The 71,354-nt window shown below is 43.1% G+C and overlaps 1 protein-coding gene and 2 long non-coding RNA genes across 6 annotated transcripts; 1 reads left to right on the forward strand and 2 right to left on the reverse strand.

Annotated features, from left to right (window-relative positions):
• Positions 1–11,727: 11,727 nt before the first annotated feature.
• LOC311194911 lies at positions 11,728–23,854 on the reverse strand. Of its 3 annotated transcripts, none has more exons than XR_014617468.1 (5): positions 22,600–22,847; positions 21,843–21,997; positions 14,739–14,811; positions 13,020–13,151; positions 11,728–11,756 (listed from the first exon to the last, which is right to left on the reverse strand). It is a non-coding gene; the product is annotated as an uncharacterized lncRNA (long non-coding RNA). The 3 variants fall into 3 exon arrangements; XR_014617469.1 differs by lacking the exon at positions 11,728–11,756 and adding an exon at positions 23,807–23,854 and having other exon boundaries at positions 12,939–13,151; positions 22,600–22,672; XR_014617470.1 differs by lacking the exon at positions 11,728–11,756 and having other exon boundaries at positions 12,939–13,151.
• A 12,431-nt stretch (positions 23,855–36,285) lies between these two features.
• On the reverse strand, positions 36,286–46,317 carry LOC311194977. The gene is made up of 3 exons (XR_014617474.1): positions 46,194–46,317; positions 38,075–38,108; positions 36,286–36,345 (listed from the first exon to the last, which is right to left on the reverse strand). It is a non-coding gene; the product is annotated as an uncharacterized lncRNA (long non-coding RNA).
• A 3,796-nt stretch (positions 46,318–50,113) lies between these two features.
• NR2F2 (nuclear receptor subfamily 2 group F member 2) lies at positions 50,114–59,223 on the forward strand. Of its 2 annotated transcripts, none has more exons than XM_084268241.1 (3): positions 50,114–51,786; positions 53,655–54,182; positions 57,473–59,220. In XM_084268241.1, exons 1-3 carry the CDS (start codon positions 51,357–51,359, stop codon positions 57,745–57,747), a joined length of 1,233 nt encoding a protein of 410 aa, XP_084124367.1. In that variant the 5' UTR covers positions 50,114–51,356; the 3' UTR covers positions 57,748–59,220. The 2 variants fall into 2 exon arrangements, with proteins under 2 accessions (XP_084124367.1, XP_084124368.1); XM_084268242.1 differs by lacking the exon at positions 50,114–51,786 and adding an exon at positions 53,524–53,548 and having other exon boundaries at positions 57,473–59,223.
• Positions 59,224–71,354: the final 12,131 nt, after the last annotated feature.

The raw sequence follows: 71,354 nt of genomic DNA on the forward strand, positions 1-71,354 counted from the left end.
CAGTTGAGAAACTGAGGCACAGAGATACTGAGGTTCCCAAGATACCAAAAGCAGGTGGTGTGAGCACAGTTTGCACCCATATCAACTTGCTTCCCTTTCCCATAGGACAGCCAAAGGACTTCCTACAGGTTGAGCACTAGGGTATGGCTGTATGAGTATAATCAGCTGTTGGAGAGCCACTGATCTAATACTAATTCCCTGACTGCTTAGTCACATGCAGTGTCCTGCATACATTTAATAACAGCTGCTGCTTACATCCAGTTATGCTCATGGTCCACAGCATAAACTTTGGGCCAATTAAGTCTGCTGTTATTTTAAAATACCTTGTGTTAACTGTGCCTTTGTTGTCCTGGTGTAAAACACTTGGAAGCTTGAGCTCACCCAAAGCTATCTAATTGTAAGAAAGGATGTTACTTATAAAGTCAAAGGTACATAGATACCCATGTTAAAATAGGTAGATTGCTTTATAAATGTAAAACAGGGCTCTCAGTCATAAATAAAATTCTACTGGATCCTTTTTACATGCAGTTCCATTTTACAGATGGGCAAACTGAGGTTCAGCAAGTAAATGGACTTTGCCCACTGTCACAGAATAAATTCTCTAGCAAATCTTGAGGTTGAGTTTTGGCTCTTCTGCTGCCCACTGCTTTAACCCAACCATACTCTCCTTAGTTATACAGATATAGACCAGAAGTGATTAAATGTAAGTACTGAAACGAAGCTCACAGCAAGCAAGAGTGAATCAGCATGAAATGCGAACGTAAGCATGAGAAAATAATCCCTGTGTTTTAACCATAAATGCCTGTTTTCTATAGGAAAAGCTATGTTCTCCTATAACATTTACAAGCCATCTTGTCCCCAGCAAGGATTAACATTTGGCATCAAAGTACTGATCTGGCAAAAAACTTCCAGTAATGTAATCTTTTTTACAACCAGCAACATGCTTAAAGTCTTGACGGACTTGACCCCTGCCCATTGCTAATCCCCAACTTTCTCACCCATTCAGATGTACATCTTTAAAGGGATGGCACCAAATGTATTGCAAACAACTAAACTTTAACTGAAGGTGAAACAAGAGCTGCTGGGAGAAAAGTATCAGGTGGAAAGAAATCTAAGTGTCCCTTGTGCTGGTATTTTTGACCCTGTCATGGGGAAAGAGGTGCCTGCTCAATTGTCGATGTGCAGTGACTTTGTTTCTGCACAGATGGGAGAATAGACCTTTTGGGAAGAGAGGATGTAATGTATTTACTTGGATTAGGGGAGCACTGAAGAACCCTATCTGTAATCAGACTCTTTATAGTCTGTCTGAACAGTCCTTAATTCTAAAGGATAAAGCTGAATAAAGTAGATGATCACACGTGGAAACATGAGGTATAGGGAGACCTTATATTTTACTGAATTCGTTTCTCAATTCCCACTTCAGACATTCAGTTGAAAAACCAAAGTGATAGATTTACACTATGTTCAGAGAAAATAACAGTTGATCCAAAAAGATTCCAGCTGTCTTTTCTTTCATTTGTGTGACAACCAGTCCTGGGACATGTGCCAGCTCCTAGATATTGCTGCTCCACAGTCTAGTTATTCTAACTTCTGGCAACTGGTTATTTGACCTCTTGGTGGCTTGTCATTTTAATATCACTTACTCTACATGGATAATCTAGTGGGAATCCCTCCTTTATAATGCAACAGTCTATAGATGGTAATTAGCCAGAACACTGAAGTATTGTGCTGTTAATTCCAGTCTTAGGCTACAGATGAGGAGCACTTACTGTGGTTGGGAAGCACAAAAATACGGCCTAGTCTCTTGCTCGTGAATTAGTGGTCCCCAGGCACTGGGAGAAAACTCTAATCTCCTCTATGCCATGTGTTTATATACCAGTTTTGAATCACTCTCTGAAAGCCATGTGATAGCAGTCTCCTGCTCCTAGATGAGCACAGCCCGGGCTCCAAAGGGCATACAAAGTGGAGATCAACCAAGTAGCAGCAGCCTTCTTAGCTCTTGCTGGCTTGTGGGTTATGTGTTACACCACTTTGGTGTGAGAAACCAGCCAGGTGTAAAAACTTACCTATATTTCTCTATGCTATTACCAGTGATTGCAAAGAAGCCAGTAGAGAGCCCTGTATCCCATAGAGATCCTCCAATGAGTTGCCAGCACTGTTGGATAAGGGTTGCTTTTCATTAGTTTTCAAAGCAGCCTGAAAGCATCTCAGAAGAGCCTGGTGTCTCTAGTCAGTCCAATCTTCTGATGCTGTACTTGGTGAAAAAGCATGCAAGCAATCCAAACAAAAGAAGCAACTGTGTATCTTTAATTTAAGGCAATTATTCCACTGCAAATCTTTTGTCCACCTTGAGCAGCCAGAGCACAGCCATAGATTTTTCCAGTAGTCTAGGAATGGGATCTTATAAAATGATGTACTTGGTCTGACATGGACTTAAATAGGTTTCAGAATAATCCATTATGCATCAAGTGTTTAATCGACATAATTAATATTTTTAAGGGGTGCCATTTACATTGCAAGTTCTCTACACATTATTTACAATTTCAACAGTAACAGTTAATGCTCTGTGACAAACTATATTGTTTCCAGCTTGTTATCCATTCATAACAAGGTCAATCTATTACCGTTATTTTTGTGAATGTAGCTGTTACCTTGAGGCAAAAAGTTAATTGTAAATTACAGAGGAGGAATTATTGAGTGTTTTTTTAACTGTATTCACTGTAATGTATGGTAATGGAGCTATTTTATGAAACATTTACATTTAAAAGCATTTTGTTATTCATATCAGACGTGCTGGACAAATTAACTTCCAAACTTTTCAAGAACTTCCTCAGTGGGAAGGGAAGGCCCATATGAGAAGATCCAGCTGAACATTTTTATGACCATTGCAGTTAAAAACAGATGCAATCTCATCTATTTTTCCCCTTCGAGACCAGTCCCTCTGCCATTACTGTCAAACACAAATCTGAGAAGTGCTTAGTGTTCTGAGAAGCAGGAGCAGATTTGATTGTAATTTAGAGTAACACTTTATACTTTACATCACAAAAGTGATCTGTAAAAGATGAATCTTAAGATTTTACTCGTCCTGTGATACACAGTAAGTACACAGTGCCAGGCTGACGTCTGAACTCTTCTACCTCCCTGCTCTTGCACTATTTCTGCTGCCTTGGCTTATGCCCTGGCAGGCAAAGTTAAGTGTTATATTTATGCCCTGCCTTGTTTGCTCCCACCTGAGTAAAAGGAAGGGGTATGTGGTATTGCTGCTTCCCAGATCTCAGTAAAAGTTTACATTCACAGGCTACATAGAAACAGATAGAAAATAATCCTAAAATCCATCTTTCCTGCATCATTTTAATGATGCATCTCAGGGCAAAACCCATGAGCTTTCCATTGGATCATGGCCTTGTCCATCTTAATGGACAATGGAGAGTTGACACCATTTAACTTCAATCTAGACAATGCTTCTGCTATGCCCACAGGTATAGCAGATCTTCCAGCTGCATTGAGCTCCTCCTTAGCTGTCTTCTAACTTGTATTTCGAATTAGGAGATTTATTTAACCATGTTTTGTTCTGGCTTCAATTATAACACTGACATGGAATCTTCACAATCACTTCCAGAAGAACTGAAGATAAACTCATAAGCACTGAATGTTTTGAGCTGACTGAAGGAAGTAAGCAGGTGATCACTGACCACATGCAGAAATGCATTTCTAATAGCATTGGAATAAGGAAAGTATGTTAATCTTCCTTTCTCTATTGCAGAATAGGCAGGTGAGAGCTGTTGAGCTATTTGCCTAACCACTCCACAAAAGATATGTTCTAACTTCTCAGTGATGAGGTTTGTGTAGTCTGCTAGTGGTATTTGGGTGAAAAGAAATTTGTTTCCTCTGAAGTTTTATGTAGAAGAGTTTAAATTTGTTAGAATTCATTGTTCTAACACCCTGCTGCTCACTTGAAGAAAAAAGGAATAGATTTTTTTCAAGGTGTAAAGAAAAAAGAAAATTGTCAGGCCTATGTCTTCAGTTTGAAAGACTTAACATGTTAAATCAGACCAGGGTGGTTTTCTTACTGCATGCTCTCAAACTTCAAGGCATTGTCAGGTATTAGCACATCTAGCTTGCAAAGGGTTAAGTAACATTATTTCTGTGGTCTCCATCACTGGTAGCATGTTCAAAGTGCACAAAGCTCAAGACATGTGCATTCTTCGTCCAATAACTTGTCCAGTAATTGGTATATTGATTGCTAATGTCATCATGTTTTAGTATATATAAACCCTCTCACTCTATCATACAGCCGCCAACAATCCAAGAAGTCATTGTTTATTCATTGTAACTCCCAAACTGGCCGTGTCAGATTCTGCTTGAGGCCTTGCTGATAAAAATCAGCAGATGATTGGGCACACACATTCTTGACATGGCTGACCCATGACATCTTAGGGCCAGCAGGGAGCCTGTCATTATGTGTACAATACTCTTCTTTCTTTCCCCTTATCTATTCCCAGATGACTTTGAGATTTTTATTAACTCATTAATGACTGAAGATGTCATTAAAGAAAGTGGGGAGGAGGTGGGAAAAGGACATTTTGTTTGTTTGTGTATGGCAAGCCATTGGCTCCACATAGAGAAAGGTGGAGGGAGCTTAAAGACAAAGCTGAAATCTATCCAGAGGAAAAGATCACTAGTTCATCAGGATGATTGAAGCTAAGCTTTGAAGGGACACAGAAAGTGTTAGGACATATTAGAAACACATCTGAGGAGGAATGGATTTCACCACAGAAAGAAACAGCAGAAAAAGACTGGGCAGCTTTATGTAATACAACTGGTAGTCCTCGCAAGCATGGAAGGGTATCTTCCTGCCACTAGCTAGGTGTGCAAAACCTAAGTATTTACTTAGAGTGAGTTTTGTATTCAGGCTAGAATTTTACTGTCTTTAAAAGTGTGGGGTTTGTACAGAGAAATAGTATCTGCTTTTTTTTTTAGGTTTTCTTTAATTCTATCTGTAAATGCACAAAACTAATGAAAATAACTTTTCAGGTTTTTACTATATGGTCAACATGTGATGTCATTAAGGTATACATTTGGAGCAGAATTTTCATGAGTTTGCACACAGCCATCTTCTGATCCTACTGCAGTCAGTCACTAAACTTTCCCTGAATTTAACAAGTCCCACCTTATAGGCTTTGCTTCTATTTTAGAATCTTGCCAATATTTCTTAATTTCTCTTTGAATTCTCACAGCTGATGTTGGAAGCTGGATTCATCTGACAATGAAAATCATCATTTTTCCTTCTGAAATTTGGGTGCCTCTATCATTAGAGACCTGATGGTTTAGAAGCAAGGGCTTACTATTTTAAGGATTGCAATTATTTTAATAATTGGTATTTGTAGATTGAGTGAATGCTTTTCTGTCCTGGGCAGCTGCCCTCCTTGTGGTGGTTGATCTCAGCCTAGAAGTATCTAACATGACTGCATTGATACTGGACGTTAAAGTGCATAGAGCTAGATGTCATCTGCATTGGCTGGCCTTTAATAATCTTTGTTTTGATGTCTATCTCTTTGATGAGGTGAGTGGAAGAAAGATGAGCTTGTTTCCCAGAGGGACCTGCAAGTATTGGTATAAAATAATAGAATAAGCTCTCTGTGTGGGACCTGTGAATTACTAATGCCAATTCAAACAGGAATCTGTTTATTCCATCACATAAACTGCAGATAATGGCTTGGCAATCAGGCATATCAATCTGACCTTATAGACTAACTATTGCAAGTTTTAGAACTCCTAATAAGTGTTTAAAAAGACCAATTATGTCATATTGTTTCTGATAATTCTAATTCTTAACTCAATGGATGACCCAGTTCTCCTAGGTCATAGGGCAACCATTCTTGGGAATAATGATAATATTTGCTGTGTCTTGAGTCCCTGTGAAGGCAGTGGATGCTTTCTGCAACATTAGGAGTTGTTCCTGGTTTGCTTCTTTGAGAGATTCCTTTTCCTCTTTTGTGTCCTGATAATTAACAGAACATCGTTTGTATTGCAGTGGGAGCTGGGGGGGTCTCCATTAAAGGTCAAGGGCTTGTGCAAGGTGCTGTCTGGGGCTTTAAAACACTACATATATATTTTAGAGGAACACAGATGGGTTTGAAAAGGAGAAAAAATTTATAAATGGCAAGAACACATCAGCATATGCTGACCCAATCAGCTATGCCTGGCTTAATCAAGGTATGCCATTTGCCTAACGCACCTTTTTGAGAGGAAGCTTTACTTTCTCCTCACTTTCTGACATCAACTCTCTTCCAAAGCGTGCCAAAGTGGGAACCTGTGATGAATCTTCGGATAATGGACTGTTGCTTTGACAAACTACTCCTCTAGTGAAACACGTGCCTGTCTTGGTGACAATAATAGCAAAGTGCAGATTTTGTAGAAGAAATAGAGGCTTTGAGGGCTACAGCACCAGACTCTGAGTCTATAAATTGCTGGACTGGGATGTTAGATGCCTTTTAATATTTTCAAACGTCCAGTAGAGTAATGAAAGAACTGTAGGACTACCCTGATGTAAGACCTCAGGAGAGTTGTTTGCAGAGATCATGGGAGCTCACAACTTGTTTAAGAACATGAAGTCCTATCCAAGTAATAGCTGGAAATAAGTTGCTTGATTTTTGTATCCCTGAAGACACATTCTTGTAATAGCAAAAGTGTAAAATCCAACAAAGAGAGGTTTGATACTTTCAGATACTCCAGCCACTTCATAGTGGAAAAAGGGCGTACTGACAGTGAAACTATTTGGGATAAATAATGAGGACAGACTTCTCAGAAATAAACTGGCATGGATTTGGCCATGAGATGTCAGATTCATAACTTGGGAAATGAAAGCCTCTATATACTAGAGCGCAGGTCCTAGCCCAGCAATGGCAATTCAGCCTTCTGAGCCACAGGGATTTCTTTATAAGCAGTGGTATATTAAATGTGGAATCGGGTAAGCCAAAGGGACAGCAGTAAAACAGAGACAAAGTGCAGTGACCAAAATGAGCTAGAGCCAGGCACTAATTACTTTGCAGTAATTTTGTTTTCTTTTAGAGTTGACTGATCTCTCACTCCTGGAAGGTAAATGCTTTTCCTATCACTTAGCTTTTGCATCTAGTACATTTTCTTCAGTTTAACTGAAGCTGGGGAGAAAACACATTTTGTCTGTTTATCCGACGTGGTACCTTTATCAATGTGAAGATGAAGGGTGGATTTTTATACTGTGCACATAGCTGGAGTGGGCTGAAGAAGAGCACTTTTAGACAGGCCTAGGTCAACAAAACAGATTCATCCATCACATCTGCCAGAATGGAAAGATAGTTGTCTTGATGCTCAGTCAATCTGAGACCTTTCTGCTGAGTCAACTGACAAGATTGCAGATATTTGTGACAATGAGGACACTTATCCACTAGTAAGTGGACTGAAGACCACCTACATGTTTGTCGGTGGGTCTTCAGTTTAGGAAGCCCTAAACTCTTAAACACCAGCATATCACTATTCACAGTCCCCTTATCAGTTGAGAATCCTTACCAAAAACTGAGCTAGAATAAGAGAGAATAACAAAAGGAATTCTGAAGTGATAATGGTGGAAGGTGTGAGTTAGTAGAAAGTACAGTAAAGACACCCATGACAAGTCATGATAAATGGGTCGTTATAAAATTCATGTTTAGGCTGCACCAGTCTGGGGATAATGCCATTCGTCATGGCAACACTGGGGCACTAATGAGCCCTCATTGCATATTCATGGCTTTGGCGCCTCTCCTCTCTCTCTGCCTCCCTCCCACCCTGAACCAATGCCTGGTAAATATCTCCACCTCAAGCTGAAACTCGACTTAGGCTGCTTTTTTTTTATTTGTTATGTTGCAGCAATTACACTGTAAAAGTGCTGCACAAGATTGATTGCTCTGATCTGTAGTTCAATTGTAAATTAGAATACACATCCCCCTGGGGACACACGGCCCCTATTTGTGATTAAGAAAAAAGCCCCATAATAGACTAATAGCTAAAGTTCTCTCTCTTTTACTTTCAGGCAATTAGCTTGATGAAATGGCCTCTTTTTGTGTACCCTGGAAGTGTAAACCGATATCATAATGAAGTATATGATGTTTATTCTATTATTTTCACCTTGCCATGTATGCAGGAATGCATAAATAATGGCTGCTTTGTCTAGTACATTTACTGATTCAGAAGTAAACTATGTCTTAAAGATGCAGTGTACGATCCTGTAGCCTTATGTTAAGCTGGGCACCATGAGGAGTCCCTGTAAAAACTAATGTTCTGCCTAAAGAAGTTGGAGATCATTTTTAGTCAATGATTAAATACTGTTTGCAAGACACTTTCATTTATAAAGAATCCTAATTGGAAAATCCTCCTAATAACCTTGTAAGAAAAATAAGGAATCTCAATTTTACAGAAGGGAAAACTGATGAGGAGATGCTGAACGCTTTACACAAGCCCACACAGGACTTTGGTAAGTGCTCAAGAAATCCTAGCTCCTTGAATGTTTGTTCAAACAATCAGAAACTCCCTTTCCTCTCTTGTAAAGTGTTATTAATACTATCCTGGATGGTTCAAAGAGTGGTGTTTGACCTTAGCTTGTCTCAAAGATGTAAAACTCAGTGGTGTCACGGTTGCCTTCATTCCCATGTGACATGCATGGCACAAGCTTTCACCTGAATCCAAGGTGGATATGGTCATGCCTATATTCAATATCATGTGTTGGATGTTGGCTTTCCCAAGGCTCAATTTGAGCTGTCAGTCTGAGCAAATGAGTCATGTTGTGCAATAATGTTATAGGACTGTGATGGTGTTCGTGCAGTGGAGAGCAAGATAAGTATCTGGGAAGAAAACTGTCATATGATGATAGCTCTGGGTATACCTGCTTTGTGAAAAAACGGTGCTGCTACATTAGCATTTCACATTGGCCCTGCACTTTTGAAGTAAATCCTCCAAGTGACCCTGCTTACCCTGCCCCACAATGTGAAGAAGTCTTGGAGCACGCAAACCAAATTCTTTCTCATGAAATCATGATGTGGTCTGGGAGCTCTAGCAGCTAACGGGAATTCAGTCTGCAGGAGTATGCTAGAGCTAGTCTGAGCGAACCTCTGATGTGAAGTGACCTGGGGCCACACTGCTCTTCAGTGCACAGCATAGACATACCTTTATTTGCCTAAGTGAAGTGCAGTTCCTGTCCAAGGAGATGTGAGAAGGTCAAATAGTATGGCAAGGGAAGACATGTGAAGTGGCCTGAAAATACTCTGTAAGGAAAGGCACTGGTTTATGTACAACCCATCAACTTATCTGCCATAGAAATACTTTCATTTAGCTTAAAATCTCTAAGACTGGTTCTCTAGGGGAATATTTTGCTAAGAAGCACTGCTAGACCAAACCTTTAAAGGGTAACACTGTACATGGCTACAATACCATATTCTGTTTAAACTTGTTCATCATTGTCTTCTTGCATGACAGCCCTGGCATTTAAAATATGTTAAGGGTGACACAATACTTTCACCTGGTGCAGACATATATCACTGGAAGGATGTTCTCATAAACAAAGTGCTGCAGGCTATGATCTTATCATTCTCCTCTTCCTTCTTCTCAGTTCAGTTCAATGACAAACATGTATTTCTCTTCTTTGCTCCAGTTTCTGGTCTAGAGAAGCCTGGTGTTGGAGCATCAGGTGATGCTGCAAATCAGGAATGACAAACGGTGGTGGCTTGGTGGGGGAAAAGCAACAGAATGGGCAGCAAGCCTGCAACACATTCTATCATGCACCAACCCTCCATGGTGCTGCAGTTTCATAGCATGAGCAGAAGTTTGCTCACGTGCATGCCTGCACATGCACTGGCTTGGGATTTTTTTCTGAGGAAGACACAAAGCAAATTAGAGTGTTCACATGTAATTAGCTGACTATTAGTGTGGTTCAGTCGAGGCGATAGGCAGACGGTAAACTTGGAGATAGTTCACAGATAAAAGGACTGAGGGTGTTCTAGAGAAAGCTGGAGGTAATAGTTCAGAAGAGAAATTCCTGACAAATTGAGCAGGCATCTAGGGATGTTCTTGCCCTACATCATTAGAGCTACAATACAGTAGCTCTCCCCAGCCCTCCCCCCTCCAAGGTTAACCCTTCCTGGCATCCATGGCTCTTTCTCCCTGGTTATCCCACTTTTAAATTAGTTAAGAATTAATCATAATTTCCTGTTTAAATACATTAGTTTGGACTAAGGCTGTGAAATTCCCTGCCTTTGCTTCCTGCCCTCCTCCTTGTGACAGTCTGAAACAGGGACTATAACCCCCTTAGAGGCTGAACTATCTCTAGTTACTTATCTAAGTGTGTAAATGACCAGGTCTAGTAAAAACGTTGTCAGTTATCATTGGACTTGAAAAGAAACACAATGTGTGCCTGAGTTCAAGTCTTTGCAACTTCTATGAAAATGTGGCTATTTTACTAAATCTTTGTGCTAAATTAAAATGTCATTATATTTTTCTCTCGTTTTACAGCTAGCAGGGAAGTGCTTTTTTCTGTCCTTTGGGAGTTTTCAAGATTTCTTTTTTTCCCAAGTAATTCTTTGGCTAACCAATAGGCTGCTAAAAATAAATTAGACTGAGTCATTTGCTTCAGTAATTTAAAAATATTTCTTTTTTTTTGCTTTCACTTATAAATTATAAATTCAAATCAAAACATGATTCAAAGTAAATAGATATTTTTCTAAATTAACATTTATCAGGACACTTGCAATGATTTTGAAACCTCTTTAACATGTTTTCAGTTGAGAAATTTCATGAAAACCACATGATTTCCTCTGAACCTTTTTGCTTTTTTGGCATATACAAATACAAAGTTTTCATCAAAACCCCAGACATAATCCACTTTTATCATCAATTCAGTATCTCAGGGTGTTCTTGCTTGAGATGGCTTCTGAGGAGGAATAACTGAGAGCCTCATGCTCTGAGTTGATCCAGCACTGAAAATTTTGAATACTACTGAAATTATCCATAATTCTGAGCATCCATTCATGTAAAAGCTTGTATTTCTCAAGGCCTGTACAATATGGCCTGTTGCCCTTTCCATTACACTCAAATAGGACAAATCTAAAGTGTTTCTGTTGAAGTAGAAATTTGTCATACATTTTGCACAACCTGTACACACTTTCTTTGCCAGTGTGTAAACTCTTCAACAATTCCTTCTGCTGCAACTCCATCCTGCAAGGAAAATGTGTGCTTGAGATCAGAAGAGATGTTCCTCTTTTCTGTCATGCCAGACACAGGATTTAACAGTATCAGTGGTAAAAGCCATATTCATTAATGTTAATTCTTGCAGAGAAGGAATCACTTCTTTGTGCACAATTAACACAGTAAATAGTAATTCTTTAACCCCCAAAGAAAATTGCTGCAGCTTAATGCTCATTTATTCATGGCTTATGTAGGTATCTGCTGTGAACAAGACTTTGAGAAAATTCTCTACAGAAGAAATGTAGTGTGAGGGATTGTGTTGATGTTCTGGTGCATCTTGGAGGGAACCTTCTGCTGTAGATCTCAAGTGATGCTCAAAAGGAAGAACAGCATGTACAAAGAGAGCCAGCATGCCAGTGGCCAAGAGCCTACCACTACAGATAAAGGCTGGGGACTGTCAAGGTAAGGGCCCTCACAAGCCACTCAGCAAATTCTTTCTTTGCAACTCTTGCTGCTGTGCTTACCTTGTTCCCAAGGCCTGTCCTGCTTGTTTTCCTCAGCCAGCTCTGCAGAATGACAAAAAAAATACCCTGAGGTATTCCACAGGTTTCTGGAGAAACACTCTTTCAAACAACTGTTTGTCTTGCCTGGAAATAGATGTACTGGGTTAGACCAAAGGTCCAGCTAGCCCCTTGCCATGTCAGTAGCAGTAATTCCTAGCAGATAGACAGAAAAATATCAGAGGCCAAACACAAACTAATCTTCCTGATGTATTTTCCTTGTTCCTATCACTTGGTGCATTGCAGAGGCTGACAGTTGAAGTTGCCTAAACCAAGAATGTTTAATGCTATCAAAGGAACTGTCTTACATGAACTTCTAGCCCCTTTTGGATATTCTTTGGCAGAAAGTCCCAGAATCTAATTGTGTAACATAAATATAAATTTTTGTTCACTTTAAACCTCTCTTGCTCCTTGTATTAACATAGTTAATAGATATTGTACTAACATAGTTAATATATATTCCTCTCTTCAGAACATTCTTCATAACATGTCAACTTCAGCCATCTCCTTTCAGAGTTCTAAATTTATTCAGCTTTTCCTTGCGTAGCAGCAGATACATACAATTACCCACAAGACAACCACTATCAAGCTCAACTGTTGTTACTGAGACTGAGGCTCTTCCAAATATTAATTTATTTAAAATAATCCTAACGGTGCAAATATCTGAAGATCAGGCAGATCCATAAAACCTGCCCGCAGCAAAATCATGCAATTAGAATCATGCTCATAAGTGTTGGAGTCTTAAAACATTAATAGATCATTTTAATGGAAGGAGTTATTAAAATTGTATTTGATTTGCATTATTACAACACTGAATGCACTGTGGAAAACTGAGTTCATGAGAAGCACAGCACAAAACAGATTCTTATTAGCTGAGTTGAAACTTTAAAATAGACCATGCTTGAATTTTCTTTAGTTTTTATTCCTCTTCTAAATTGATAAGAACTCATGTTTCTATATTAGAAATAGAAAATGAGGAAGATAAGAAATTAGCTTCGGAAAAGTAATTTAAGGAGAAAAAAATCTTTCTCAATGTAAGTAATTTTTATCATATATGAGATGTGTTGTTCTGATCATAACCACTATCAAAAGTCCCATGAATTGCAGGGTTTCTGTAGATGATTTAGGAAAGAGTTGTCCCAAATGTGGAAGCAATTATAAAGAAATTCATGACTCATCAGTACCCATTCTTTGTTTTATTTCTGTTACAAGTAGACTATAATTTCTGGATCTCTATCTGACATCTTTTCCAGTGGGCACTCTACCCACCCTGATGTGTTTATAAAATTTCTCATTTCCTTTTAGTAAGACATCACCAGCAAATCTGATGGACAAGCATCCAGTAGTTTTTTGGAGTCAATCGAATCATTCCCATCGTTTCCAGCAGGCTCTGGAATCAACCTGCAAGGATTAAAAAATATATATATCCATAGCCACAAAGTGGGGGAGGGAATACAGTGAATTCACTCTGCAACTGAGATATTTTTAGTTTTGTATTCTTTAGAATCCCTGTAAAGGTACATCCCTCATGCACAGTTATCAAAAAGAACATTTAAGCATTTAGACTTGAGTTGATTTAAGCCAGTAGTGTGCTCTTAATTTTCCAGGGCAGTGCAAATGTGTAGAAATGGTGTCTTCATGTTCAAAAGTTCCATATAATTTAGGCCTGTGCCAGTAAATTAAACAAGGGAGAGTACTAATAATAAAAATAGAAAGTATTCTGTAGGAAAAAAAAAAGATTCTCTATCTTCTGAAGTTAAAATATGGTATAAAATTCAATGATCAGCCCCGTAGCAGGTGTAAATCATCACAGAAATGATGCTGTAACACTTCACATGATATTACCAAATTGTCTTGCTGGTAATTAAGAACATCCTCTATGGAATAAGGACCAATGACAAAAGAAAGTATAAGTTGATATTGTCCCAGCACACATAAGTGGTAGACAGAAATATTCATGTGCGTAATCTTACACCTTGCCTACATGATACCCAGTGGGCTAAAGTAATAGCGTACAGAATTATCTTGGAAAAGGCAATTCTCAACAGTAACTAAAAATCTTATGAGTTGTCTGTAAGTTTCTCATAATTATACATGGCAAAAGAAGAAAATTAAACTAACAGGCATGCACTTGGAAAATGTGTCTTTAAACTTTCTTTAAAAATCCAAAGCATTATACTCAAATGTTTTTCAAGCCCAGGTTTTCTGGTTTTCATCTCAAGAAAATCAGTATTTCTTCTTTTTCCCTATTTCTTTTCCTGGGTTTATTATGTCTGTTGTACAGCCCAGGGAAACAAGTGTAATTTCTGTTACTCACAAAGGTAATGAAGTCAGTCTGATAAAACATGGCAAACTCTCATTCTGAGTTTTTGCTGTAAGTTTTAGGGGGAAGGACATCTTTTATTCAGTACCCATTTCCATGAGGAGCCCTACAAGCCATGCTATTGGCTACAGCACAGTTCCTTTAACCTACCAAAACAACAAGCCTCTTCCAAAATTAAACTTTTTGTAGAAAAGGCAAATGCTTCCCTTCCTCAGTATTAAAAATGCATCTCTTCTGATCATGGCAAAAATTATTTTAACAGCTTCCTTAAGGAGATGTTCATTTTGAACAGCAGTCAGGGCTGGAATCTCAGATATTCGTGAAACCTACTTTGACCTGTGTTGTGGATTTCCCCAGTATATTAAGGGGTTTTGATATCAACATTTGGTTTTAATTCAAATTAAGTCACAATGAGGATGCTAGGTCTAATTTCCATTTAATGAAGCATACAGATGATGACCAATTTTGTGTTCTCTTTGTGGATATTAAGATCAATTTTGTTTTCACTATCCCCCCAAAAAAAATTCAGAAATAGTTGACCAAGGGAGGAAAAGCATAGTGGCGAAGGATGCTTGGATGCACATGTTTAAAATGTCCTGTAAGTCCAGAAAAACAATAGAATCATGATGTCATAACTAGATAACATTGGAAGACCAAATACTTACCATAGAGGAAGAAGATAAAAATAGTCTGTTTAGATTACTTGTGGGAATCTTTATTGAAGATATTATTGATATTCTAGATTAACAGAAATGAAAAAAGAATTAGGCATACATGTGTATGATTAGCCTTTGATCTCATGTTAAATGTAGGAGGTAGAAAATGCTGTGTATTAGAGGTTCCTGAGCAAGAACTACTATCTGGGCACCAAGTGCAGACACGTTACAATCAGAAGACTTTTTCAGAGGTATGGAACAAAAAATCTGCAGGAAGTAAAAATATTTGAATGCTTCTCTTGAAGCCTTCAAAACCAAATCTGGATGCCTCAGTGTGGGGCAGGGTCCAGGAGCACCATCTCTCCAGGAGTTCTGATGAAGTCTCCTGATCTCAACACCTGCACGGTCCAAGCAGGGGTGCATTTGATGCTGGTAACTTTCTGAAGCTGTTTAATGTATTGGACTCTTTCAAGCCATTGGTATCCTAATTTGTCTAGTATCATGTGATGTGGGAAGTGTAGCCTTTTTCCCTAATACTAGAGATCATACAAGTGTATGCATATTAAGAGTAGCAAAATGCTGCCTGTTGTAAAACAGCAAATATTTTGTATAGAGGGGGAAATTCTGCAACCTACCTACTAAATGAGCAGCACAGACAGTTTCTTATATATGGACTGGAGTGAACTCATCCTATTTTATGCATATTAGAGCTTTGCAAATCTCCAGAGTTTTGCGTTTAGCAAAGCAGATGTGCAAATGGAGATCCTGGTGACCTCACCTCCGAGAATCAGGCCTTTGACATGCATTAACTCTCTTGCTGACAGCAAGAGATGTGTGGATCAGTTGGCATTTCACACCTGCAACTAATGTAGAAGTTGTAAGGATATAAGTGAGCATTAGGAATAGAAGTGATGCTTTGGACAAGAACCAGCTATATTTAACGGGAAAGGTGCAAATCCACGTTATGACTCAGGATATGTATTAGCTGCAGCCCTTCTTTAACCTGGAAAGAAAGAATTATATCCAAGGGAACTTACCTCAAAGAGTTTTTCTTTCCTCTGGCAGAAGTGATGATTAGGTTAAAACTGGCCATTGTTTTTATCTGTAGTTGGGGAATACAGGATTTCATACACACAGCTTCAGCTGGTAGGCCAGTCACTGTTCAAGATCCTGATCTACTGTTAATACCTCTTCACAATCAATAGAGAATGAGTAGAGCTGAGGACCTTGCCTTGCTCCTTTGGCCTGAACTGGTAAATCTGTGGGGTGTTGGTGGTGAGATCTTACTGAACTGCACAAGTTCTCCAACTCCTCTCCACCTTGAGAAGTCTGTGCAGGCTCCTAGGGCCAGGAATTACAACAGTTTTTCACCTCCTATTTTCTTGTTGGTAACAGATACTCTGCATTGCTCCTTGGCTTTTTGGACCTCTACTAATGCTGCAGCATAGTCAAGGCTCTCTTCACTAAAGCAAATCTAGCAACTGCAGGGCATTTGGGGTTGAATATGTCCCATCTAGTAGTAAGAGATCTTGTTGGATGGGTAGAAAGGTATCATCACCCTTTATATCAGCTTGGTTTAGCCCTGGGGATTCATCTCGGGTGGTTTCTGGAGGTTTCTTTGTCAGTGTCTAACAGGTGGCTGCTCTGATGCCTCCCAGGCTATAGCCTGATGCCTCATGGCTTTCTTCCTGGCTGAGAAATGTCACAGATGGAGATGAGTAGTTTTGCCTCTTCCTGCCAAGCATACAGGGTGGGAAAAGGCTGCACTGGCATATCTCTCCTTGAAAAGTCAAAGGATGCTCCTGTCACCAAAACAGGCCCCTGGGCAGTTACGTGACATTCAGCTTGAGAAAGGAAACCGGTTTGTCATCTCATTGCTTAACAGTGTGATCTCAAGCCAGAGCGGAGATGCACCTATGGGTGCAAGAGATTAGATTACATTATTAACACTATAGTCGTCATGTTCTGAAGACATTTCTGGTTTCCAGCCTCAACATGTGATACAACATTAAAAATGTGGTGGGACTGCCAGTTACATGAATATTAATTTATAGGTTCTCCTACCAAAGAAAGCAAAGTATCTCTCCCTACTAATCCTCCTGATTTCTGTTAGATGATACAGCAGTTCCAAAGCAGAGGAGACCCCTTGGCCTGAGAACTGCATGTACATGTAGGAATGGTGATCCTACACAGCATAATGTAAGCTATAGATGAAGTACATGTGAATAACTTTGTGTAAAATGATAGTATGTGTATATACTCTGGAAAATGTATTTTGGGGGTAGTTGATAACACTAGTGTATATGATTCAAAGTAATGGCTACATTAAAATGTGTAGGAAAGGCACAGAAAAGACAAGGGAAGGTATGGACTAGAGCAAGGGAAAAAAGAAAAGAGAATAAATGTGGAGACAACTGAAAGGGTGACAGGTGTGACAGGCAGGATGGGGTAGGACAAATCCAAAGAGTTTGTAAGAAGATGGAAATGTGCCTCTGGCACTGTATCTTTAGTGTTTCTCCACAATGATGTGTTAGTGCTTTTTCTACTCTTGATACAAATGAAGCACGGAAGTTCTCCTGATTTTTAAGGTTTTTTTCCCCACTGTAAGATGTCCTTTACACTATGATGAGATCACTGGTGTATTAGTTCATTTTAATCTGTTCAGAAAGAATCCAGGATCTGTGGTGAGGTCATGACTGCAGTAATGTCTAAAAGGATAATTTTATGGAGGGAAGGAGAATTTTTCCTTTCATTTAGCAAAACTGCAACAGCATTTGCAGTCCTTAAATGTGTTGGACAAATTAAGGTCTCATTATTTTTGTCTGTTGTATGTTTTTGAAAAAGACAGCCTGCTTTGTGTTTTGGGTGTTTTTCCCCCCAAGTAGTGCATAAATCCAACAAAGGTTGTGGACAAAGCCCCTTGCTAAAGGAGTGCTCCATTTGAGCAGTTATCTAGAAACATCTTTACCCATGGTACCTCACCAGCCCTACAGGGTAAGCAAATCTGATTCCTGTGATGACCCAAATGTCCCCACGTTAGACCTTCTGCATCATTCGGAAGGCAGATGCCCAAGAATACTCTAGCTCCCATCTTTTTCAAGGAGAAAAACCCTTGGGGTACCCCTCAGGGCTATGGTATCACTATTTAATACGACGTATTTGTGCCTCATTGATCAATGGAGTAATGCCAGGCATTAATTTGGACCATGACATTTCAGGCAATGACAGTGACTCGGAAGAACTTTCACTGTTATACTGATTTTTACCTCCAGTCTTTTCCACTCTCTGTTTGCTAAGTGCAGTGGCAAGGCTTAATGATATAATTCTGAAAGGTCTCTGGATGGATTTAGTACTGGAAAGAAATATCTAGACAGATGGAATCATATGTCTCACTTTACCATGGCCAATGTATTGTATTTTAATGTGTTCTAATGAACTTAAAAATTACTCCCCAGTGTGCTTGCTGCCTGGGTCAGAGGGGTTATTTTGAGTTTGCCATCTTCCTGGATTCTTGAGATAATTCCCTCCGGATTTGTTGGGTCAACAACAAAGTAGTGATAACACATACACTGCTGCTTTAATCCAGTGCTAGGCTTTCTCCCTCTTTGCAATGTGGATTTGTGCATGCTAACAGCCACACTGCTCCTAGTCTAACAACTTCAGGGCATTAGTGCAGCACAAAACCAGTTCCCCTTTCATACCTAGAGACCAAACATCCTGGATGATCCGTGCGACACAGCGGATGCCACAGGTTTAGTTTTGCTCAAAGAGTTTAAGAGCTTTAGTTACCCAGAGAGGAGTGGGAGATTAGGATGTTCATTGATAGTGATAGGGAACTGTGTGCTCTAAATCCCATCGCAAGCAAAGAAGAGCCCACCTCTGCATACTACTAATATACATATCTATAGAAAGCCTTCCTGTTTAAAAAAGCTAATTAATAATGTTTAGTGGTCTAGATTTCTAAGTATGAATTGTCAGGGATTTCAGCAGGCTTAGGAAGGTGGGGAAGCGGGTTAACTTTTGCATTGTTTAAAATTACAGGGTTTAAACCTGTTTAAAACGATCAGCAGATAGGGTTTCCATGCCAGATTTGAGACATTTGTTCTCTTTCATTTGTACTAAAATTTCGGTTTGAGCTCACATTGTCATTCTAGCCAGACCGCTTCTCAGACGAGCTAATTTGTCTACCTGTGTTCCATTTTAGGCCTTGGTTTTAATTTGAGGATGATTCCTGCTAATACCAAAGACTGGATAGGACATCCATTAAAAGTCTACACAGCAATTGAAATGGAAAATTCCAAAAGAAACCCTATTAGAGTTTTTCTCCATCAAATCAACATTACAGACTTCTTATGCATTTCTTAATTAGACATTGATATTAACTGGACTGTTGCATGATTTAAATCTAGCTCTTAATCTCAGCTATTCTATGCTGCTGTAGTTTTTATGACATCCAACTAGCGACTGCTTTATGCATTAATCTATCTGGAAAACCACCTTCACATTTTTTTTGTCTTTTTTTAGAAGAATAAAGGCCCCAAGAAGGAAATGAAAGCTTTTGGGTTCAGCCATTAGTAATTTTCTGCTTAGTATTTGAAAAATTGCTTATTTTAATTGCTTCATAGAAGAAAAAGATATCAAAGCTAACGTTCTTTCTCTCCAAACTTTGTAATTATTTCTCTCAGACTCTTATTTGAAATGCCTTGAAAGGATTTTCATTGAAATGTAGATTTCTTCTCTTTCAAAAGTACTTTTATTCCCCTGTGCTTCTTTCCCTTTTTTCCTAGTGACTTCCTCTCTAGATTTAGAGGAAAATACATAGAGTCCAATCTCTGGACACTGTAGCATGTGTCACTGTCATCATGCCCATGTCCCATAAGTGCCATTTCTTTAAAACTGACCTTCCCCTGGCCTAGGGACTGTGCTGACAATTGGCCATAGGTCTTAGCCTGGTGTCCTTGGCCTTCCTCCACGGAGAGTGAAGAAGTGTCATAGGTGTTGTAGGGGTTTGCTATATCAGAAAATTGCTGTGCTGGTTCCTAATATCACTACCAAAATCAGGTAGCCTAATGGAAAAGTTTTCTAAATGTCAGTGAACTGAAGTTTGGGGCTGATGGTGAATTCTAGGGACAGGTAACCTTTGTATAATTTTGGGTTCTGTTTCCAGTTGCATAAATCCTGAATATCCTAATCCAAGAGGAAATTTGCTACCAAATTTCCTGTAGTTATTTCTGCATTGCATTTAAACATCAGTAGCACAAAACTTCAGGATCGCGTTGGCCTCACCAGTAATGCTTGATACCCATACAGCACCAGTAGCGAGAAGTTCTTTATTTCACCTACACATTTTCAGGGAACATTATTTACTAATAGATTATTATCTGGTCAAAATGATCTATACATTCATTACATCTAGAGTTGGGCTTTCATAACTCACAGTATCTAAGAATGAGGCAAAACTCACATTTGTTTATAGTGCAGCAATTCTACTCAGCAAAAAAAGGCGCAGAGAAAATACTGTCCTAAGCACCTTGTGATCTGCTCAGAGTCCCAGGTGATTTCTCATGCCAGCTCAAAAACATCTTCAAGAGCCTCAGAAGAGCTGGGGACCTGGCTACCTAGGAGACTCCTCAAAATCCAGCTGTTCTCTCTGCAAATATGTGACCCTGCAAAGCCTAGTGCAGTCATGGTTAAGGTTATCTCATAGGGGGAATCTTCACAGTGGAACAAAACATTTTGAGAAGATTGAAATGAAGCTAAAGCATTCTCTATATCAGATTTTACATGCGTTTTTTGCAATAACACAAAAGGAAGAAAGAGAACAAGAAAATGAGTTAGAGGAAGATGGAGAAGAGAGATGGTCTATTAAGCAAAGCTACTTTTTTACTCTCTGAATTTACAGTCCTGATAGACATCTTTATTCAAAATTACTCTTTTTATATATTCAGATACTATGGTTTTCAATACTAGGTCCTAGATTTGTCTGGACAGATTACCCTCTTATTCCCACAATGAAACTTAATTATCCTTTTTATATCTTCAGATACTTTCAGTCATTTCCTGAACTGTTTCTGGGGACAGAGAGCAGCCGATGGGTCAGTCAGTAAAGCAAGTACTGTGCATCCCTGTTGGCCACCCATTTTTGAAGGTAGAAACCCTTTGGCCCCACATCTCCTCAGAAAGGTTTTGAGCTCTAATACCTGTAATTTGCTCAGATCTACTTTTGCTGAGCTGTTTCAGGGTTGGTTTTTTTTGACTAGGCAGAGACTCATAATTTCCTCAGCACCTTTCTGTGTATTACTTGGAAGCATCTAAATGTGAGTAACTCACCAGGAATCTGTAGAAGGATATTTGAGTGATTCATCTGAGACAAGGATAAGCCCTTGTGAAATCCAGGATGGAAATGACTGCATGGTTTAAAACACACCTTCCTCTATCACCGCTGTTGCAGCAGGAAGGAATGCATCTGAGTACTTAAAATTCAAAATGACTAAATAAATTGGTTCAAAGCAGCAGTAGTAGCACAGAGGGTTGCATAAGTTGTTAGTATCAAGTAGTTCTTAGACTTTGGGACACTTCATTGGTTTAATCTGTAAAGAAACCTGTAAGATGCATTATCTGTTATCCCTACCTTCTGTGTCTGAGCAAAACTAACAAAGAGTAGTCAACTCTTTGCAGTAACGTAAGATAACCCAAAGACTTGCAAGTACTACAGAGAATCATAAGTATGCATCCAGTTTTTGAGAGTTAATTTTTAGCTCTTGTTATTTTTGTAGAAGCCTGTTGTTCAAATAAAGTAAAGAAATGTTACAAGAAATTAAAATATAAATGGGCTTAAGAAAAACCATCCAGTTCATGAGAAAGTAGAGAGATAGCACAACTGCTGTGTGTTACAGAATCCTTTATGAATGAAATGCTAAATCCCAAAGGGCTGACCTGGTAAAATAATTGCAATATATAAACAGAGCAGGTGTTGCTGTGGCACACAGGTATGCTTTATTGGCTTGACCAAATAGAGGTCAAATGCAGTTTCACAACTAGGCTGGGATTAACAACAGACTGTATAGACTTTATACATTGTATAAACCCCAAATTAAACAAAAATCCACTTACCCTGAAATAGTATTCATACTCCAGTCACACCTCTGTGTGAAAGTTGCTTCTTCCAAATCCAACTTGTGATTCTGGGCTGAAAGCAGGGAAGAGGATGGTGTGATATCACTGAGACCCCATAGTCCATCACACCAAAACCAGACACGGAGATGGCACTGCAAAATAAAACACAAGTTTCTCTGTCACACCCAACCTGCATTTTTTCCTGATGAGTTTACCACTCTTAGTAATTTCCACTAGCCTGAGAGAACAGATAATGTTTTCTATAAATATGATAAATAGCACTTCAAAGGATGTGGCATTTATTCAATCATTGTTTGGTGATTCAAGATAAATGTAAAAAGAAAAGATGTCTAAAGCAACAGGACCCTGAGGCAGAGGGTCTCAGGCCATGTCTCCCTTTTTGCTGCCATCTCTGACCAGCAGCTTCAACCTTCAGCCTGGGTGCATCTGTCTGCCCCCATAAAGCAGGTAGTTAGCACCTTTTATAGGGCTCTTACAGTACAGTCTGTACAGCACACGGCAATAAACTAGGTCCTGATCTCATCTGTGCCCTCACTCCATGTGCCTGGAAAATGAGTGATAAAAAAAATAATAATAAGCTCTGAATAATTACGTATTGTCTTTCTAGTGAAGCAGGTCTTGAGCATGGTGAGCTCTCCGCTGGGAGAAGCCCTGTTTAAAAAATCTCACTGACATAAAAATGAATCGGAACCTGTCACATGAATGGCCTGCATTTACTATTCTCTTCACTTACCTTCTAGTCGTTCATTTTGTGAGCCGATTTGTTGTTCCCTGGCTGTCAGCAGGAACTGGGTAACAAGAACTTGCTGGAAATGGAATATTAGACAAACAAACAAACACAGAAAGAACTGCTGACTTGACGGATGCATTATTGCCACCATGATGTGAAACTATCAAACAACACATGCAACTTCTGAACGTCTCATGATTCACATCGCACATAGCAGGGGAGAAAAGGGAAAGAGGATTTTGACCACCACCTATGAATTTGGAACACTGGATTTTGAGATCATAAGAAATTCAGGATGGGTCCAGATTGAGTTCTTGGTCTGAGCAGCAGGTGTTCTCCTTCCTGTAACCATTGCAACATTAAGCACTGCATCCATCATTTGTAGAACAGCAGCACTTGGATCACCCCAATAGCAAGGGCCACTCCACTATAGCCAGGAAAATCAGTCAGCATCTCAGCTTTGGGATACTGAAAATGTTTGGGAAGTTCAGGAGAAGGCTACTCTCTTCCCAAGCTCCTGACAGCTCTAAGTGTGATACCAGGGCTGCCTATCTCATCTGGGAGATGGGGAAGACACGTGCTACCTGGAATTTGGAGGTCTTTCTTAGAAAGGGTAGGAGTTCATACCTACTGCATTGGGCCTGTGCATCTACCCTAGGGAGACAGAGCAAAACAGAATAGAGCAGAGACAGAAACTCCAGGAGTGACCTAATGCATGTTTTGGTGGGAAGGAGAGATTATGGAGAAAAATCTGCTGGCCGTTAAGTGTTCTGGGGCACCTATTGTGACACTGAAGCAGTGAGTTTAAGCCTGGCTTTAAGACGTCTGCCCTAAGGAAGCATTTGCAATTGAAACTGCATCCTCTTTTTCTTGACTCTCCGATTCCCATGGGCCAGCAGTTGCCTTGCTAAATGAAATGCTTCTTTAGGGAGATTGGCTGGCCCCAGGGATTGGTAATGCAATATAGTGCCTTTCATCTCTCACCCATAAACCCAAGTCAAACAGAGTTTGGTAAATGGCCAATAACCCTTACCATCCCAGGGGCTGTTTGGTGACCTGTGTGAAATGAGGAGGGTCATCGCTGCGTCTGTTTACTAGAAGCCAAGTGTCAACTTCACCATAAAAAGGGACACGGTTACTACTCATTATCACCCAATTTAACATTCTTAAACCAAGAGAATGAGCCCGGAAAACTCAACCATCTTCTTACCCAACCATGGTGGTCCCAGTACATCAGGGTTTGAAATACATTAATGAGGACAGTTGCATTGTTGCAAACCAGGCTGCGCCTCTCCTGTGGACAAGAAATCCAAGCCTCAACTACTCACAGGGCATGGCATCACAGATCTCCCCCTATCTACATGGAAAACACGAGGAAAAATGGTTGGGTTTAGGTGCAGCAGGCACTAAAGAATGCCTCTGGATTTACCGAAAGGTGCAGACTTCTGCAAATCTGCATTTAGGATCTTAAATAAACATAGGAAACCTGCACAGGGACACAGTCACCAGCACTGATCGAGTTAATGTTCTGAGAAATCCTTCACTGGAAGGCTCTGTTCCTTCACCCGTCATGAATATACTGTTCTGGTTACCAAAATAGCTGTATTTGGAAGGGTTGAAGGCCAAAAGCTCACTGCAGTGCCCATTCTTGCCCTATGCACTGCTCATTTTAAGGTCAGACCTTTAACATCAGAAACCTGTTAGAAGAAAGAGGAATCACTTTGAAAGTTGTTGCCGCTCTGGGAGTTACCCTGAAAGGTCCAAGAGGGGAAAGGGAAGGGCAGGGGCAGATAACCACTTGGCCACATGAAAAATCAGCTGCCCTTAAATTCCAACAGATCTTCGTAAACCTCTGAACCACCCCCTCAAAATTCCACTCAGCTTGTTCTTAGTGTTTCTAGTCACCACTATCATTTTGTACCCCACTCCATGCCATAGCAGTGGCAACACTGTCATTGTCAACTCTGAGTTACTGTTCAATCCCCATCTTGATTAGATCCATTAATTTGGTATACCTGTGTTAATTAAACAAAAGATGGCAGGTGCAGCTTTTACTTCTTATTCTTTTGTGTAGTTTTTTTCTCTCCTGGGGTTTCACAGGTTGAGGAAAACTAACAATACAGACATACCACACATCATATTTCAGCTCAGCTGATAAAGCTGTTTTACCCATACAGAGGTCCATGATTTTTTTTTATATATATATATATTTTTTTTACTCATATCACAGTATAGACTTAATTACCATGCTGCTGCTGCATGGCAGCTCCTCTCACTTTTTTTTTTTCATTTGTATTATTTGCAAGTCGTAATCATGTTTTCCTGTCATCCCCAAGCAATGTGTGTGCGTGCGTACAGGCAAATGCCAAGCCTGGAAAGGAAATTTGATGCGTGTCCATGAATTGGAGTTTTCAAACTTTGGCTGAAGATTAGTACATGTAAACATAGCTCTGCCCCCTTCATCTTGGATAATTGGTCACAAATGCTACTTGACACTTCTCGAATCAGACACTTTACATACTTCTGAGCATAGCTGAACTTTTTTGGCAGGAATTAATTTGCTTTGCAACTCAGCCGCTCATTCCTGGCCCGATCCCTACTCCAGCCATTTCAGTGCAATGTTCTGCCAGTGCAAGAAGCAGAGGCAGGACTAGATCTGCTTGCTAACGTTGACAAGTCTGGCTTTGCTGACTCCCTCAGAAATACAATTGCTCCACTAACGTTCTGCTCTTCACCAGCCCTGGTAAACGTCTCAGAGCAACGAAGGCAGCAGTGGAGCATCACCAGAAGATGTGGTGATGGCATCAGGCCCTGGCACACCAGGACCCCTTCCCACAGCAGCACCAGCTTTATGGGAGGCGGCTACAGATACCATCCACCCCCAGATTGCCACAGCTTTCTCCTACCTCTCCTGCAAATGGTGCACGCTCCAGCAGAGAAGGGGAATCCATTTCTGAAGTACCGATGAAGCCTGCAGTAGCTACAGGCTTTCATGCTATTAAACAGCCTCCTGTTTGCTCTGACATTGCTGTGTGTTTACTCACCGTGCACCAGTACTGCAACACTGAGCAGACCATATGCTGGCTCAGAAGGGTTGCCAGGTCTCAGGGAACATGACTGCACCCATTCCAGGAGGGGTTTGGGGCAATAACATGTTCCATAAAGATTTTCATTAGAAATAACATATTTTATCCATTGATTTATTTCTGTCCAGCCCCTGGACTAAATGGCAGTTTATCAGCATATCCATGTACATCTATGAATAACCAATGGAAAATATCATTCACCCTTTATTCACTGGGATGTTGATAAGCTGCAGCATATTAAAAATGTTTGTCAGTTTGTGCTTGTCAGCTATCAAGTGGGATGTGTGCCAGCATGCCCTCCTCGTGCTGCCTGCTTCATCCAGAAAATGAAGAGAAAATGATGAAACAATGTCAGTTCTATAAGGGGGCAAAGCTTCACAAGGGTTATTTTAGCATTATTGTCTTGCTCATCACTAATACTAAATCTGTAAATTAGATTGAGCTCCTACCTGCAGAAGCAAAGGATGAAACTGCACCGTGCTTCAGGTACAGACCATGAGAGAAGCAAATGCCTGGTCATGTGCTCACGGTTGGCTTGGTTCTCAGGGCTTCATACCCCACAAAGGACTGACAAGGAGTCGGGACAGGAATTGTTCGTGAGGTGTTTCTCCAGCCTCTGGTAGTTTGTGCCATGACTGAGAGCTGAGCCACCACCCAGCAACAGTCAGGGAACCAGCTGCATCCGCTCTGTCTCTGTGTGCTCAGTCCCCACACTTTCCAATCACCTTCTTGTGATGGTTCACCCCTAGAAAAGAAGGGTAGCTGTTGTTACAAGAGAGATGGCAGATTCACTGCAGAGAAGTGCCCTTATTGCCTCTGAATTCACCATGGAATAATGCAAGAGAAGATATTGTGTGTTAGTATGCTTTCAGTTTTCATAGAGCCTTACCTTAAATTAAACAGACGGAGAGGAATCTTGCTTCTTCCTGTTTAACTCTGATATTGGAACCATTATGGGGGTGGTGGGTATGACATTCACAGGTGAACAAGGCACCAACTGGCAAGGAGATGCAACACAGCTCTAAAGACTGAGCTAAAGAGGAGGTTTAGTTTCCATTGCTATTATATATCACTATATAAATTTAGCTCTCGGGTCCTAGACATTTTAAAATAACATGTCTAGTGTTAGAATAGAAGAGTATCAGAAAAAGTGAATTACAGGTTACAGTCTTCTAGTATTTGCAGTAAAAGAACTATTATCGTAATTACACCTATAGAGTGCTCATTTATGTTGTTATTAGGGGAAAAGGACAGTAGAATTAGGATGTATGGAAAGAAAAACCTGTAGAAGGGAGAGCCAAATCATTTAGCCAGGACAAAGAACTATGATGGCTGCTCAACACGTGTCTGCTTTCAGCATGTGTGTGTGTGTGGATCCGCAGTGTCCGGCAATTTAGGAGAAACCTTTATAGGTCACTGATACCTGGTACAAAAGGGAATAAACCACAGCACACAGAAAGGCCTGAGCTCACACACAGACCCCCAGATTGAGAGCAGGGTGCTTTTGTGCCACTTTTGTACCACTGAACATCTCCGAAGTCTTTGCGAGGTGAGAATGGAAATTGCCCAAATGATTCCCTGAGCTCAACACTTCACAGGCAAAACCAAAATCTTTTCCCACCACTAAAAAAACAAAATATTTTTTTAAAAAAAATCGGACCCAAACTCTTGAACATTTGAAATGAGACCAAAAAAATAAATCAGTGGAAAGGTGAACCTCCATTCTGAATCATTACATTGTGGCTGGGGCTAACTGGACATTATTAGTACATAGGTACCTGCTGTTGCTAAACCCAGAGTATTGCCTCCCAGATGTCATTACCGAACGAGAGTGAACTGTTGCTTCAGGCTAAAGATTTACTTGCTTAATGCCTGGTGTCATCAACAAATTCAGACTGGCAATGACATCCTACTTGTCCCAGCTAATATACCGCTTTGCACTCTCCTTGTTTCACTTCCCATTCAAACTTCAGGCTTAGTGTTAACATCTCCCACTAACCAATGTTACAGCTGAGGTGAATGAAGTGATGAATGAACACACAGTTTGCATGTGGATAATTGGAAGTCCGGCCGAGTAGACCACATTATTTAATGTATCATCATTATGTCTGAATTTAAAAAGCATCTAAACAGTATTATTTCATCTCTTCAGTGCCCTGACACCAGGGATGAGTCGTGTTACACATTTTGGTTGAGATTTGTTTTCTAAAAAATGATGGAACCATTTGGAGCTTAAATCAATAAGTTAGTAAGTTGTCCTCACTTGAGAAAACTCTTGTGTCAGGAGTAAAACTCCTTGTTTGGCTGTGCTGCAAGAAATAAGATGATATTTAATTATGACAATTCAAACTCATCTGGTTTCTCTGACTGCAGACTATATTGATTTACAGTACTAATACAGAAAAGGTGGAATTAAAAAGCTGGTTTATTTAGAAGCTTTCTTATTCATAAAAATGTCTGTTCAGCTCATTTTTAAATTTGATTCCTTCTCCCAAGTGAATTACGCTGCGTTTCTGAATCTGAAAAACTGCTTCTGCACGATAACAGCTGATTGAACTACCAGCATAGTTCAGTTGTTTTGATTGTAAGATTTTTGTTTGTCACTGTATCGGACAATGGTGCTTGTGAAAGAGAGATTAAGAGCACCAGAGACAGAATTACTGACCACGGTTACTGTATGAGACTTAATATTAGGATAGGACCACAGTCTGTAAGATCAGTGGCAAATGAAATCAGCTCTCAGGCAGAATCAATGTTTTGCTCTGAAAAAAACAGTAAGGAAAAACCGTGCCAGTGTTTCAGCATGACAAATGAACTTAGGCAAGTTGAAGATAATCATGATTATTTAATATTCCACAGCTTTACAACTCGATATTCTGTGGACAAAAGATCAGAAGGCTGCTGAGTCCAAAGTTTTGAATCTTTGGGTCAATATGCTTCTCATGTCTTCAGCATTTAGTTTAATTTAGGAGGAAACAGTTCTGAGCTAAGATAAGATCTCAAACAAAATTGACATGGACTCACAACATGGCCTAACATAACAATTTAATCTATCCTGTGCTTCCCCTGAAAGAAGGCTTAATAACTGTGGTATGATTTCACCTGCTGCTTCTAACATTTGCTCATTCTTTTTTCCTGAGCAAATTTGGATTATCAGATGGTGAGCAGCTTTGTTCATGGTAGACAAACTTGAATTCATTTAGGATTAATAACAATGGGTTCAGTCCTGGATTCAATGGCAGTTTTAACGAACAGAGTCTTTGGAAGACAAATATTTGTTTGTGTTAAAGAGAAATAATTAATTCTCACTTTTCCTGGGTATCAGGTGATTACAACACATATCACAAAACGTTTTCCCTGCCTATCCAGCTTTGAGCAGAAGAACTGCAGGAAGGTTCCCTGAGCCCTGGCATTGCAGGTCAGGCCGTTTGGACCTTGTTATTTCAAAATCTGAAGTTTCACAATGAATTATCTGGTGTGCGGAAAAGCGTGTCTCTTACTCACAGTGTTATCTCAGGCCCTCTTGGTGATCTGATGCTGAGGAGCAAGGAGAGAGAAAGGTCCACGTTGCTGGGATCCATCAGCAGTCGTAGGTCGAGATGGGACTACTCAGATGGAGGAATCCAGGCTGGGTCTGGATTTTGGCCCACTCCTCACCATTGCCTTAGACGTGGGCATCTTCCAAGTTCCTGTGGGAAATCCTATGTTCTTTACTACATTCCCTGTCTCTTGGGAAGCAACCAGAGCACACACCACCACCGTACCCAGCCAGAGAAGAGCTGGCTGAACTGCCAGGCTGGGCTGTGCTGCCCAAAACCAAGTACCCACTGACCTCGATAAAGATTAGCAGACTTCAGTACATTTACCCAGAGGCAATTTTACCCTGGAAAAACATCACCCATGTTGCTAGAGTTTAGGACAACAAATTAGAGCTTTTCATAGGCACTGGAAGCTTTTTTGCTCCCCCTCCCCAGCCCCCGCTCCCGCTTAGTAACATCCAGTTGCTTAATTCCATTTGAAATCACCCAGGGTAGGCACCTAAATAATCTTGTCCTTCATGCCTGTCAACATCTTGAGGCACCTAACCACCTTTAGAGATGTGGTGTGAAAGCTTTGCGAGCGATGCAATCCAGGAGGGAAACAAAAGAGAAGTATCCCTATTTGCTGCCCAAGAATCCACAAAGAATGCTGCTTCAGCTCTGCTCTGATTTCTAATTAGATTATGAGTGATGTAGGACTCTGAAGCCAAGCTGGAGTTTGTGCTAGCACTTTGCATGTATGAATGACAAAGGGACACCACTTTCATATTGATTTAAGCAAGCCAGTAGAAGAATGTTTAAACATCAAGTGCTTGATGCCCCGGTTTGCCAGAGCACCTGGAAATATCAAATTATTTCCAGGTGTCCTGCCATTAAGACAGGCTTGCTGCTTTTACAGCCACACACACAAAATGTGGCTCCCAGTTCCACAAATAAAAACTGAGTGGTTTCTGCTCCTAATGCCTCGATAACTCTGACATATTGCAAGTTCTGGAAAGAATTTTAATCTACATAGTTTTTTTAATGGGGAGGGGAGTGGGGTGGGTGTGTGGAGGGGGGGATTTTAAATATGCTGCATACAATTTGTGATGGTCATCTCTAAAATGCAGCTCCATTATCCTTTTCCATTTGGAATGAATGAGGCTAATTAATTTCAGGCCATACTTGATGAGGTCAGCACCATACGAAGGGTGCGTGCTAGACATTGCTAATCTCTTTCAGCTGAGAGTGATGAATTAAAGATGAAGCATTCCTTTGCAGGCCTAATTTAGAATGTATATCAAAAACCTACAGCAAATAATACTATACCCTACAACAAAGGAAAACTTGTTCTCTCAGGCTCCCATGTAGGGTTGATTTTAAAAGCATTTTCATTTCACTTTGGAATTCCAGCTGTGGATGGGTGAAACAGTTCAGAAAATTCAAGCTTTCTCTCTTTCTATTGCTTTTATGGACAAAAGTAGGCGGGGGGGTGGCTAGGGGGAAGAGAGAAACTAGTCGGTGTTTGATCCTGTACATACTGTGATTCTGACTGTACTCTCGACATTTAGGAAAGCTGCCAGGGTCTTGTGCTCCCCAAGTACCTGTGACATGACACACACCCCCCACACGGTGCACACAGAAATTTTGCTGTTGGGTTTTTTTGTTTCAGTCCGAGGGGAAACCTATCAAGCATCTCGTTCTGTTCAGCATCGTCTCAAGGATGTTTTGCTGGACATTTCAGGCTTTCCCCTAGGAAGCAAAACAGGTCCGGCAGTTCTGTGGGGTCACCCAAGGAGGATGGAAGAGCTTCCAAGCCAACATAGAGCTGCATTGCTCCAAAGGGTGGGGGGAGGGAGGGGGGGGAAGACATCCCGGTACAAAAAGGGTCCCATCACAACTAGGAGTACAGGTAGCAAAGTCTAACAGGAAAAGTCATACTGAAAACATCCATACCAGGTCTGGAAGTATAAATTGCTACAGAGCTCTCTTGAATTTGCTGGGCTTGGGGCTCAGCCAAGTTTTTCCACCTTTCCCCTAGGCACCCCCTGCCCCCCTCCCATCAAGTCCACAGGGGTTTACTCCAAGTGAGGGACGGCAGGATTTGGCCCCATGGGTGGCAAGAAATTAACCTTAATTGTCATTTTGGTAAAACAGGGACTATGAAATCCTAATCCAGCCTCAGAAGAAGGCTGAAAACAATAGACCACCAGCTTCCCCACCACTTTGCTCCTTAATACCTGGCAGTTTCTTGAAATTCTTGACAGGTTGCTGCAGCGAGCTGGAGTTCCCAACTGGTGGCCATAAGCGGCTGCCGTCTTTGTATCCCAGTAGTCCTCATTAGAACAAAGCTGCTTCAAATTAAATCCAATCTACATGCCGAATCAATCTTTCAACCCTTTGATTGCTTCTGAAAATATTTATATTTCTTAATAATGCACATTTTGTCCCACAGCCTGTGATTAAACCCAGACAAGGTCCGGAGAAGCCTGAAGTATATGTAGAAGGGGTTATTTTGGACAGGAAAAGAAAGATAAAGAACACAGGTTTTTCCTATTGTGAAACCATTAGAGTGTATAAATCTAGCAATTGCAGTTGTATAAGCATCAGAGTGGGGTTGTAATAAATACAGATTGGAGTATTATAGTAACCAAATGGAGTTTATGGATTATGTTCACTAGTTCATATTTCTCAGCTACTACAATCTAACTAGCATCATGCTGCACCCAGATCTATTAATATTCCCTATTAATATTCTCTTTACATACTTGCGGGGGGAAGAAAAAAGTTAGGAATCAACTGCTGCTCTGTGTAAAACAAACATGTTTAAAGAATCATGCCCTCCAAAGAAAAAAATAAACAAGGGGATGCTTTAAAGAGACTCTGTTAGAAGGGCACGGGCTGTGGCTGGCTGAAATCGGCTCCGTTCTGCTTAACGTTAATAACTTCCATCTGAGTGAGAATCTGGCCCTACTGCAGGGCATTCACTGCGTGAAAATTGGGATGTAAAAATGAAGACAATAACTGCTACTATCCCTCACCCGGATAATTTCTTAAGGTGGTAAATGCCAAGCTTTGGCTGGAGATGAGAAACACACAAAGGCTTTGAAGCTGTGCTTTGTGGTAAATAGTGTATTATTCCCTCCTCAAAAAGTAGCATACATCACAGGTGAGAGATGTGGAGATGAAGGGAAGGATACGTTCCTTGGCTGAGAAGTAGCCCAGATAGGGCCTGATCCTCCAGAGCGGGAATTTGCCGTCGATTAAGAAGGTGGTTGTGGCTGGGGACACAGATCAGATAAAGGCACTGTACCTGTCTCCCTCCCTAAACATAAATGACTGCCCTTGTCTATAATAAAAGGGAAAAATTGACTTCGGAAAACATGCCACGATAAATCTCCCGGGATGAAGTAGTACAATGCCTGGGCAAGACAGAAAGAAATCCTAAGAATTAAAAATATAGGATGCTTATTTAACATCGTTGTCAGCAGCAGCAGCACATGGTAAATACAGCTAATATACTTCATGAGTGGGCTAGTAAACGCTTGTGATAGTTTTGCATGTGACAGTTTCCTCTTTTATAAGGAAGAAAAGGAAATATTTTCAGTTAAAATATTATTTGCCAATTCTTTCATTGCATGTTTCATTATATTAAGCTGTAATTTCCTAAATATGTTGGAGGGTGGTATCATTACTATACATATATCCTGAGTCTTGACAGCTATTTTGCATGAATATATGATTTGGATGCTCAGTCTTTGAGAGAGAGAGAAGTTTTTTATCATCACCACAACTAAGGGGAATGAGAGTAATGAGAAAAGACACCCACTTACAAATGGGGACGGGTCCAAAATCATGCACGAAACATCCATTTTGGATCAGGCCCCCAGCAGAACATTATAGTGTGTACCCAGTATTTTCTGAATGTCTTCTATTGTCTGACAACCCTGATTTCACACTGAACTTGGAGTTCATTTCCAAACAGAAGCTTTTTGTAGAGAAACTTTAAATCATATCCCTCCGTGAACACACACATACCATAGAGGATATTGTCTTATTAAAGAGTTTAAGCCTAAAGGTGTATGCCTATTTTTAAAAGAAATTTTCTGATTGTAGATAACTGCTCAATTTGATTTAGTGTCCAATGATAGTGATGGGGTTGATAACTGAGCATTCATCGGTAATTCATCTTGTGCTAGTAGAAATTTACAGCAAAGCAGTGCTTTCCCAACACTGACAAGTCCTATTAATCTTCTTCAGACACATTTCAATAGGTGTCTCCATCTGTGCCCAACATCTAAACACTCTGGCATCACTAGGGACTTGGAGACACCTTCATTTCAGGTTACACTAGTGAAAATGTGATACTAGATTGTACTCTATTTTTAACCTAATTCTCTCTTTTCATTCAATTAGCCTTTCTTGCCTGCATTTTTCTACTCATGTGTAACATCCTTCTCCCAGGAAGAGCTTTGGGAAATGGGATTTAGTTACTTAAAAAAGGACAAGAGCAACCAACAGCTTAGTACGTAAAAACAGGATAATAAAGCTCACGCATACAGTGTGGAGAGCAAATCGACAGCCACAAAACACGTCCTGCATAGCATGGCCACGATATTCCCCTCCTGATGCACCTCTTGCAGGCATTGCTCACTTAGGATAGGTCTGCAACTAAACTCCTCACTTTCCAAATTTTAAAACAATTGCAGGGTATTTGGGGGCTGAAATCCAGTATGTACCAAAACACCTCTGTTTGTTCAGGCTGTACGGGGATCACCCACCATACATTCCCCACTTCGCTTTACGTATACGGCTTAATGCATGAACAAACACAGCACAGCCAAATTACATTTATGGCTGGATTATGTTCCAACTTCCTCGCTTATTATTAAAAGCAAGTAAACTGCAAAGCACATGCAAGAGGTAGGGTGCAAATGCCAGGCGAATTTCCACTCGGAACCAAATGTTGTTTTTTCACTTTCAAAGCTGCGATGAGTTTGCTAGCAGACACAGCACAGCTTTAAAGCTTACTCATTCAAAAATGCGTGTTTGGGCAGTTGGGTGGCTTTTCCCCCCCCCCTCCTTCCCCTCCCTTACTCCGTTTATGTTTGCCTTTCAGAGAAGAGCAGATGCACACCGTTTGGGTTTGGGTGGCTCCCACTTGCTCTGAACTTTCTTCTGAAAAGAGCAAACCACGAGCCGTGCGTCTGCTCCACGACTCGGAGGCAGTTTCAAACTTTGTTTCTGGCTTTATGAAGTTCTCCTGCGAGTTGTATTATAGATCTAAATGACCTTATTGTAGGTGGCAAGTTTAAATGTGCCATATTAATAACTTGTTATCCAAGACAAATTAAGTCCTTATGTGTCAAAAGCACTCTGCTCTGGATTACCTACAAGACAAGTATTTATTGAATAAACGTTGGATCCAATTTCATTTTAATGTGACTGACTGTACGCTTCAGCCCCTTAGAATGAGATAAAAACACTCAAACCTATAACTGTGTTGCAACATTACCCCTAACTTGTCTATTTCTATTATTGTCTTTTTAATGTGGGGTATCAAAAGTGTTTGGGTTTTTAAAGGAATTATTATTATTATTATTATTATTATTATTATTATTATTATTATTATTATTATTATTATTATTATTATTATTATTATTATTATTATTGCTACTATTACTATTATTATTATTAAGAGAGATGGAAAAAAAGACTGGCATTCAGCCTAAAGAGAAATCATTGAAACAAATTAATCCTATGCCGTTTAAATTGACATGGTAATCCATCATCAGCAAAGGGAAACTCTGAAAGCAATCTAGAATCTGCAGTGTTCTTTCACTGGCCCTCAGGCACAAAGACAGATAGTAAAAGACGAAGAGGGGAAAAAAAAAAAAAAACCAAATCATAAAAGTTAGCAGTGCCTTAGCAAAAGGAAGGGCTAGAGAGAGCAGCTTTCCCTTTTTCCTGCTTTCAACCGTCCAGTTCAGAAAGCGATGCTGATTAACCTTCAGCCGCTGCCTACTAACGTTTACTTCTCTATGTCAAATCATCTTCAGCTGCTGAGAATATGAATAATTTCAAATAGCGCAGAGCCCCCCATCCTATATAAACTCTACCATTGAAAACTCTGCCAAACGTCAACTCGGGCATTTCTGCTTACAGAGGGCCTTTTATTAGCCTAAACTTGATCGTTCCAAATGGACAATAAATTCTATCTTCACAGCCCTGGAGAAAAGAGCTGTGCTATCCTAGGGAGTTTAATAGCCAGGATTTTCATAGAGCTAGCATGAAAAACCTAGGGCTTTTTGTTTGCCTTTGGGTTTGGGGTATTTATAATTTTTTTTCCCTATCCCCTGCTTTCTCAGCAGGGCTCTCCACTATAACCTATGTTTCCCAACACTGGGTTTTGTTTTGTTTTGGGGGTTTTTTCAATCTAGTTTTAAATATCTAAAGTGATGAGACTTTGTGCACCTTTAAAATTTTATTATACTTATGGTCAGAAGAAAAAGTAAACCTCTTGGGCCTTGAAAGCCCATTGCAATACAGCCATTATCCCTATAATGTCAACAGAGCTACAAAACTCTCTAGAAATAAACCTTTTAAGAACAGCTTTCCCTGCTTCGTGTTTTCTTTTAAGGTCAGCGGTGCATCACTTTTTGGGAAACGTTTCCCTTCTCTGGCCAGGTTTAGCAATCTGAAATAGAATGTATATTACTAAATGAATAGGTTTAAATTTAGACGCTGAAAAAATAAATAGAAGAAGATAGCTAGGGCAGGAATAATACCTTTCAGTTAGAAACAGACATAGTAGAAAGAAAAAGTCAGAACTTTAGTGCCAGGGGCAAAGGGGTGAAAGGCTGGCTAATATGAACCATATCCAACATCTGCCCTATTTTAATTTAGCAGGGATAAAGTTTCTTCTTCTTTATTATTAAGAAAACTTTATGTGGCAGAGAAACCCATGAGCTGTGTTATCAAAACTGTTTTATTGTCACACTGAAACTTAGAACTATCAAGAGTTGGCAGAGCAAAGAGATAAAAACTCCCCTTCTCTCTCCTTTTATATTCTGTGACAAGCCTGGGCTCGGGTTCTGGTGTCTGGGATGTCCTTTTCATGTCTTTATGAAGTACTGCACTTGGGGCTGTAATATAAAGGGGAGGTTAATTGTTCAGGATGGGTCCAAATGATTGATTCCCCAGTTTAATAAATAAATAAATGAAATAAATAAATAAGTCTAAAGATTTAAAACAAAATACTGCCGCAAAGATGCTCACAGTAGTCGCCCTCAGAGATGAGTGATGGTGGTGGCATATAACAAGTGTAAAGAAGGACTGGACTGGGGACCTGTATGAGAAACAGCCCAAATTTCCAGGTTGGAACAAGATCTTGCTCCATCTAAAAGTGTTCTGCCTCGATAGTGCAAATTCCACTATAAAATAACAAAGTATACTAAACCACATGTGAGTAGCTGCAGGAGTAAAAGAGCAAATTGGTTTCTGACAAAAGAAGGATGAATACCTTTGGATAATCTAAAGTTAGAATTTGATTGAAAGCATAACATTCCTTTAAGCATCAATATGCTTAGGATCCAAAATATGGTTATTTTATTACCAGTTAATACTTAGATCAAAGCAAAACACTATAGCTGGAAGGGACATTTTCTCTGGAAATAAAGTTCCATGTAATTATTTCCTATTAAAAACTAAAACTGGTCTTAGATTCAAAAATGTGTGCTTCCTTACATGCGATATGATGCAAACTTGTCAAGAGGGAGCAGACATGCCATTTTGCACTGTTTGCTGGCATCCCTCTGCTTTAAAGTTTTCAGTTTATCTTCAACTCTTTGAACATGAAAAATTCACATCTGATTCACCTCAGCCAAACACAGGGGATTATTTTGGATAATAATGACTAATTTCCTAGAAAGAGGAATTAGGATTTGATATAAACGAACATCAATTTAAATAAAGCCTCCAAACATAAGGATGTAAAATATAAAGACAATTAGAATGACAATTGAAACTTAAACCTTAAATAGCAAACAAGTATTTTACTCTTGGGTAAAACAGCTCATCTCTATTCAGTTCGGGACGTAGAGTTTAAAATATGCACTCAAAATACTTCCAAGAAAGCTGCAACCTTTCAGAGGAGAGCGATAAGAGTGTGTTTTAATTACAAGGTTATAAATATGCAATCTATTTATTCTCTTTTTTTTTACTATCTCCTAATGTGGCACGTAACATTGTTCAAACATGTTATGTATCTGTCTGTCTGTCCCTATTTCTGTCCAGAGTTTTTGTTTTATTTTATTTTTTTCTTCTATTTTTTTCCCCTCTTGGTAGTTCAATCCCTATTTATGTCATCTCTGAAACAGGCCCTAGGAAAAAAAAATGGATGAGATCTATCTTTCCTGTATTTATAAACTACCACTGAATAAATAGGGAATGGTTCCATTTTCCAACTGGTGGGCTAGTGTTAGTAGTAGCAATATGAAATATTTAGACACATTATTTCAAGCTTTCCGGCTGCTTTTGATTCTGCTAATTATTTTTGATCTGTCACTCAGAAATTTAAAAAAAACTTTAAAGAGTTCATTAGGACTGCAGAAAGGAAGAGGAGTCAGATATGAGGCAGCAATTATAATGTGGTTTTAAATTTTTGTAAAAATTTTTTGCTGACTCCTCAGCTATATTGTTTAGTAGAAGGATGGCTACAATATAGTTCTATATTAAGAGCCTGTTAAATGGGGAAGGAGCTTAGACATTCAGCTGGGATATTGTTTGCTAGCTCAATTAGTATCCGAAGAATTTGAAAGTACAATAAATGTATCTGAAGATCATATCTAAACATACTTACCAAAAAGTACCCACCTCTCTCAGCAGTTCACATATTTCTGTCTTCTGACTGGGAGGGAGGGAAAAAAAAAGAAGGAAAAGGGAAAAAAAAAAAAAAAAGCAGTTCAGATGTATAGGTTAAGATTGGCGTATGGCAAGGTTTGTGTGAAATACAAAGAAACCTGTATTTCACTCAACAATTTCATTGCTTAAACATATAGTTTAGAAGCATCTTTTCCTTAAACATGTGGTTCAATAGCATTTTCTTCAAAGGAACAACTCAATGTGTTAAAAGATTTAAGAACAAAGAATGTGCTGCAAAATGCAAATTCTTACAGTGTTATACTGTGTATGCAATTATGGATGTAGGCAGATAGATATAATTTGAGAGTTATTAACTTTCAACATCAATGATGTACCCTGAATCAATACAATGTAACTACCTATTAAAATATAAACCAGGTGTGTTACCAGGCAAATACAGTCTGAGAAGCTTTTCTAGATATTTTTTCCCCTTCTTTAAAGATTACAGCTCTACTATGGACAAGAAGCTCAGGAGATTGCTGCTGGATTTTTGTTTTGGTGGGTTTTTAGAAAAAAAAATATTAAAAGATTGAGATTGCTTTGCTTTTTGCAGTATCAGACGTTTCCAGAATGTTTCATTTCCTCCACGTTTGGGGGGAAAAAAAAATTTAAAAAAACCCAAACCTCTGAAATGGTGTAAAGGGAATGAATTGTCTCACAAAGATCTGTACATTTACACACCTCCCGGTTCATGGGGAAAAGAAAAGTTCCATTTCCATTATTTTTTCCTCTGGATCGAGGGAGGGGAACGAAGAGAGCAGAGATCATTTTAAACCTTACCCACACACACACACACTCCATCCGTCGGATCGACCCCTCTTGCAAATCCCTTTCTTCTGCCCTCCCTCCCTCCCCCAAACACCCAGCCTAGCGCAGTTAACCTTGGAGCAGCGCTGGGGAGGGAAGGGTTAATGAAACCAAGCTCTTTACGACCTCCAGGGTCAGACTCTTCCTATCTGCAATCTAAGGAATTAGGTAAGGAGGTTATAAGATTATAGTGAAAGGAGTTATAGGCCCTCGTAGCCTCACACCTGAACATATTGGGCTAATCCACTGGGATTCTTAAAAATCGCTTCAGCTATGGAAAACTGTTAATTAGGCTGAGTCTATCCCGAGGTTTCCTGTTGCATTAGTGATCCAGCCGAGCTGCCTGCACTCCATAGGCACACATGAAATGCGCTTAATATGCCGGGGTGGGTTTTTTGGGCTTGGGTTTGGGCTTTTTTTCCCCTCAACTAAACCCAGCATCAGCCACGGATTTCAGCAGAAAGCAAAGTTCGGGTGAAATTCAGCCCCAGAGACGAACAAAAGTCATTTTTCCCCCTCGTCCCTGAGCCCTGGGTGCCCGGCAGGCTATTTGCAGCTGTTTCTAACTTCAGTGTTTGTTTACAGTAGCAAAATTAGCACTTGGAGGAGAAGTGAAAAGCTGTTTTCACATCAGTTTTACTCCTCGGTTCCTAGCTTTAGATGTCTTTCTTCCCTCCCAGCAATCAGCATCATTTAAAGTGCGGCTCAAACTTTCTCTCGCTCCTTCGACTTAGTTCTGTGCAGTCGCATCCTCTGTTCTGCTAAAGAAAAATGCATAGAGCTTAAATACACTGCTTGCTTTCTGCTAAAGAAAAATACACACAGAGCTCGAACACGGCCCAAACATCAGTGATTCGAGGCTAAAAAAAAAAATTATATATATATATCCCTAGCATCCTTAAAGAATGTATTTTAACGCGGCTTGGCAGAGCCCTGCCCTGCTCCCAGCTTTCTGCCCTTTGGCACTTAGACATTTGCTTGTCTCCAGCAAAGTTTTCTTTAATCCGCCGAGACACCCCAGGGCTGTACCTGAGCCACGGCTGAATTGCTCCCTACGACCGATAAAATCCTGCAGCAGCAGCTCCCCAACTTCGATTCTTTAAGCACGGGCTGGTTTTAGCCCTTTTGCCATTTCCAGAAATGCTGATTTTATTTTATTTCTTTTTTTGTTTGGTTTTTATGCCACTTGTGGTCACCCTCGAATGGCAGTAATCTGTAGATTACATATTACGAGCCTTGTCATTACGTGGATAAAATGAGGTGGTTAAACGCTAAAATCCATTTTACTCACCACGTTTGCTTTGGGGGGGCAAGGGAGTGGGGGGGAAGGAGAGGGGAGAACAAACTTGCAGGAGAAGGATTTAAACCCCTCGCATCTGCTGCTAGAGACCTCCCTGCCTGGCTGGTTGACCCACGGAGCTGGAGACCCCTCAACTTCACCTCGAAGTCAGGCGCCCGTTAGCTCCAGCCCTCGCTTTCCCCTCGCTCCTGCGTCTTTTGTCCCCATATTCGTGGTGTCTCAGCATTGCTCTACAGAGGCGACTTTTCTCTGCCTTTCCTGGATTTGCTCTGTAGTATTTCTAGGCTCCTTCTCTCCTGCTCTCCCCCTCGTTTGCCTCTTTCATGTGTGTCCCTGATCCCTCTCCAGCTGATGTGATTCTTTAGAAATGTGGGTCTTATCCCGTCCCTACCTTTGCCGGGTCTGATTAGATATTATTTTCTCATTGGCTCTGCTACAATGGGTTCCTCCCTTTAATCTCTCGATATATTTTCCCCCTCCCGGTATAACCAAATCCATGAAATTCACAGCCTCTCTCTTTGACACGACTGGCTCGTCTAATCACTCCATATCGATTTCCCTAACTCTTTTCATCCAGCTGAAGACACATCTTAAAACACTCCAAGCCAGAGTGTGCTCTTTGCTTTATACACACTAATAAAATGATTTACCCTTCTCTCTCTGCTCTCCTCACAGGAGAAAATCGTTCAAGTCCCGGCTATTTGTGTGTGATCAGTAAATATTTAGTGTGGCGACATCTTCAGCTCCTCTCCTGATCAATACGCAACCCAACAGGAGGTGGACTATTGTCCGGGTAGTGACTTGCTGAGATCTCCTTCAGATGAATTCTTTGCCCCCCCATACAGTCTGTTATGATTTATCCTCGAAGGTAACCAGTAAAGAGAAATTGAGGCTTTAAAACCGTCTGTTTCTAACCTGTTTACCGTGACATTAAAGCACCTAAGCAAGGAATGGCTTATTCTTCCCCGTCTCCCACCTCTCTTTGATGGGCTAACACTTTCAAAGCGCTGCTAGAAAATGGCTATCAAACCGGGCAGCCGTCGCACAGTTGCTTCGCATCCCTGGACCCCTCTGTCCCCTCTTCCCCGGCCCCTCCAGCAAAACCCCGTCCTGTCCCTGCGGTGCAGTGTCAGGATAAAGGGGCGATTCCCCGGTCCCACACTGCAGCATCCCCGGGCACCGGACTCTCTCCCACAGCTCTGCCTCGGCGGGTGGGTTACTGAGTGCCCAGGGATGGAGGGTGCCCCAGTAACTTCCAGCCCACCTCCCTCCTTCTCCTCATCGCATCCCGCAGCTCTGTGCGCCCCAGGATCAGGCTGAGGCAGATTGCTTTTTTGTTTGTTCGCCTGTTTAGGGTTTGTCGTGGGGTTTGTTTGGTTTGCCTTTTTCTCTCTCTCTCTTTTTTTTTTTTTTAAACTACGTGGAAAACCTGCAGTGAAGGGGGAAAAAAAAACAGTAATAGAAATGGAGAAGAGCTTAAAGCCCGGTTCCTGCGGTTAACCATACACGAGAGCTTTCCCAGGGTGATAAAATGGACAAAAAAAAAAGAGAGAAGTTCGTGTGTGTATGTGTATGTTTTACCCTGATCTGTTATTTCACTCCTGGGAAAGCCTATGCCTCGAATAGGAAATATTTCCACTTGTAATTACCCCAGGACTGTGTGCTGTGTGCCCGCTGATCTCCGGTTAGATGTCTCTGTGCAGCACACCCAGGCGAGACAGCTACGCCTTGTGTGCGTGTGTCTGTCTTTGATGCAGGGCTGGGTGCCTATACACAATAGATACACAGTTATATCTGTAATGTCTCTGCGTGTGTGTGTGTGAGTGTGTGTGTGTGCTTACCCACATCACGAGCTGCAGCCTGCAGAAGTGCCCAGCTCTTTCTTTTATTTCCGTGTGTGTGCATTTGCACGTAAGCTGTAGGTCGGAGGCGTTTGCCTCCCTAGATGTACATCGCATGCATACGTGCTGCATAAATACACGGCTGTTAGAGATGTGCGACTGTTATTCAAATCCAAAACCAGCTACATCCACCTGTTAACTTTGTTTAGAAACCACTTTCACTAATGGCTTTTCGCTAACTTATTCAGTCCGTTACTCGAGTATAGGAGGCAATGGAGGGGAAAAAATCCATATGAAACCCTGCTTACAGCCTCTCTTCGAGAGGACACTTTACACACCTTGCCTAGACAGGGCTCCTATAGAGCGCTTATCTCTCGAATATATCTTTATACTAATGCATACTTAATTGGTCTGTCTTGACTGTCCATATAAAACAATTTAATTAGGGTGCTTTCTGCTTTGGAAAGAAAGAGAAAAAAAAATCTGCCCAGCATTTATTGTATTTAGCACCAATACAGGCAGAAAATGTTGCACAAGTTTTTGGTTGAAAGAGCACCTATGTGTCCATTGAAGGGCGTTGATCCGAAAAGACAGAGAGGACAAGTAAAATCGATTTGAAGCGACCCTCTCTGTCCCTTTCACACCATTCAGACACTCCATTCCTTCTAAGACAAAGACCCAGCGCCTTGGGAATGCTGGCAAGGGGAAAAAAAAAAAAGGGGGGGGGGGGAGAAAAAAAAAAGGGGGGGGGGGGGAGAAAGGGCTTCAATCCCCCCAAGCAAAAGGGAGAACTTCGAAATTCCTTCATATTGCTGTTATTTACCCCCCAAGATATGTTCAAGTCCAGGATTTTCTTCAATTCGGCGTCTAACATTGCTGCTGCGAGGAATGTCCCTGGAAGGGGAGGAGGTAATTATGGCTATTAGTGCTGCGAGCCCAGCCTCAACCTTGGTCACTCGCAGGCTTTTAGGGTTAAAATAGCCCTCACCTCTGACCCCTGCGGAGCAAAGTTGTAGCTATCGCCACAAGTTGGGCCAAAGTTTTCAAATCCAGGGCTGGGCAACACCGGAGGGGGGAAACTTCTCCCTAGAATTATTTTTGGTTGGGATTTAAATCATCTTTAGTCTATTTAATTGCCTTTCCCTCCTCCTTTTGCCAAACAATCCCTTTCGGAGAGGTGGGGGGGGAATTTCGAAATGCCCTGCTTTCACTACCTTTCCCACTGCTTTTTCCATTTGGATTTAATTTGGCAGTTTGTTTTCAGGCATGAAAATGCTTATCATCAAACTGAATTACTAGGTCATCTTTTCATCCACGGATCTCAAGAATAAACGAGGGGGGTCCCCCTTTAGGTTTTCCCCACCACGACCTGTTCAGCTTTACAGAAATGAAGCGTTTGGAAAAGGGGAAAAAGGATGAAAAGACTGGATTTGTCTCTTGTGCTTCCTGTGCACCTTCACGATCCTCCTCTGCAAGAGGGGATTTTGGAGCTGGGGCGGGGGGAGCACAAAGTGAGGAGGGGAGAGAGCCCACAGATGCAAGTACCCCTCTGGCAATAATAAAAATTCATTCAAGTGGGCTATGTCTCCATCTTCCATGTACTGATTAGACTTAACAAGAGTGGAAACTTGTGTAGACCATATTTATGGTATTAACGAGCAGTTAAAAGATTTATCCTTCTTCTGATCAATATTGTTCGTGCCCGGCCACCTCTTCCCCCCCACCCACCCACCCCCCCTTCCAGCCCCGGCCCTCCCCGTAGGCTGCAATGACAATCGCCTTCATACTTTTTCATCACCGATCGAGGTGGCAAAACCCTTTTGTAATTTTCATTAGCCCAGTAAACATGCAATTAACATGCAGCACTGTGGTTAACTTAATTCCTGTTTTAAGGCAAGGACAAGCAAGAAATGGAAGAGCGTTTGTTCCATTTGTCAAGTATGACACACTTCTTACCCTAACAGTTCCTTAAAATAAAAGCTCGGCTCCCCCACCACCACGACCACCACCCCTCTTTCCAGAAACCCCCCACACTGACACACACACACACACACACATACACACACACACAAAAAGGAGCAGGAATCCATTAGTTGGAGAGTATTCTCCTGCCAAAGGCGGTATAATGTATTCCAAATTTTCCCAAGCCCTCACTGTACTGGGGTCCCGTTCCACCACCCACCCACATCCCCCCTCCCCCGAGGAAGGGGGCTGACGAGCTGATATTTCTGGTGGGTGAAAGATTCAGCCTTCTCCTAACCGTATTATTATTATTTTTTTCTTTTAATAAAATAAAATCAAACTAAACGTGCTTCCCATGTCTAAAAGTTGCCATGTTTGTGAAGGGGGTGGGGAAAAATGTCTCCAAGGGTTTCAATTAGCAACAAATGATTATTGCAACGGATTTTTTGGTAATGAAAAAATGTGGAGTACCTCTTTGGAGCTGGGATCTCGGGGGCAGTGAAAGAGAGAGAGAGGGGGAGAGAGAGAAAGAGATTGCTGATTAGCTCGGATTCTTTCCCAACTTGCTTTAGCGTGTGCTTGCGTTCCCTGCCGACCCTACACAGGACACTATATATTTTTTCCCCTTCGGTGCATGTGTTGATAGTTCAGCCTGTAGTTGTTTGCGGTTGGCTTTTTTTTTTTTTTAGCTTTTTTTTTTTCTCTTCCCTGCCGGGGAGGGGGGAGGTGAGAAAGAGGGAAGGGGGGGGGGGAGGGGGGGGCTGAAATCGGTCGCATCCATCCTACCCCCACAGTCATTAAGTTAGGAGATTTCCCTCTCTATTTTTTTTTTTCTCCCCAATTGGAAGGGTGGGTTGTGAATATTTTTCCCTTTTTTTTTTTTTTTTTTTTTAAGTCTCGCCTTTCCAGCTCCAAACAAGGTGTAGCGAGACGCTCTTCCTTCTAAGGAATGAAATGAGAGACAAGGATCACTCAAAGACATCTCCTACCTTGGGCTTGGGGATTTTTTCTTAAAGGCGAGGCGCACATTCCTAAGCAGCTATGTACAAAGCCCCCCCTGAAATCTTGTCTGTGTAAAGTTAGAGTGTGTTCAGGATTTTTTTTTTCCTCTCTCCCAAGGCTGATCGCTAATAATACATCGAAAGCACTTCCCTTTAGGTTGTGGGAAATCTATTCCCTTCACCTTGCCTCCTTTTTTTTCCCCCTGAAGGCTGTAACTTTACTTTTTTTTTTTCTCTCTCTCTCCTCTTTTTTTTTTTTTTTTATCAGTTTGCACAATCGCTTAGATAAACACCAAGAAGGAGACTTCTCTTTAATTACCCAACGCACATCTTTCTGGGGGGCAAACAGCGGTCTGATTATTTTTTTTTTTGTTGTTGTTGTTTGTTTGTTTCACCTGCCAAACTAAAGGAGAGGTAGAAAAAGGAAGATGCAAGCGATTTGGGACCTTGAACAAGGCAAATATGGTTTTGGTATGTTTACTTCTAGTTTTTTTTCTTCTTCTTTGACACTTTTTTCGGGCAATGTGTTGTGATTCTTGTGTTTCTCTTTTAAGGAAAACAAAAAATCCAAAAAAGCAAATGTTAGCTAACGTACGTCTTAAACGATCGTTTCTAAGGTTACGTGGGTTGCTCTAAGGAGGGGAAGAGGGGAGGGGGGGAGACCCAAGTATGTGTAATTGCAGCACCATCAGTTAGCACGTCCTTTAGCTAAATAAAGCAAGCAGCAAACAAACAAACAAGCGAACAAACCCAACGACCGGAATCGGCTTCCAGGTCCGAGGCGAGGCAAAGCGCCTCAAAGTCATTTCCAAAGCAGCGTCCAGGAGGCAGAGCCCGGTCGCAGCCTCCCCTGCCTGGGCTCCAGGCTGCTCGGAGGGGGAGCGGCGGACTGACCTGCTCGGGAGGGTGGGGAGGGGAGGACAAGACAAGTCTCTTAACTTAAGTGATAGGTATTAAACTGCACGGAATTGTGTCGCCGGGTGCAGCTGGCAGCATTTATTTAAGGGGGGGGGGGGGAAATGAAGGAGAAAAAAAAAAAGGGGGGGGGGGCGGAAAGAAAAGAGGTCGGTGGTGAAGGTATAGCGCCGAGACCCCCTCTCCCCCTCCGGTCCCTTCTCTGGCTAAGCAAGTACAATGGAAAGAAGCTGGAATATACTCACCATCCGAAGGTGTGGTTGGCAGTTCGGCTGAGGCTTTAAGGCAATTATTTATCCCCTTTTTTTTTTTTTTAAGTATTATTGCAAAAGACGTAGATCTGGCTTTAAGCAGCAAAAGTGTTTTGCTCTGACAACAGCATGCGAGGCACGGTTCCTCGTTTAAAAAAAAAAAAAATCACAAAACAGGATTACCCCCCCCCCTCCATCCCTTACCACTATGCCTTAAAAATACCTATTCGATACAGCGCTCGCAGAAACCCTGATGCAGAAATCTTATAGTCCGGTTTAGGAGTGCCCAAGCCAATTAATTTTAAATCCTTAGGAATTAATCAGATTAAAATGTACAGAAGTTTCATTCTCGTATGCATACGTGAGCCAAAAGTCGTTTCCCTTTAAGAGATCCTTTTCTTTTAAAGTTGAATTTTAGGCAGATAAGAGACTTACACTAGGGGGCACCCAGATACTGTACTTGCTCCAATCTTAAGCAATTTTTTTTCCTCTCTCACAGCATATGCTCTGATTTAGCACTGTAAATTTTTCAGAGGACCCAACTCTGACAGCCCCTGGTGATTTTCAAAGTACCACAAGCCAGTGGTTAAAAATTGCATTGACTTGGAAGTTCAGAGGCACACAATAGGAGCCACTTTCCCTATTCATGGAACTTCAGTGTGGTGGAAGAGAAAAACACACACATACTACATTGAGGGAGAAGAGGAATTCATTGAATTCTGTTAGACGTAACTGCTTTCCACTGAGTTCAGAGCGAAACTCGGTATTTGTTCGATGCAGTATTCATATTGCGATTTAATCTAGAAAGAATTAGAAGACTGTTAGGCAGCTTTCTGCCAGGAAAGCAGCTTCCCCCTCCTTCCTCTTCTTTTTTTTTTTTTTTTTTTTTTTAATCTAAAGATTTACACCGGCTCTATCTCCAACTCTATTTTAGCAAAATAAATCCTTCCACTCCCTCTCATTAAAATAAATTTACATCTGCAGTAAAATGGCAGGAGGGATGCATTTGTTTATTTGGAAAACCAATACGGTCCTACTTTTAAAAACAGAGCTTTTCTATTGTCATTAGGCTCGGAGAAGGAGAGTTGAGAATCTCCCCCTTCTTTGCGAGGCGCTCAGGTTCCGAGTATTATTTAGCGAAATCAGCTGCAGTTCATTTTTACATTCATCTGTTCTGCCTCAACCCACTCGCAGGGGTGTTTTCAAATAAATAGCAAAGCATCTAATGCTGCTAATAGATAGTTATATTGCTGCATCCCTCGAAGAGCAAATAGTTAATCTGGGGCATTCTTCATTAATGCTTGAGCAATCAGCGTATACGGCGGCTTTTAAGCGTATATCAATGGCTTTTCATTTTTACGATCCTACGTTCAAACTATTAATATTGTACGTCCTGTTAAAACAGCTTTCTCTTCTGATTTCTGCGTTTGTTAAGACGGCATTAATGGTTTTTCATATGGCGAATTAATCCTGTGTGCTCGGTCAGGTTTGAGACAGGAAAGGTTGGTGTTGGGTTGTTGGGGGGGGTTGTGTTGGGTTTGTTGCTTTGGGTTGTTTGGGGTTGGTTTTTTTTTCCTCAGGAAATTCAACATCAGCAACAATCTGTGACTGTTCTGCGTTCTGAACCCCCACCTTCTCCCACCCTCCCCGAAAGGTGACCTCCTCGGCTCTGGGTTATTTTGGAAATCATAAAGCAGTTCCCCACATTTTAACGGGGGAAAAGATTCCTTTCGCCCACAACCACTTCTGTATTCCCAGTCCCTCCTGGTCCCTGTGTTCGGGGAAAGGTTGTTTTCGCTCCGTCAGGATCAATGGGAAGGCTGCAGCCTTGTCTTTGAAATTGAGCCGCAGTCCATCTTCGTTCGTGGGGTCTTAACACACCAGGTTTCTGAGCAGGACATTGTCAAGTCTAGGTGCTTTTTACAACTTTCCAATCATCTCAGCACCTGCGGCTTTAGCCACATATATTATCCTCGCGGCAGAAGCGGGGGGGTGTGCATGTGGCAACATGAAAAAGTGTGTGCGAGGAGGTGAGGGGCAATTAATCCTTTGCAGAGTTGTGCACAGGTCTGGGTCCCCACGTCCGTGCTTGGTGACCAGCTCGAATGAGAGCGTACGTACACGCGTGTGTTTGCGGAGGAGGAATTGTCCGGCCGGGCATGTATCCCTCTAATTTAACATGTTTTCTTTTTTGTCTCTCCGTCCCTGCGCCCGTTCGAGTGTCTTTTGGCCATTTGCACTAGCAGATGAACTCGAAGTCCCGGTGGCGCTGCCCGGTAGCTCTATTCAGCGGGAAATAAACAACTGTCCCCGCGTACTTAGATCGGTTACCTATTTAGTGGTGCTCCGGCTAGGGCACAGAGGTTGTGTTACCGCGTCAGGGTACGTGTGGTCAAAAAAACCCCCCAAAACTAACCAAGAAACCCAACAAAAACCCGACAAACCACCCCCAAAAAAAAAAGCCTGAGATAAAGTTAAAGAGGTTGAGATCAGCTGCGTTATAGCGATGCCGTGGAGGTTGCGAGGGAGAAGACACGAGTGTCACGCTCTGCGGAGCAGCGGGGTTTTTCCTCCATGCCGCTTAAGGGGAAGGGGCAGACGGTCTCTTGCGTGAAACCGCGGTCTTCCTCGGCCAGCCCGCTGGCTGCCCGGGGCTGCTGGGGAAGAGGTGCTCGCACGGGGAAGCGATGCGCCGTTAGCCCGCCGGGGACGGGGCTGTGCGAGCGGCCGGTCCCGGAGCGCCGGGGCTGGGGGAAACGCTCAGCGCCCCGCGGCTCCGCGGACGTCCGGAGCGAGCGCAAGTGCCGCCGCTTCGCCGAACGGCCCCGTCTACCGCCGGTCAGCCGGGAGCGAGACCGAGGGGGCCGAGGGCAACGGCGTCCCCGCCAGCGCCCGGCGGGACCTCCGTCGAGCGGGAGCCCGCGTACCTGCGCAGCCCTACCCCTGACGGGGAGACGGCGACCGCGCCGCGCTGCTCCCCTCCCCCGGCGGCCGCGGGGCTCGTTTTGATTTTATTCAGCGGAGTTCTACCTCATTTTACCGTCAATTTTCTGATAGTCACCCGCTGCTGCCCCCACCCCCATCCGCGACCCCCGAGGCCGTGCCCCGGCGGGCAGCCCCAGGTGAGGCGGCGGTGCTCCTCTCCCCTCGCCGGGCTCGCCTTAACCCCTCGCCCCGACGGGAGCAGGGGAGAGGGGAGGGAGAGGGCACGGTGAGGGGAAGCGGGGCGAGCAGCAAGGAGCGAGAGGAGCGCGGAGCCGGTGAGGGAGCAGCGTGCGCGGGGGGACGCCCCGGCCCCCGTGGCGGCAGCGGCGGCAGCAGCGGGGCGACGCCTGCCTCTAGGACCGCGCGGGCGGCGGCGGCGGCCATGGCAGGCCGCGCAGGGCGTCGCGGCCCAATGAGGGCCGAGGGGCGGGGCGCGAGCTTTTGACCAGTCAAACGCCGGTCGGGTTGCCTTATAAGGCGCGCGGTCGCCATGGCAACGTGCGCTAAGTTGCAGCAGTCGTGTCAAAGTTCACTCTCCCGCCAGCGGGGCGAGCGGCCGGCGGGGAGCGCGCTCGCCACTCGGCCCACACGCCGCCCGCGCCGCCGCGCCCCGCCCCGCCCCGCCCCTCCCCTCGCCGCCGCGGGGGGGGAGCCCCCGCTTTTTTGGGGGGGGAGAGGGGGGGGAGGGCTGGCGCTTTCCCCCCCCGATCTCCCCGTGGTGATTTTCCCCTCTCTCCCCCCCCCCCTCCCCGCGGGCTGAGGAGCGATGCTGCGCGCTGGGTTATGATCCTTCCCTCTCTCTCTCTCCCTCCTCCTCCTCCTCCTCCTCCTCCTCCTCCTCCTCCTCCTCTTCTCCTCCTCCTCCTCCTCCTCCTCCTCCTCCTCTTCTCCTCCTCCTCCTCTTCTCCTCCTCCTCCTCCTCCTCCCGCTCCCCTCTTTTATCATCCTGGCTGGCTGGGCGCTGCGCTGGCGAGTTGACTCCTTCCCTCCCCCCCGCCCCGCGGCCCCCCTCCCCCCGCCCGCGCCGTGAGCACCGGCGGCGCGGAGGCGAGAGCCCACTTGCGAGGCGGCAGAAGCAGCATAAGGCAGCGCGGCGGCGGCGGCGGCAGCGGCGGCGGCGGCAGCAGCAGCAGCACCCGAGCGGCGGCGGCGGGAGCGGCGGCGGGAGCGGCGGCGGCGGCGGGGACACGGCGCGGCGGGAGCGGCGAACCGGCTGAGCGGGGCAGAGCGGAGCGCAGCGCGGCGGGGACGGAGAGGAGGAACAAATAAACAATCATAATAATAATTAATAATAATAACAATAATAATAATAAAAAAAAAAGGCGAGGAGAGGAGGAGGAAAAAAACCAAACAGCCAGCCCCCCCACCCCCGAGCCAAAAAGAGGGAGAGAGAGAGAGAAAGAGAGCAGCGCCCGGGCGGAGCGGCGGAGAGGAAGAATTAAAGCGAGCGAAGGAGGGAGGAGAGACAGAGCAGAGAGAGAGAGAGGAGGAAAGAGGAGGAAAAAAAAAAAAAGCCCACAAAAACAAAGCGATCGCAGTTGATGTTCCTGCTGCAAGCTGGACTTCCAAAAACTACGGCGAGACCGTCCGCTCTCCGCGCCGAGAAAAGTCTCCTCAGCTGTGCGTGTTTTTTTCCGCTGTGTGTGTAATCTTTAACCTTTTATTCATTCTTATTTTGATGGCTTTCCTGAATGGCTGACTGCGAGCTTCCCTGGACCTGGCCCCCAGACACCCGCCTCTCCTCCTTCAACTACTCTGCTGCAGATCAGCTCTAAGAGAGAGAGAGGGAGATCTTTGAAGAGATTTTTTTTTTTTCCTCCTCTCTCTCTCTCTCTCTCCCTCTCTCCCCCACCCCCACCACCCCTTTACTTTGCTCTCCTGGAGCCCAGACAATCGACTCGCAACTCGCCCCCCCGCACACACACCTCCATCTCCCCGTGCTTCAGCACCTTCGCCGGTACCGGGAGATCCCCCCCACCCCGACCCTCCTAAAAAAAAAAAAAAAAAAAAAAAAAAAAAAGGCAAAAACAACAAAAGGGAGAGGGGGAAAGAGAGAGAGAGAGAGGGGAGGAAAAAAAAAAAAGACTGCTGCAGAGCTGATCTGAAAAGCAAAGCAAACAAACTTTGAAAATAAAGGGGGAACAGGAAGTTTGGCAACGGTGTCCAACAGATATGGCAATGGTAGTCGGTGTGTGGCGAGACCCCCAGGACGATGTGCCCGGAGCTCAGGGAACGCAGCCTTCGCAAGCCCCGCCGGTGCAGGGACCTCCGGCCGGGGCCCCGCACACCCCACAGACCCCGGGGCCCGGGGGCCCTCCCAGTACGCCAGCCCAGACCAACCCGCCAAGCCAGCAGAACCAAGGAGACAAACAGCAGCAGCAGCAGCACATTGAATGTGTGGTTTGTGGGGACAAGTCTAGTGGCAAACATTATGGCCAGTTTACCTGCGAGGGTTGCAAGAGTTTCTTCAAGCGGAGTGTAAGGAGGAATCTCAGCTACACTTGTCGTGCCAACAGGAACTGTCCCATTGACCAGCACCACCGCAATCAGTGTCAGTACTGCCGCCTCAAAAAATGCCTCAAAGTTGGCATGAGACGGGAAGGTATTGGGATTTCATTTGTTTTGCAATTTTTTTTTCACTCGCTGCGTTTAGGGCGGTTTGTTGTTTGTGTTGGGTTTGTTGTGGTTTGGTTTTGGGTTTGATTTTTTTTTTTTCCTCCTTTAAATTATTATCCTTATTATTTTCAACCTCCCTCCCCAAACCCAACCAGAACCTTTCCTCCCCCTCCCTCCCACCCCCTCTTACCACCCACCCCCCCGAATAAACAGCCAGAAACTTTCTCGTAATGAAAGAAAGAGGTGTTGGAGAGGGTGGGCAAGGGAGGCAGGGGCTCTTGCATGCTTTCTCCTGCACTCGTAATTGATTTGTGTTTGTTTTGATTTTGCTGATGGAGGTTTATTGGAAGTGGATTTTTAGTTTCACGCTGCTTAGGAGCGAGATGATTATTCTGACGTGTGGTTACTTTTCCTTCGTGCTCCCTCCTGCATGTTCAGCCTTACCCCCCGTCCCCCGAGCAGCTCTCTGCGTGTGTGTCTGCGTGGCTCTCTGCGTGTGTGTACACACACGGAGCCTCACGAGATGCACGCACACACACATATATATATCCCCCAGCACCCTGCCTTAGATTGCAATTTTACACAGGCGGTTCAAATTACTATTACAATGGGACTCACCCTACCGAGGCTCTACAGCACTCCACTGTGGATTCCCAGCCGGATTTTTTCCTCTTTTAAAAAATATATATACACACACATATCCGCGCGTGTGTGTGTGTGTATGTAGTGCCGTGTGTCTGCCTTTCCCCCACTGTTATTATCTCACTTTTCTTCCTCCTATTTTCTTGTCCCTCCGGGAGAGGCAGGAGGGGGGTAGAAGGGACGGGTGGTGGCAGGGGAGGGGGGGAAGGAGCAGCCCAGAAGTTAAGTGTGGGGTGCTCGGGTCTCTGCAAGTCGAGTCTTTGTGATATAAAATTAGACGAGAAATGTGAGCCTGCAGTTTTCCAGTGCGTGCTCTGTGTCTGGACGCTGCTATGTAGGTTAAGGGTTAGGGGGCTTGGGACTTGCTGGGCTCCTCTCTTTGTGTTTCTGCAAGAGTAACTAACCTCGTAATACGGGCGATAACAAATATAAATCAAGCACGTTTTTAGGCGTTCTCCCTTCTTGCCGTCTTTCTGCCCCTGAGCCCTTTTTCTCTGTCCTTTTTCTCTCGCTGTCACCGTGTAAATTTATTAACAAAATGAAAGGCCCACTTTCCCTGGGCAGCTGAGGAAGGTGCCTTTGGATAATGCCCCCAACCTCGCCGGGGGACCTGCCGGCGATGTTGTGGGGTGATCTCGCTTCCTTTGATATTTTTTAGTAGGGGAGGGAGGGGGGGATGTATAATAACAGCAGCGACGATCTATTCAGTGGGCGAGAAACGCGTGTGGGACCCAGCGCCGGGGATTTTGAACTGAAGTGTTTCTTCCCTCTCCCCCTCCACCTCCCTCCCTCCCCATCCCGCTCCCCCAGCCTCAAATCAATAAGCTGTTTTAGGTGTAATGAAGAAAAATACCCGGGCACACAAAGACGTATCCTGCATCTCTTGATGGAGGGGTGGCGGTGGAGGGGGTGGGGGGAAATAACTGAATTGTGGTGTGTTTTGGGAAGTGAGGACCTCGAGCTCCTTCGGGCGGTCCTGGCCGAGCGGACAGCATTGCTCAGCTTTTATTGTTGCTTTGGCTTGACCCGGGAACTGCGGAGCCTTAAAACCGGGTACGGGCTGAACTCAGGCTGGGAAAATGCCTGTTCCCCCTTAAGCTGACTTGGTACGGTGTCACACACGCACGCACAAGCACACAAAGCAGGCTGTATTTGAACCGATGGTCGCAATTCAGATATTAATAGCTGTAGTTTCTTCTTTATTTACTGCAGCGGTCCAGAGGGGCAGAATGCCACCCACACAGCCAACTCATGGTCAGTTCGCCTTGACAAACGGGGACCCTCTCAACTGCCATTCCTACCTATCCGGATATATCTCCCTTCTTCTGAGAGCAGAGCCCTACCCCACCTCCCGCTTTGGCAGTCAGTGCATGCAACCCAACAACATCATGGGCATCGAGAACATTTGTGAACTGGCAGCTAGGATGCTCTTCAGCGCGGTGGAGTGGGCCAGGAATATCCCCTTCTTCCCAGACCTCCAGATCACAGACCAGGTGGCCCTCCTGAGGCTGACCTGGAGCGAGTTATTTGTCCTCAACGCTGCCCAGTGCTCCATGCCCCTCCACGTAGCTCCGCTCCTGGCAGCTGCTGGCCTCCACGCTTCGCCAATGTCTGCTGACCGAGTGGTCGCCTTTATGGACCACATACGAATCTTCCAAGAGCAAGTAGAAAAACTGAAAGCATTGCATGTCGACTCTGCAGAATATAGCTGTTTAAAGGCCATAGTCCTCTTCACCTCAGGTAGGCAGCATTTCTTTGCTCTTCCTTTTTCCTTCCCCCGGCCCCCCCTGAGAACTGTTTGCTCTTGCAAAGTGTTATTATTGCCTGCACCCCATCACCGCTCCCTGCCCCCTCTCCCTCCCCCCCCCTCCCCTCTCCCCAAGAACCAGCGCGGTCTCTTTCCTTTTAGGAAACGGTGCCCTGTGGTCTCCCCTTCAGGGCCTCAGATCTGAGCATCCCATCTTCAAGGGAGTGCAAAAATAATAATAATAATAAAAAAAATGTAAATAAAACCACATAGACACACAGACACAAGACAGCCAAAACACACCCCAGCCCTAGCTGAATAATGCTGGGGACGCGGGAAGAGGGGGCTCAGGGAGAAGCACCCATTCGCCACGAGAGACTGCGCTTTTCCCATTGAAAATAATATTTTATTTAACAGTATAGCTCTGGGTTGTTGCATTTAATGACACGCATCCGAACAGCAGCAAAATCTGTTTGATGTTGTTAAATACAAGTCGTCCTATCAGTGAAACCACTTTAAAAAGAGGATCATTTTATGGGCAGCCAGGAAGGGAAAAAAGCCCTGCAGGATTAAAAATTGAATTAAAAAAAAAAAAAAAGTTAAATGCGCAAAGCTGAGTTTAAAATATGTTCCCTGCCATCCCATAAAATAAAATAAATCAACTTTCCAAAGAGCTGTCTCTGATTTAAACGGAATGTGGCAGTGAGCAGTTCTGTGTCATTGAAGCTAAGGGGAAAAGTTTGCATTTGTACCCAGCAGGAACTGCATAGTCCAAAGCGAGTAGCGGGTGCGAAAAGATCATTACCATAAGTAGACAGGGATAGTATGAAAAAGTAAGAGGAGACTGAAGCTGCCGCTCCGCAGTGTAATTCCGGGGTGGCACAACTATGCCTCTCCCGAGGAAAAGACCTCGAGGTGTTTCTTAGATAATCAAAGAGAGGAGGGGGGGGTGGGGGGGTGGGAAATATGTGTCAACTTTTGCTGCCTAGAAATAGTGCATGAGTTATAAAGCAATAATTGAGTGCGTTGTGAAATCTAATTAGCTTGCACTAGAGTTTAACCTGGGTGAGTAATAAACCTGATATTAACTCTGGAGGCTAAATTTTTTTTTTTTTTTTTTTTTTGAAGAGGGGAAAAAAATTCTGCTCGCTAATTTGTGCAATACGTTATCTCAGATTGCTAACTTTAAGGCTGCATCGGCAACCCTAAGTGCTGGAGCCCTAGAAGTTTGGGGATTAAGGTTTTTTTTAAAAAAAAATACATATATTTCTCCTGTAACTCATTTGAAAGCTTGGGAAAGTGGCCACGCGATAAACATATGAATGGAAGCAGGACCTGTAAAATAATTACTCATCGGAGTTTTTTAAAGCCTGATATCAGGAAACAGGAAAAAAATGTAGTTTATGTGGGAAAAGAAGGGCTCACAATCCGTTCCTTGTTGTGTTAAAGGGGGTCTGGGGAACGAAGTCATTTTCTGGACTTTGTCCAGGTTCTGGGTCGTGACCTAAACTTCCTTTTATATATTATTGCTTTACACATAAAAAACTTCTCCTTTTTTTTTTCCCTCCCCCCCACCCCCCTCCCCAAATTACTCGTACTGAAGTCCTAACGTGATCAATGAGCAGGGCGCATCTAGCCACAGGGAGACAGGGATCCCGAGTGGGAAGGAGTGTACGTGGGGTACTTAATTTATTTTTTCTATCGTTTTCTAGGATGCGTTTTCCTCTCCCTCGCTCAAATGCTTAGCGAGGATCCCACACACGCTCACCACATCCCTCCCCAGCCCCTGGCCAGCTCACACCCACACCGAGGAGTTTATTTCCAATCCTGTCTTTTCTCCCAAATCACTTTTTTTTTTCTTTTTTTTTTTTTTTAAGCCTTCTGAGAAAACAATCGTCCGATCCTGTCGTAACTGTTTAATTTATTACTATTTTCAAAATGTGAGGCCTGGCGTGTAAATTGCCTCCCAACTAGATAAACGTTTCTTGTTATCTGATTCTGGGGAAGATAGCCGCATGCAAAAAAATAAACCCCCAACCCCCCAAAAAACCCTCAACCCCTAATAAAAAATAGGGTGATGCGTGCAGCTCCTGCAGCACCCCAATAACACTCCCTGATGTAAAGCAGACGCACATAGATGGATATAATGTTTGCTGCAGCCTCTTTTAACAGAGAAAAAAAAAAATCTGGGTTCTAATGACTCGCAGAATATGCATGTGTTAGCCCTGTGCCTAGGAAAGCCACAGGGAGGTCAGGTCACAACCTGTGCTCTTTCAGCACAGACGTCTCTGATTTAAAGGGAACTTATTGTATTTTAGCGTATCAGGGAGGAAAAAAAAAAAGGGTGGTGGGGGGGAAATGTCCAGACCCTATCAGGGAGTTTTCTTCTTGTAAGGGCCTTTAGGTTTAAAAAGAAGAAGAAGAGGGGGGAAAAAAAAAAAAAAGAAAGAAAAAAAAAAAGGAGAAAAAAAAAGAGGGGGGAGTGGAGGGGGGGGAAGAAAGAAAGAGAAAAGAAAAGAGGGGGGAAAAGAAACAGCTCAAATGAACAGAGAGATCACAGTTTGCATGGCTGCCTCTGAATAGGCTAAACTGACAAGATCAGTTTTAAAGGGCCACTTAAATCAGTTTCAAAGACTGAAGAAAAACGCGTTGTCTTCTTTGGGGGAGAATCTGTTGCTGTATCCGGGGCGCCATTATCTTTGGCTTGCCCGGTTTTTTATTATTATTATGATTTCTATCACTATTATTAGTATTCCTTCTCATCACATGGTTAGGTTCTCCCCAATTATTTTCCAAGGGGGCGGGAGGGGGGAGGAGGGGGGAGAAATAGTGGCTCCCTTTCCCCCCTTTCGACTCAAGATTTCCCCGACCCCCAGCCTTTCCCCCTAAAACCATAGATACACGGGAATTGCGCTTGGCCAGCACCTCCTTGTCAACCCCTCTGGTCTGTCTTGCCATTAAATATCTTGAATCTTGGAGATTCTCAGTCCTGAAGGAGACACTCCAGAAGAGAGAAATACAAACACACACGCACACACACACACACACACACACACAGAAAGAGATTGTCCCTTTGGGTAAAACCTACTTAAACTCTGGGGGGCGAGGTGATGGCGCACGATCTACACTTAATTCTAGCGATAAAAATTTTAAAAAAAATCAAATTAAAACATAAAAAACCCACCCAAACACCACAACAACTTTTTAATCTGATGATTGTTTTCTTTTTTTCTTTTCTTTCTTTTTTTTTCTTTTTTTTTTTTTTTAATACACTTTCTTCTAGATGCCTGTGGTCTCTCTGATGTAGCCCATGTTGAAAGTTTACAGGAGAAGTCACAGTGTGCTTTGGAAGAGTATGTTAGGAGCCAGTATCCCAACCAGCCAACACGATTCGGGAAGCTATTACTACGTCTCCCCTCCCTTCGCACTGTCTCCTCTTCTGTCATAGAGCAATTGTTTTTCGTCCGTTTGGTAGGTAAAACCCCCATAGAAACCCTAATCAGGGATATGTTACTGTCTGGCAGCAGTTTTAACTGGCCTTACATGTCCATTCAATAAAATATTCGAGAGAAAGAAAAAAGAATTTAAAAAAAAAATTTAAAATTGAGAAGGGAGATGAAAGAGAGTGAAAGGAAAGCAAATGACATTTGGGTTCTGGTTGTTTCTTAAATTTCCTTCTGCTAAGAAAGGATGTAAAAGGATGTTACAAGTTTGCTAAGAGAAGACAGGAAAAAAAATTAATGGACTGTGAATTAAAAAAAAAAAAAAGAAAAGAAAAAGAGACTGTCAAATGAACTTTTACAGAATGCATTAAAAACTCCCGTGTCGTTCAGAAAAAAAAACTTGCTACTTATCATTTTTTGTAAAAAATTTAAAAAAGAGAGAAAGAAAACAGAAAGAAAGAAAAAAGAGAAAGAAGAAGAAGAAAAGAAACGATGGCGGGCTTTTTCTTTTTTTCTTTTTTCTTCTTTTTTTTCTTTTTTTGGGGTAAACTTTTTAAAAAAAAATCTCGCTTAAAGTGCATTTAAAGGAAATTTGGAGAAAATTAGCAGAACGGAAGAAAGTAAGTCTTTTTTTTCCAAATTATTAATTGTCCTATGTGTCTATGTACCTATAGCTGTTCTTTTTTGTATTTTTCTGGTTTCAAACCAGTTTATTCTGTGGTTCTATAATAATTTTTGATATAACCTTGGCTTCTTTAAAAAAAAAAAAGTGTATCCTTAAAATATATGTTCTGAAAGAATTAAAACTGAGTCCACGAAAGTATCATAGGAAGAAAGGAAAAGAGAAAAAAACCCCTCAACAACACAATGATGGAAGCGCACTTAAGGTGGTGACCCAAAATCTAGCTTGAAGCTGAGAGAGCTATAATTATATAGACCCGAATGAACCACACGTGTCATATAACTCCCCCCAAATCTAGGTTTTTTTGATATTTCGGACAGAAAATGAACTGTGGGGATTTATTATAGGTAGAAGGAATTTGTGTCCAAGACACATTACGGTTTTGATTTTAAAAGCAAACAAACAAGCAAAGTGAACTTTTGTAATTTGAATTGGGTTCCACATAGTTCATCATGAATTGTTATTAAACTCCTCTATCTGTTTGTATATTTGCAAGCCCTTTGTATTATAATAATTGTTGATATTTTCCCTTTTTAAAAAATACCATTGAAATCAGCATGACAAAATAACACTGTTGGCACTTATAGATAACGTGATTGATTCAGTATCTTAGAGTTTACAGTTTTTGTGTTTAAAAAAACTGAAGGTTTTTTTTTTTAAGTGCAACATTTCTGTATACTGTAAAAGTTATAATAACTGAACTGTTTGGTCGAGTCTTTGTGTGTTATATTCCAAGGAAAATTGAAAGTATTCAGAAATTAAAATATTATTTGATATCTGAAACTTGTTTGGCTGTCATAAATGTCTTTCAGAAACCACATTTCTTCTCTATAGTTTGCAGTCATTTAAGTCCATAGGCGATTGATTTGTTTACTTGTCACAGTAAGTTTGTAGCAGATGTATTGTAGTGTATTTACCTGTTTAATTCCGGGATGGGGGTGGAGGACTTAAGTTCGTGGTTTATCTCTGGTTTTAGGAAGTACTATGCTGAAATGGTAAACCATCAACCCCCATTCATCTAATCCTCCTGTTAATTAAAAATGGATTTTCTGGAAAAAAAAGGCCCTTATTTTTGTCACACTTAAGTGCCTGCGTAGGAAAGGTATTGTGAAAAAGTATTAGAAATCTGGAGATCAGTATCTATTTTATGATCAGAATGGGGCGAAAAATCTTTTGTAAATGTCTGACATACGCGCACAAGATCATTCAAGCAAGGTAATAGCAGTATTGTAAATATAGGTCAGTTGTTTGCAATGAGTTTTCTTTAAGTATGTGTGATTTTTTATAATACTCCGTAGTTGCCATCTATCGTTGTCATTGAGAGGTCTTCAAATGGAGTGGCTTTAGCTTCTAGCACTGAGGAGTCGGTTTTTAATGTATATATACTCTCAAGTGGATTTTTTTTACCTTAGACTGTGAAAGCATGACCACAGGTCATCTCTATATTTTACATATGGGATATATGTCTGTATGTATACTTGCATACATACATGCGTAGGCGTACATGCATCTTTCCTGTGTAGCTACAGGGCCCTCTCTTGCAGCCCTTGCGCAGGCAGAGCTCCCACTGATGCGGTGGGGACCTGCCTGGGCGAGTGGCATAGGATCGGACACACCATTTGTGAACTCTAGTGCTATCCAGAGCAGGCAACCCCCACCCTCACCCCCCACCCCCCCAAATCTGAAGGAAGGCGAGATGATGTGGTTTTGCAAGGGGTTGATATTTTGTTGTGTGTGTGCGTGTCTTTTTTTTCTTTATTTTTTTACCCCCACCCCTCCCCTCTCTGTCCCCCCCACCCGCCCTCCCCTTGGTCTATAGCAGATGCTTTGTATGTGAAAGCTTGCAATTTTGTTCTTGTCTGAGGCTTCCCCCTCTCCCTTTTTACCACACGTAACTACACCATGTTGTGGTTTCACAAAAAGAGAGAGAGGGAGGGAGGGAGATCATTCTGTAAAGTCGATTAAACCCTGATCTTTAGTGTGTTCCAGTTAGACACATCTGTACTGGGGGCTGAGGGGCGTATGACTGTGAATTTGAGCAGAGTTTTACATCTGAATCATGGCTCCTTTTCTATAAATATATAAATATATATAAATATATAAATATACTATTATTGCAGGGGATTGCTGACCTCTAGATTTAGCTTTTTCTATTGCAAGTGCTATCCATGTGAGTGTGTGTGTGTGAAGTTTTTATGCTTACTAAGAACACAGGATCTTGACTTGTTTGTTTTGTGTTAGTTTATTGTAAACAACCATTTGTTGTAAATTGTTATTGGCATTAAATTATAATTTATGATTTTCAAATCCAAAACATTCTCTGCTTTTTATGTTTTAAAGCCTGTAAGCTATCTCTATATTTATAAGTTTCTCGCAGCGAGCTTTGGTTCACAGAGAATAATAGTAAACAGAAAATGCACCAGGGTTAAATAAAAGCACACACACACGCACGCACACACACACGCACAAGCCCCATGTATATATGTTTGGAATGCTCAGAGGAGGATTTGTTTAGGGACTTCAGTTAGTTTTAAGTTTATAGCATTTAAAGAAAGTTTTTCTTTTCATGCTGAGTTAGAACAAAAGATCTATCCAAAGATTGAATTGGACAAAAGAGGAGGGTTGGGATCGAGAAGCTTGTTCTATGTGGAATTGAGGAGATTTTTTTTTTTTTAAGGGAAAAAAAAAAAAAGCTGCTAAACATGGCGACTCTTTCCCTTTAAGTCTCTAATTTATTTATTTTTTCTTCCTTGCGGTCCTTCCCCCCCCTCCCCCCCCCTCCTTAACCCTCCCTTTTATTTTTGCTTTAACCTGATCTTAGTTCGCTCTATTCCTTCCCCACCACCCTTGCCACCGGCGCGGGGACTGGCGGGGAAAGACCCAAAGGCGACCCGGAACGACAGCGAAAGCTGCAGAGCCGCCCGCGGTGCAAACCACATCTCGGGAAAGGTCTTCTTCACCCGCCCGCCCACCCCCCTTCTTCCTCCTCCTCCTCCTCTTCCCCTTCCCTCTCCGCCGCCGCTCTCCCAAACCTTCTCAGACCCCTCCGGGAGAGCGGCGGCGGGAGATGGGGTGGGGGTGGTGGGGGGGAGGCCGCCCGCGCTGTGCGTGCGCGGGGCGCGGAGGGGGCGCGGAGAGGAGGCGGCTCTCCCAAGTTCAGACAAAAGCGGAGGGTTGGGGCGAGAGGAGGCGCTTGGCGGGCGGTGCCAGCCCGCCTGTGGGGCTGGCGGGGCCGGGCAGCGCCCGCAGCCCGCGGGGCTCGCCCGTGGGGCCGCGCCGCCGGCGGCCGGGGAAGGGGCGGGGGGTGCGGGTGGGAGGGGAGCGGAGCGGGTGGAGGGGAGGGGGGGGGAGGGATGGGGGAGGAGGCGCGGAGCGCTGCGCGGCCGCGGGGGCGACGCGTGGGAAAGTCCGCCGCGGGGTCCGATGAGCTCAGCCAACATGGCGTCCCCGGCCCTGCTCGCTCTCTCCGCGCCGCGCGTAGCCGGGTCGGGAGCAGAGGTGGAGAGGAAGGAGGGGGGAATGTCCCTGTCGTTCCCTCCTCCGCGCACGGTCCCCGCGGTGGGAAGCGGTCGGGGGGTTGCCGGGCCGGTCGGCGGGAAGAGTTGCCGGGCCGCCGGCCGGGGACGGCGGGCGTATCTTCCCCCGGAGCTCGTATCCCATCTGCATGTAAATGACCTGTGGAAGCATCTCCCCTGTGCGAGCGCGGCTCAATGGCCATTGAAGCGGAGTCAGACCTACCCCGGGGTGTTATATTTAGGGTTTGCGCCTGCAGAGACAGCGGAATCCTCGGGAAGGTGCCTTAAAAAGGAAAAAAAAAAAAAAAAGAAAAGGGGGGGGGGGGGAAAGAGAGGGGGGAAGAAAGGAAAAGAGAAGGAGGAAAAGGGAAGGAGGACGGGGGGACATTTCGAGGCGCTCGGTAACCACCGCCGCTGATAACGAGCGGGATGTGGAAATGGAGATGGATTTTATTTTTATTTTTTTTTAATTAAAACTTTAGTGGGTCCTGGGGATCGCGCTCGCTTCGCTTTGCTTTGTAGGATGGAAAGAGATACACGGAGAAATGCAGGCCTTGTCAGGATTTATTGAAGTTGGGTTTAAAAAACGTGCTTCAGATGATTTTTCCCATTTTCTCAGATTTCAAAGGCTCCCCGCAGTGCGGCTGCCTAATTAATGGTGAAATTCAACTAAATCTAATTATGCAGTAATTTTAAAGCAGTTAGTCCTGGGCTCTGCTTTGTAATAGGAACCCAGTTTTTAAAGTTTGCTTAATGTGTTGGTTTAGAGAGCTGGGGAGGAGAGGGGTGTAAGAGACAGAGCTGTGGGGTGGGGTTTTTTTCCTCCCCCCCCCTCTTTTTTTTTCTCCCCCTTCCTTTTGTAAAGCAAAGAAACGCAAAATATAAACCCACAACATCCAGCGAAAGGCAAGGAGAGAGGCCGTGTTATCCATAGTATATGATACGGGTATTGAGTGAGAAGCACCAGCGAAAGTGTAAATAACACAGTAGTTAATAGGGACCATAAAGGTATTCCTGGCCTGTGGATTTCCAAGCGCCAAGCTCTTTTAGAGAGGATGTCGAATCCTGCGGTAATAAAGGGGCAACGGAGACACACAGCGTCTCTTCTTGGGAAATAGAAACCAGATTTCTGCTATTGAACATCTATTGTCATTAAGAGGAGAGGCTTGTGCTCGCGAAGTTATAAATCTTATCACCCTTTTGATAACACAGTTGTAATCAGTTAGCATCGCATTCAAACCCAATTGTAAAACTGCCTAATTTAATATGTCATACATGTCATTAAAACTTTATTTTTTTCCCCCTTGTCTTTTTTTTTTTTTCCTTTCTCCCCCCCTCCCCAACCCATCCTCCCTCCCCTCCCCCCCTTCCCCCCCCCCCTAAGTAAAATGTCAACAGATCTGGCGTGGTAACGTGCAGCAGGGAGAGCTCGGGGTGGCTGTGCTGCTCAGGGGGCGAGCCCGGTGCTATGCTGAAGAGGGTTCGCGTTCTCCCCATCTAGGTAATCGGAAGCGTTTATATCATATTAGGAAAAAGGTTTTGTGGTGTTGGGTTTTTTTTTTCTTATTTTTTAATAAAATAAAAACAAAGGGGGGTGGGAGGCAAGAGAGAGGAAAATGAAATCCTTCTCCTTCCTTCACAACTGCAATCGCTCAATGAAGTTCTTTGAAAGAAACTTGTCTTATGATTAGCTAAGCAAACACATCTGCTTTCCTAGTTTGGGCTTAGCTAATTATCAAAACAAAGGGGCCGTTTCTTCTTCTACCTTGCTGGAAAGATGTTATTTCAGGAGTCCTGTCCCTCCCCCATCCTCCTCCTTCCCCCCCCTACACACAGCCCCTATCCCAGCCCTTCCCAGCGAAGCACCACGCTCCTTTTATTGGGATTACCGATGGGGAAATGAGTTTGCGCACTTCTCTTCCTAATGTTAAGCTTTATCATTACCTTCCTTGGAACAATATTTTTCCAACCAAATGTCCCTGCGGCAGGGCGGAGGGTGGAGGTGGGGTGGGAAGGGGAAGGGAGGAGGGGGAAGGTGGTTTTGAATTGCGGACCAACTTCGCAGCTATTTGAATCAAGCCTGCACTCGGTTGATTTTAGTTGACAGAGCGTGTGTTGAAGCTGAACTCTATAATTTGCACTTCTGTTCTTTTATTAGAGTTGGACAACGAACTAATGAGCTTTCCCCCAGCACAGTGTCACTTGTATTTATTTTCTTTTGGAAACTTTTAGATAGAAGAAGCGTTCTTGAAAAAGGGCAGAGATGGGAGGAAGGTTTCGCGTGTTGGTTTGTGGGGGTTTTTTGTTATTTGTTTGGTTGTGTTTTGGGTTTTTTTTTCTGGAGGTGCGGGGATCAAGTCTGTGTTTCCGTGGATGTGTATGTGTCCCTGTCCCCCGCGAAAGGCGACCCACGGGGTATTAGAGGAGGATAAGCTCCGAGCTAGATGTGAAATCCGGGTGATGCTGTCCTTGGCATGACTCGGGTGGTGGGAAGACAACGTAGAGGCGATCCTCTCAAGACACCCGAAAAAAAAAAAAATAAATAAAATTTAAAAATAAAATAAATCACTGCTCCTAAAGCGGAGGCTCCGCGGTGCGGGCGCGCTGCGGTGCGGAGCGATGAGTGGCGTTAACCCGAATTTGATCTGATCTCTGCAGGAGCGGGTTAACTTTATAAAAGCAAGAGGTGGCTTTAGACGCGTGCCTGAGAGACAGTGGAAGAGAGGATTTTTAAAGAAAAATAGGTAAAGCCAATATAAAAGGGGGGCGGGGGGGGGGGGAGAAGCCCAAAGGGAGGATTTCCACACACAAAAAGCGGGGCGAAACGTTTGTCACTACGTGCCCACCAACGCATGAAACTGCGCACATCGCTCGGAGCCTGCTCTGCCCGTGTGAGCCCTGAGATAGTTTGAATTTTGATTCCAGTGTGTTTTCTTTGAACTGGGCCTTTCGGTTTATTAAGGCAGGAAGAGGAACTCAGCAGCCCTCTTTGAAACACGCTTGGTTTAACTATTTTACACAAGTTTGCCCAGGTCCCTGGAGATTCTCCAGTTGAAGAAGATTGAAATTAGAGTTAAAAGCTGACGAAGGGGGGGTGGGGGGGGGGGAGGTGGGGGTTGGGGGGTACGGGGGTGGAGGGCGAGTGTGAAAGAGGGTGATGAATCTATTGTAAATGCTCTCCTGTATTCTGATGTGTTGGTGAACGGAACAGAGATACGCGTCGCCTTGTTTGATCCATACCCACGCATCTGCATGTATGCGGCTGTATGTCATACTGCTCTCTGTGTGTACACACGCACACACATATATAGGCCACGATTAATACTCTGAGAAATGCGGGAGAAAAAGCTGGTGTTTAGCAGCCATAGGGAAAGGCGCACACTGCCTGTTTCCCAGCAGCTTTGCTCCCAAACTTTGCCTTTTCTTTTGTTTTCTTTTCTTTATTCTTCTCACAGCCCCCCCCCCCAACACACACCCACCCCCCCCTTCTTGTAAATTGCTGTTAACGTGTGTCTTTATGTTCTGTCTATAACTAGGATGTAATCAGGCGCCCCATGTCTCTCTCTAAAAGCATTTAATAAATGTCTATTAAAGCGCTACAAATGTAAGATAAATTTAGTGGCGCTGCTGTCTCCCTGTATCCAAACGGTAATGATGGATTTATCAACAGGGATTCGCCTTCAGCGCAGTGAGAGAGATTTACTCAACAAATAAGTCGGAAAAGCACCCACCCAAATACAATCATTTATACGGAAACTGATTTCTTTACAGCACGACAGATTCGAGGGAACATACCGGTTATAGCCTTTTTTTTTTCTTCTTCCCCCCCACCCCCCGCTTTTTCTCTCCCCTCCCCTCCCCTTTTTATTTCCCCCCCTTTTTAACATAATCAGTGGAGCTGGGAACGTGTGTCTGTCTCTGTTTTGGGAGTGTTTGCTTGCCTATTGCTAGTGGAAGCTCCCAGACTCGATCAAACCCGGATCGATGCCTAATTTCTCAGCATCACCCTATCTCTTTTCTCCCCCCCCCCTTCTTCACTTATTTATTTTCCTTCAGCCCCAAAATGTCGACGATAGGTATATTCGGTATCCAAAGTCGTGGAGTTTCGGAGTACAGGATGGATGATAAAAAGGGGGTGAAATTATCCCCGAATTCTCTGTATGTCGCTTCCCAAATGCTTGTGAGCGCCTCTCAGGAGCCACACCGCCCCGGAGAAGATGCTGCCTACCTCTGCTGAAATTTCTCTCTCTTTTTTCTTAGCCCTTGCTTTGAACCCTCCGCAATAGCTTGTACGCGAATAAAAGGAATTCACTCAGAAAGAATCACCAGTCATTGTTGAATTCAAGCACTGTAAAAAATTAAATATATAAATATATAAATGTTAAAAAAAATTTACTGAAATGCAGCCACAGAGCGCCCTTAAGATTATTTCCCTTTCCTAGAAAGTAGCTCCTAACCTCAGATTTCTCTACCCCCCACACCCCCCCGCCTCTTCCCTGGTCTTATTTTTCCCCTTGACCACATCTTTCTCCGATTCGCCTTGGGAAAAAAAAAAAAAAAGCATGTGCTGATTTGATGGAGTCCTTTAAACAACGGGCATGCGAGAGCGGTATTCATTCTGAAACATTAACCCTATTTTCTGAATTTCTTTCCTTTCAAATAGCTGCTCGTATTTTACTATCCTGGATCCCTGATTTAAACATCCGCAGTTCTAGGAGCTTGTTAGATACATCTCTATTTTAATTTAATTTAATTTCGGTATTGTACTTAAAATAACAATAAATAAACCCGAGAACTTGTATTTTCCTTTGCAGAGAGTTTTTTTATTCTTCTCTAGAAATTTCATTGAGATGTCTCTGTACTTTGTTTGTCAGTTATCTTTGTTCCTTTTAAATAAAGGGCTTTTAAATGGACTTATTGCTCCCAGCGTGGGTTCTTCTCTCTAAATGTTAGAAAATTGTGCCATCTACCCGCTATTCTAAGTACTGTCACACTCAGAGACCTCCGAGGACCTTCCAGCCCCAACTTCAATACAACTGTGTCAAAGGGTGCCTAGTAGCGAGAGGAGAAAGGTTTGCGTGGATTTTACAGATTTCCAGCCTGAATCGCTCTCTGAAGCGCCAAAATGATCTGCAAAGATGCAGTTGTCTTCCTTTGATGGCTGGCTCTCAGGCCCCAGCTCCAATCCAAGCCTTTGCAGGAGCTAATGAAGCCTCCCTGTCTTAGCTACATGGCACTTTCTCTCCAGTGCATAGTTTTCTTGCTAATTTTAGACACGAAAAGTGTGGGTGTGCAGGGAAGGGGGGGGGGGGGGGCGGGGGGGGGGGGAGGGCAGTGACTCTTCTGTCTTTTTTTTTTAAGAGAAATAGTCAGATATTTATAGCTATGGCCTCTAATGATGAAAATATATTGTTGTTAATTGAAAAAAAAAAAAAAGAAAGAAAAGAAAAAGTTCTCTTTTTTGAGGTTGAGTCTGGCTGATTAACTAAGGATGCTGCTGGCTGAGTTTCCAAGCGAGGGATAAGGAAAACAGAAATGTATATAAACTTTACAGGCCTTTTTATCTCCACCCAAATACTTTGCACAGGAACCCAGTCCTACCCCATTAGCTGGACTGGAACAGCAATGTTCAGATTTAAATATAGATTTCGAAATCTTTCTTGCTCGTGGGTAAGTAGAAATAGTTGGGAGGGTGTCTTGTTTGTTGTGTTTTGGGGTTTAGGGGTTTTTTCCTCCTAAAAATAAGGAAATCAAAAGTGCTTTCTAAATCCCTTAAAACGGATCGACAGTTTCCAAGTTTACGGTGTAGTTACATGTCTTCGAAATTATTTTTGCACCCCTTTGGAGCACCAGGAGAGAATTGCCAGTGTCGGCTGAGTATTTATGGATGGGGGAAAAAACAGTGATACGCTTTATGACTTTTATGACTCGTTTCACACTGTTCGAGAAATGGAGTTTTAAGCAACGTACAATTAAATCTATATTGCTTTTTGGAGAAATTCCAAGAAACTCCAGAATCAATTAGTTTAGATCCTCGGATACTTGTTGCTAAAATTAAATAAATAAATAAAATATCAAAGGGCAAAACCGGCCAGCCAAGGACAGCTCTGTTCCAGATGTAATTTTTAAGTCCCTGCTATATAGACCAGACAGGCTGCACACACTCGCTTCTCCGATTTCTCAGTTTGCATTTATTCCTATCGGAATATCCAGACATCCCAGAATCATTTCTCTCTCCCTTCTCCGCGCATTCCCCCGTCCATTCCCTTTTGAGCTTTTCGGTCAGCTTCGAGATTATTTTTTTTTATTACTTTTTTTTTCCTGTTTGATTTTTTCCCAGTGTCTTTTTAACTATACCGGTGATTATTTTTATTTGTTAAGTACTGAGGTTAGAAGTTTTCCCCTCGCTACCCACAAACTACCGCCCCGCAGGCGAAGCCAGATTCAGCCACCCTCAATTCCCAGGTTTAAAGATAATCCTAATTTTGAAAGCGGCTTCACCAGCCACTCTCTTCCCTTGATCACAAACTGTTTGGTCATCTTAAGTGCGACCTTCCCCTCTTCCCCAATTCTTTTTTTCCTCGCCCAGAGCCTTTTCCACGCCACATTTGTCGGAGCTGCGGTCCTCGATGGGACCGGGGCTGCTCCCCACTCGCAGCCGCAGGACTGTGGCGCTGGGGCCGCAGCGGCTGTGGCTCAGGTCGGCTCAGCTCCGGGCATCCCAAATCATCCCACTTCCCTCCGTTTCCTCCTTGGACCTCATTTGTCTGTCCCTATTCCTCGCAAACGTTTATTTTTCCGAACGAGAATGTCGTCCTCGGTTGTAGATGCGATGGAGTCCACTCGCAGGTTTTCCTTCCTACGGAATCTAATCTCAGCCAAGAAGTTTCTGCCTCAACTCCTGCAACATTACTAATTAACGACCCCCGGAAATTAACTGTACAGTGACCTAAAATTTCATCCTCTCGGTTGACAGTTGCCCTTCGCCTTAAAAAGAAACTAAAAAAAAAAAAAGAAACAAGAACATTATTATTATTATTATTATTATTATTATTATTATTATTATTATTATTATTATTATTATTATTATTATTATTAACCCTAGGAGAAGCATATGAGAAAGATCTTGCAGGAAAAGCCTTAAAAAAGACGTTTTACATCCAGGCTAGTTTTACGTTGACTCTGAACTAAGCTGAAAGGAGGAGGGAGAGGAAGGGCTGCAATCCAGCAAAGTTTGCTGGACTTTATTCAGATAAAACTCGAGCTTTCCCTCGCTTGAAGCCAAAGGCGAACTTGTACAATAGGAGGCAGGTCAGAGTACATCACTCTACCCATATTGTCTCCTGAAACATGGGGAGAACCCTGCTACCTTCTTCAGCTGCCTTTTTAAACGATTATTTTTATTATGATCCACGCTTAATAGACACCCCCTTCCCAGCTCGTATTTTAAACTTCCTATTCCCTTTATAGGAGGGTGATTCATTTCGCACTGTCACTATTTCCAATTTTGTGGGTTTACTGATGTCTTACTTTGAAAGGGAAAAAAAAAAAAAAAAGTACACTGTTCCTACCCCAAAGGTCTCATTAGCCTCCGCTGGCTGCTTTTAAGACAGCAGCTCGCTCGCTCTCCTCCAGCTGAATTTGTCCAACCCCTTCATCTTCTCATGTTTTATTTCGAGGTTTCACTGAAAAAACATTAAATCCCAGAAAGGTCAGCTTCTCCCCACTCTAATATCCCCGCAAGCCGCTCGCAGCCCTGAGGTGCCGTCCCTCCTCCCGTTATGAGCAGGGCTGCTGGAAGTTGGCAGCCCCCGGGAAGCGCTGGGGCTTGCTCCCCCCCCTCCGCACCCCGCGCATCCCCCGCGGGGAGGCCGCTCCCCGCCTGCCCGGCGCCCCGGCCCCGCACCGTCCCCCGGGGCATCCCCAGCCGGAGCCCCCCGCACCCCGCCAGCGCTGCAGAGCCTGTAAACACCTTCCGCTCTTTATCTCCAAGCACGCTCTGGCGAGAGGATTATTGTTATTATTATTGTTATTGTTATTATTATTATTAAAGGCGATATTCAAATGGGTCCCCGTTTGTCTGCGCCACCAGTGTGTTTCAGAGCGATTATCTCATATCTTTCCTACAGAAGTAAGCTATCCCTCAGCCCTGGGTCAGGCATTGATCTCTCTGCAATGTAACAAACGGCCGGGTTAATTTTCCCTCATTACCATTTCCATAGCTCAGGCTCCACACACAGGACGGAGCCCTCCAGCCCGGAGCCCCGGCTGCCGCTGTGTGCGGCTCCCGGGCGGGCACACACACACACACACACACGCGCGGGGGGACACACATGTGTCATGGCAGCACCCCAAATCCTCACACCCCGCTTCAAACACCCCCAGTCGCAAGTTGCACGGGGCAGCATCGCTGCCTTTCTTTCCCCTATGTCACCTTGCCTGACACACGCACCCCCTCCACACAGCCCCTTTTGTATGGATTTGGGGGTTTCTCTGGGGTTGTAGTATTTGTATTATTTTTAAACGTTGTTCTGCTCACTATAAATTAGAAGGATTTTTTTTTGCTCACCCCGTTTACTTCTTAATCTTTTTTCCCCCTTTTTTTTTTCCTTTTTTTTTTTTTTTCCTTGAGTCTTTTCATTCACTGGTTGCAAAAGAAAAGGGGGTTGGTCAACACCAAAATGGCAAAGTTCAGCTTGGAGGAAAAAAAAAAAAAAAAAAAGAAGAAGAAGAAGAAGAAAAAAACCCTCCAGCTACCTACAAAGGGGCTCAGGGCTTTGTAATGGCAGAAAGAAACAAAAATGAAAAGAAAATTGCAGTTGAGGCTAAAGTGTGAGAGTGTGTTTGTGTGTATGTATATCTGTGTGTATTTTTAAAGGTTTCTTTGAACTGCCTTTGTGCTGACTAGGCAAAGCTCCTTGCCAATGCTAGTCACGGTTTAAGGAACTTTGAGTTAACCTCTTATATCGAATGAATCTTTTCATTTGGAAACCAATAAATCTCAATCTCTAGCCACCTTTTGTAGAACAGGCTGGGGCTTACCAAGGCAAGGCTGAAGCTTATAATAAAGAAGAGATAAAGTTTGCCAAAGTTGTTGGTGGGGTTTTTTTAAATTTTTTTTTTCCTCTTCCCCTTCTTCTTCTTCCTCTTCTCTTGTAAATAAAAGTTTTGGAGATGGCAGCATTTGGAAGCAATCCGGAGAAGGACTTGGATCTATGCATTGTTTCACAGTAAGCCTCTTTACTTAAATAGAGTCTTCAGGGATTCAAACACGAAAAATGATTTATAGTTTTCCAACAAGTCATTATTTTGGTCAGTTGTTGAGGGTGGGGTTGTGGAAAAGGAGGGGGGTCCATACAGTCTAATAATCAATGTGTGTCTATGGAAAGTGAAAAGGGAGGGGTGGGGAGGGGAGGGTTCTGCAGATAAGTAGGGTTAACACTATAAACATTGCAGACAATTGAATTTTCCCATCTGAGCGGGAGTTGGGGAGAAAAGGGGTCTTCACATTTATCAGGCACTGGA

Source organism: Gallinula chloropus (genome assembly GCF_964237585.1).
Source record: "Gallinula chloropus genome assembly, chromosome: 9".
NCBI classification, from domain to species: Eukaryota; Metazoa; Chordata; class Aves; order Gruiformes; family Rallidae; genus Gallinula; species Gallinula chloropus.

Bases quoted from the DNA above. Each gene is read 5' to 3' on its own strand.
- NR2F2 (XM_084268241.1), top strand. From the start codon at position 51,357: ATGGCAATGGTAGTCGGTGTGTGGCGAGACCCCCAGGACGATGTGCCC. The intron at 51,787-53,654 runs GTATTGGGATTT...TATTTACTGCAG, and splicing joins AGTTGGCATGAGACGGGAAG to CGGTCCAGAGGGGCAGAATG. The intron at 54,183-57,472 runs GTAGGCAGCATT...ACTTTCTTCTAG, and splicing joins CATAGTCCTCTTCACCTCAG to ATGCCTGTGGTCTCTCTGAT.